At 45.0% G+C, this 68,242-nt stretch overlaps 1 protein-coding gene across 2 annotated transcripts; it reads right to left on the bottom strand.

Annotated features, from left to right (window-relative positions):
* Positions 1–11,855: 11,855 nt before the first annotated feature.
* On the bottom strand, positions 11,856–44,594 carry LOC134353412 (uncharacterized). Of its 2 annotated transcripts, none has more exons than XM_063061440.1 (7): positions 44,341–44,594; positions 35,840–38,684; positions 34,043–34,175; positions 21,592–21,738; positions 19,413–19,531; positions 18,002–18,050; positions 11,856–12,635 (listed from the first exon to the last, which is right to left on the bottom strand). In XM_063061440.1, exons 2-7 carry the CDS (start codon positions 38,663–38,665, stop codon positions 12,514–12,516), a joined length of 3,396 nt encoding a protein of 1,131 aa, XP_062917510.1. In that variant the 5' UTR covers positions 38,666–38,684; positions 44,341–44,594; the 3' UTR covers positions 11,856–12,513. The 2 variants fall into 2 exon arrangements, with proteins under 2 accessions (XP_062917510.1, XP_062917511.1); XM_063061441.1 differs by having other exon boundaries at positions 19,413–19,528.
* Between the last annotated feature and the right edge of the window lie 23,648 nt (positions 44,595–68,242).

The following is a 68,242-nucleotide window of genomic DNA, read 5'->3' as shown; positions in this document are numbered from 1 at the left end:
TCTGTGCTGAAACCGATTCTTTTTACGTTATATGTTAATGATTTGGATGGTGGAACTGATGGCTTTGTTGCAAAGTTTGCAAGTGATATGAAGATAGGTGGAGGAATAGGTAGTTTTGAGGAAGTAGAGATGCTACAGAAGAACTTAGACAGATTAGGATAATGGGCAAAGAAGTGACAGATGGAACATAGTATCAGGAAGTGTATGATCATGCACTTTGATAGAAGAAATTAAAGGGTTGACTATTTTCTTAATGGAGAGAAAATACAAAAACTACAAAGAGAAACTGCAGCTCTCAGAGTCGCCTGTTGCCGGTGGCTGGAGTTGGAGACATCGTAAGCAATGTGCGAGGAAGCGGAAGCGAGGCAAGCGGGCAGGAGTCCGCGCCAGGAAAAAAGCAAGCCCTAGCCAGCCAGCTGTCCTGTCCATTCTGCTCTCCAATGGACATTAAACTGGACTACATCCGACTCCAATGAAATACTCGGTGGGAGTACAGAAATGGACGGAATCCTGGACGCTACCATTCAGCTGTTTATTTATGGAACAGTTTTCCCCCAAGCCATCGAACTACCAACCTACTGCCCTCTACTGTGCCTATTGTCTTGTTTATTATTTATTGTAATGCCTGCACTGTTCTGTGTACTTTATGCAGTCCTGGGTAGGTCTGTAGTCTAGTGTAGTTTTTGTGTTGTTTTACATAGTTCAGTGTAGTTTTTCTATTGTTCATGTAGCACCATGGTCCTGAAAAACATTGTCTCGTTTTTACTGTGTGCTGTACCAGCAGTTATCGTCGAAATGACAATAGAAAGTGACTTGACTTGACTTGGAAAAAAAAACTGATGCTCAAAGGGACTTGGGAGTGCTTGTGCAGGGTTGCCAGAAGGTTAATTTGCAGGTAGAGCCTGTGGTGAGGAAGGCAAATGCAATGGTAACATTCATTTCAAGAGGACTGGAATATAAAAGCAAGGATGTAACATTGAAACTTTATAAAGCATTGATGAGACCTCATTTGGAATATATTGAGCAGATTTGGGCACCTTATCTTAGAAAGGATGTGCTGAAACTGGAGAGAGTTCAAAGCAGGTTCATGAAAATGATTCCAGGTTTGAACAGCTTGTCATATGAAGACGGTTTGATGTCTCTGGGCCTGTATTCACAGAAGAATGAGGGGTGACATTAAAACTTATCATATGGTGAAAGGCCTTGAGAGGATGTTTCCTATGGTGGAAGAGTCGAAGACCAGAGGACACAGCCTCAGAATAGAGTGGCATCTGTTTAGAATGGAGATGAGGAGGAATTTCTTTAGTCAGGGAGTGGTGAATCTGTGGAATTCATTGCCACAGGCAGCTGTGGAGGCCAAGAGGCCAAGTCCTTATGTATATTTAAGGCAGAGTTTGATGGATTCTTGATTGGTCAGGGCATGAAGGGGGAAGGCAGGAGACTGGGGCTGAGAGGAAAAACAGATCAGCCATGTTGAAATGGTGGAACAGACCCAATGAGTCAAATGGACTAATTCTGCTCCTATGTCTTATGGTCTTATGGGTTGTAGAGCCTTTGAAAGTGAGTCCATAGGTTGTGGAATCAATTCAGTATTGAGGAGAGTGAAGTTACCCTTGCTGGTTCAGGAGCTTGATGGTTGTGGGGTAATACTGTAATTGTTCTTGAACCTGAATCAATTCAATGAATAGATCCTTCCTGTGATCTGGACTAGATTTTTATATCTTCCCATTACCTCATCTTCAATGTAAACTGAAACCTTGTCTATCTAACACTTTCTCAAATCTCAGTCTGGAAGATGAATTCACAACCAACACCATATTTATCCTTCTCTGACATCCATGTAACAAATTCAGTTAGGTTTACGTATTTTCTCAAGTGAGTCCTACTTCAGTGGTGGGCAAATTGTTGGAGGAGATTGTTAGAGACAGGATTTATGAGTATTTGGAGAAGCATAGTTTGGTTAGAGATAGTTAGCATAGCCTTGCCTCGAGTCTGACTGACCTTGCAGACCATGCCTCGAGTCTGACTGAATTCTTAGAGGAAGTGACAAAACAAATTGATGAAGTTAGTGCAATGGACGTGGTGTACATGGAAGGCATCTAATTGTGTTTCCTGCAGTCAGGAGGCAGTGGATGCAGAGAAATGTGGCTGTATGGATTCAGAATTCCCTTGCTGATAGAAGGCAGAGGGTGGTATTAGAATGAGCGTATTCAGCCCAGAGTCAGTGTCCAGTGGCGTTCCACAGGGATCTGCTCTCTGACCCCTACTCTTGGTGATTTTTATCAATGACTTGGGTGAAGAGGTGGAAGGGTGAGTTAGTTAAGATTTCAGATGACATGAAAGTTGGTGGAGTTGTGGATAACGTGGAGGGTTGTTGTAGGTTGCACAGGGACATTGATTAGATCCTGATGGCAGCAGTGAAAAGAGAGTATGGTCTGGATGGTGGCAGTTCTTGATGACAGATGCTGCTTTACTGTGGCAGTGTTCCTTTTATTTAGTTAAGTGTCACTGTGACCCTAGAGTACAGACAGCATAAAGTAGTTAAGCCAAATTAAACACTCAACACCTGCTTTATGTTACCTTTGCATCACCAGCATGAATATTTTTTAAGAATTGCTCATGTGGAAAGTTTAATTATTGTGCTAATTTATCTCACATATGGTCTCCTAACTGGAGCTGTGTAACACTGAAGTTCAGCAAGGTATTTGTTCTGCCATGCATGTCTACATTTACTTTAAGCCAAAAAAACATTTCTATAACAACAAATATAAGGTATTTTGTAGATGCTGGAAATCCAGATTAACATATACAAAATGCTAGAGGATCTCAGCAGGTCAGGCAGTGTCTATGGAGAGGAATAGAGTTGATGGTTTGGGTCCTGATGAAGTCTCATCTTTAATTGTCTCCATAAAGACAACCTGACCTGCGGAGTTCCTCCAGCATTTTGTGTGTGTTGCTCTCATTTTTATAAGGAATCGTATGAAATGCAATTTATTTGATTAAAATACTATCATAGAATCATACAGAACAGAAAATGGCCCTTCAGCCCACATGCCCTGTGCCAATTAAGATCCCCATCCAAATCCAATCCCATTTCACCATTTTTGACCCATAACCTTCTCCACCCCCACTGTCTTTAGGAGTTTGTACACTCTCCCTGTGACTGTGTGGGTTTCCCCCCACACTCCGAAGACATGGGTCATGGTTAGTGATGGTGTGATGGTGGAAGCATGGAGACACCTGCGGGCTGCCCCAGCACATTCTCACACTGTAACACAATGACACAATTCATTGTATGTTTCAATGTACATGTGACAAATACAGCTAATCTAATCTTTTATAGACAAACAACTCTTTAAAACCTTTCTTATCCACGTACCAGTCCCACTTTAGCATTAAATTAGTGGTTTATATAATGAATGGTGATACCATCACAGCAACCGGTCTTCTGTATTCAAGATTTAAAAGTAGAGCTTTGAGCCAGTTTTCTCCAAGTTGGCCAATCCACATCAGGACCGCATAGAAAGAGCTACTTTTAATCAGGTTTGGGTGAGGTACATTGTCTTGTAGGGGGTCCCCTCCCCCTCCCCCCTCTCTCCCTCCCCCTTCCTCCCTCTCATTTGTTCATTCCTCATCTGTTAGGGCATAGAGTGGCTCTAGAGTCAGTGTTTTGTACTATTGTGGGATGTGGGAAGTCTGGGAGATTTCAGTCTCCAGATAAACACATCTGCACCAGGTGCACCGAGTTGCAACTGCTGAGAGAACATATTAAGGAACTGGAACTGTGGCTCGATGACCTTCAACTCATATGGGAGAATGAGGAAGTGATAGACAAGAGTTACAAGAAGGTAGTCACTCTTAGGTTGCAGGAGACGGGTAACTGGGTGACTGTCAGGAGAAGGAGGGGAAAAGCACAGCCAGAGCAGAGTTAACCTGTGGCCATTCCTCTCAATAAGTATACAACTTTAGCTACTATTGATGAGGATGACCACCAGGGGGAGCCACAGCAACTTGGTCTCCGGTGCCGTGACTCAGAAGAGCAGAGAAGTGAAGGGGATTGCAGTGTTGATAGGAGATTCTTTAGTCAGAGGAATAGGGACGAGGTACTACGGGTGCGATAGGGACACCCGCATGGTATGTTGGAAATTAGTGGGAAGTTAGAAGATCGGGAAGCTTTCAAATACCAACAGAAGGCAACTAAAAAGTCATTCTGAAGGTAAAAATGGAATATGAAAATAAGATAACCAATAACGTTAAAGAGGATGCCAAGAGTTTCTTGTGTAAAAGAGAGGTGAGAGTGGATATTGGACCACAGGAAAACAATGCTGCAGAGGTAGTAATAGGAGACAACAATATTGTAGACAAATTGAATAAGTATTTTATATCAGTCTTCACTGTGGAAGACACTAGAAGTATGGTGGAAGTTCCAGGAGTCAGGGGTCATGAGGTGTGTAGCATAAACAGAGAGAAGTTTCTTGGGAAACTGGAAGTCTGACGGTAGATAAGTCACCTGCACCAGATGAAATACACCCCAGGGTTCTGAAAGAGGTGGGTGAAAAGATTGTGGAGGCATTAGTAATGATCTTTCAAGCCTCACTAGATTCTGGAAAGGTTCCAGAGGATTGGAAAATTGCAAATATCACTCCACTTTTCAAGAAGAGAGAGGGGCAGAAGGAAGGAAATTATACGTCATTAGTCCGACTTCAGTGTTTGGGAAGGTGTTGGAGTCGATTGTTAAGGACGAGGTTTCAGGGTATTTGGAGGCATGTAATCAAATAGGCCATAGTCAGCATGGTTTCCTCAAGAGAAAATCTTGCCTGACAAATCTGTTGCAATTCTTTGAAGAAATAACAAGCAAGATAGAGAAAGGAGAATCAGTTGATGTTATTTTATTGGATTTTCAGTAGGCTTTTGACAAGGTGCCACATTAGGCTGCTTAACAAGCTACGAGCCTATGGTATTACAGGGAAGATTCTAGTGTGGATAAAGCAATGGCTGATTGGCAGGAGCCAAAGAATGGGAATAAAGGGAGCCTTTTCTGGTTGACTGCCAATGACTAGTGATATTTCACAGGGGGTCTATGTTGAGACCGATTTTTTTAATGTTATATGTGAATGATTTGGATGATGGAATTGATGGCTTTGTTGCAAAGTTTGCAGATGATATGAAGATAAATGGATAATGTTGAGACTTTATAAAGCATGGGTGAGGCCTCACTTGGGGAATTGTGAGCAGTTCCTCAGAATAGAGGGGCATCATTTTAGAAGAGATGAGGAGAGGAATTTCTTTAGTCAGAGTGGTGAATCTGTGGAATTCATTGGAGGCCATGTCTTTATGTACATTTAAGGCTGAGGTTGATAGAATCCTGATTGGTCAGGGCATGAAGGGATACGGGGAGAAGGCAGGAGATTGGGGCTAAGAGGAAAAGTGGATCAGCCATAATGAAATAGCTGAATAGACTATGTGCCAAATGGCCTAATTCTATTCCTATGTCTTATGTTTATGATCCTTCACTTTATTTACTTGCACTGCATTTTTTTCCCTTTACATTTAGTTTGCATTGTTATTGCTTTACCTTATTCTAGTTCAATGAATTGTGTCATGATTTATTCTGTATACGCAATATGTAAGACAAACTGGTGGAGAAAGTATTTAAGGATCTTGACAAGCACCTGAAATTTCACAGCATATGCATAAGCCTACGGCCCCAGTACTGTTATGTGGGGTTAGAAGTGGCACACATTTGGTCAATATATTTGCAAAACAATACAAATAAAACAGTAACACTGCAGAGGAAAATGTAAAGGCTACTGAAAAAGTGCTGTGCAGTTAAATGATAAAGTGCAAGATCATAATGTAGATTGTGATTGTAAACTGTAAAACATTGCCGATTGATTGAAATAAATGCAAGGTATAAGGTAACCAGTGTGTTCACACCAGGCTGTTTCAACACTGATCATCTAGCTATTAATCTATTTCTGGTTTTAGGAAATTGCTGTGTTAAAATTCTTCATCTAGTCCAGGGGTTCCCAACCATTTTCACACCCTGATTTAGTTGTTAGCACATTCCTAGGCTTGAGAAATTGGTAAATGAAAATTCCTCGTGTTTCAATGTAGTTTTGGCTGTAAAATGCTTTGAAACATCTTGATTTCCTGAAAAGGTGCTTGAAATGTTGCCTATTTCACAAACTGGGACTGGCTGCTGGAGAGGCAGACTGTCTGTAAATAGTTAAAGATGTAAGCAGTGAACAAAGCAGGATCAATTCGTCTTCGTTTACTGACATCAATTACATGTCACAATATTGACCACTGGTTACACACTTGATTCAGACAACGAACCCACCATCACTGTCATTTAGCCCTGATAACCAATGATGAATTTTTCTCCCCGTCCACCTTAATGAGGCAAAGATAAGGGAGAATGCAAGTAGCTTTGAGAAGAGGAAAGGGTTGGAAATGACTAATACAGGGAGCATCATTTTAAGGCAATTGGAAGAAAGTATAGGGGAGGATGTTAGAGGCAAGTTTTTTTTTAATAAAGTGGGAGTTGGGAGGGCACAGACTGCACTGCCAGAGGCGATAGTAGATGCAGATACATTAGGGACATTTAAGAAACTTGGATGGGCACGTGGATGATAGAAAAATGAAGGGCCATGCAGGAGGGGAGGGTTAGATTGATCTTAGAGTAGGGTCTGCACTGATGAGGCTTGGCCCAAAACATTAACCACTTATTCATTTCCATAGAAGCTGTCTGACCTGCTGAGTTCCTCCAGTATTTTGTGTGTTGACCTCTGGATTTTTTTTTGGTACCAGTGGATAGTGGGCTGGTGAAACCTATTGTGCATCAGGCAGCTGAAGCCAATTGAAGAATGCAGTACTTGTCAAACACCATGCCATTAAAGCGAGCACAGCTTTATACTCAGGTCCAGTAGCAATTTGGCTGAGCATGACAGTATGGAACAATAACTTGGATTTGTTTCATTAGCTTAGACTTATTACAAACCCAGGTCACAGATGTAAAAACTCACTGTTCTAAACCACACCCTTAAATCACATAGAATGGCTCACATAAATTTCTTTACTGTTCGCCGTTCTGGTACAGCAATAGTCCGAAGATGAGAGTTAGTCAAGTACATCAGCCACAGAATCTAAGGTCAGGCTTGTATCCGGCAACAGAATCAACTTCATATTTAACATCTGTTACTAATTAACTAAATGATGACAATAATTCTTTCATCCCGCTGGATGTTGGTGGCCAAGCATTCTACATCTCATCTGTACGATTCCTGGTCAGTGTACAACAACCAATTCTGTTCAGAAGATATTACTATTGAATACAACCCATGGTGTCAATCAGGCATCCCTGGATAATTCTAATGCAAGGTCATGACCAGATTAACCCCTTCACTGCCTTTGGATGAATCCCAACCTGAGTATTTCCATCACTTGCTCACTTAAGAGAACATGAACACTACAGGCCCTTCAGCCCACGATATTGTGCTGACTTTTAACCTTCTCCAAGATCAATTTAATCCTTCCCTTTTCCCATCATCCATCTACCTTTTAAGAGTTTTTAAAATCTATCTCTACCACAATCCTGGCAGAGCATGCAACACACCCTCCTCTCGGGGGTGGTGGGGGAGGGGGAGAAATTACTTCTGACATCCCCCTATACTTTCCTCAAAGCACCTTAAGATTATGACCCTCTTATTAGCCTATTAGCCATTTCCACCCCGGGAAAAAGTCAATGGCTAGTCACATGACCGATACCTCTTATCATGTACACCCCTGTTGGATTAGCAGTATTTGCTAATCCAACAGGGGGAGAAGATGGCGACGCGAGGGCAGCATGCGCGGCCACTTCAGTGATGTTATCTGTCAAGTAGGAGACTATGCACAATTCTGATTTGATAGAGACAGATGTGAGAGCACAGACGAACATCTGGAAAACTTCTGAAATGCCCACTTCGCTGCTGCTGCTACTGTGTGGTAACCGGAATCGCCGGAGCTGAAGGCCCCGAAATCCTCAGCTTTGCGTGTTTCAGCGGTCGGGGAGAGGTTGAAGGCGCTCGGGAGGCTGGTCAGAAGCTTGAAGTTTTTGGACAGATGGACTCAGTATCGGCTGCGGTCGGCTGCTTCCAAGGCATTGGCAAGTTGACGGTGCCCGGAGGTTTATGGCAAGGAGTTTCTCCCTTTTGCCGCCTGCTGTCGGAGACTCGGGAGTCAATTGGGACTTAAGACTTTTTTTTTTACTATGTCCATGGTCTGTTCTTCATCAAATTATGGTATTGCTTTGCACTGCTGTGACTATATGTTATAATTATGTGGTTCTGTCAGTGTTAGTCCTGTTTTAAATGCATGTATGCATTTCTAAATGACAATAAAAGAGGACTGAGTGTTCTCATAATCTAAAATTTTCATCGGGTAACCACATAGTCCAATGTCCTACAGAAGTGAGAAAGCCACCCAACGCTCTAACCCTGTGGCAGCTGATTTGCACAAAGGTCTTCATAATATTCATTTAATTCCACATCCCAGTCAGGAAAGTTGATAAAGAACCGACTTACAGTATTTTTACTGTGCTCTTCTGTTCATCAGCAGATGTGGAATCTGATACTGGATATAGAATGGTCAAGAGGGTTAAGCAGGTCTTTGCCAAGAGATGATGGTGCATAATCACGTGCATTCACAGTAGACTCAAACAGTAGAATCAATGGAAGACCACACACACAAGACAGACAATGTGTAATCACAAACTGCAAATACGAAAACAGGAGAATAAATAAGCAATAACTAGAGAACACGAGATGTGTCCTTGAAAGCGAGTCCATAGGTTGTGGGAACAGTTCAGTGATAGGGTGAGTGAAGTTATCCTCTTGGAAATAATCAGTTCCCACAAAACAAACATGGTGTGTGGATGTTGCTGATCCCCATCTGGCCTCAAGGTAGCCTCCATATCTTTTGCAGGAATTTGATATGCAGAACTTTTGTGACACATTCCATCCTTTTTAACTATTGTCACCCCAGTTCCTCTAGACTAGAGTAGGGTCCTTTAAAAGTATACCACAAATGGCAGGAAATTCTGCATGGTGATGGACCGATGAAGATGACCAACATGTAGAACAAAGGCCCTCTTATTTCTTCGAATTTGTTTTCATATTCCTAGAGTCTCACAGGAGCTGTATTCTGCCCCACAGGAATTGATTGCCACCAGCAGTTAAATATCAGCAGTAAATGTGCTATATTAACATAGAGCAGTATAGCACAGGCCTTTTGGCCCACAATGTTGTGCCGACCCTCAAACCCTGCCTCCCATATAAGCCCCCACCTTAAATTCCTCCATTAAGTAGTATTTGCAACCACAAGTCAATAACTTAAAACAATAACTTTCTCTATGGACCTAATCTGAATGGGCATTGCAGGCTGGAATTCTCAGTGAAAAGCTAACCCAAATAGATTGGTCAGCATCACCTAAAAAAAAGGGTACCCAGGGATGGGTAGCACCTCCAGTGAAGGGGCTCATGTTCATTCACCTTTGGTCACTATCGGACACTCAGCTCTCACCTGTGGCTCTAAGCAGCTGTCTGCACGTGACGTGGCCACACCTTTTCAAATCTCTCCCTCTCCCAATGTAGAGTGCCCTCCTGCTTCAAAACATCCACCATTGTTCCTGTACCTAGAAGACCAAGGTAACATGTCTGAGCGACTGGCGTCCTGTCGCACTCAGCTCAACAATAAGCAGACGCTTTGAGGGGCTGGTCAAGGACTACATCTGCAACATGCTAACACCCACACTGGATCCCCCGCAATTCACCTACCGACACAACCGAACAACAGATGGTGCAATAGCCATAGCTCTACACACCGTTCCAACACATCTGGAGAAGGATGCTTATGTGAGAATGCTGTTTTTTGACTACAGTTCACCACTCAACACTAATTTCATCCAGGCGCAACAAGAAGCTGAGAGACCTCAGCCTTTACCTTGTCTTGTGTAGCTGGATCCTGGACTTCCTGTCAGATCACCAACAGGTGGTGAGAGTGGACTCCCTCACCTCTGCCCCTCAACACAAGTCCCTTTAGGGCTGTGTCCTAAGCCCCCTCCTTTACCCTCTGTATACCCATCACTGTCACCACCCACAGCTCCAATCTGCTAATTAAATTTGCTGAAGCCAACATCGATTGGCTGAATCTCCAATAATAATGAGGAAGTAGTAGTCCTCAATTGGCCTCAAGGTGGCCTCCATATCTTTTGCAGGTACCCAGTAACAGACGAAGTCATCACCCTGACACAGTGGTGTCAAGAAAACAACCTCTCCCTCAATGTTGCAAAAACAAAGGAGCTGGTTGTGGACAACAGGAGGAATGGAGACAGGCTAACCCCTATTGACATCAATGGATCTGGGGTTGAAGGGGTAAACAGCTCCAAGTTCCTTGGTATACACATCACCGAGAATCTCACATGGTCTGCACATACCAGCTGTGGGGTGAAAAATGCACAACAGCACCACCTTCACCTCAGACAGTTAAAGTAGTTTGGTATGGGGCCCCAAATCCTAAGAACTTTCTACAGGAGCACAAATGAGAGCATCTTGACTGGCTGCACCACTGCCTGGTATGGGAACTGTATCTCCCTCAATCGCAGGACTCTGCAGAGAGTGGTGCGGACAGCCCAGCGCATCTGTAGTTGTGAATTTCCCACTATTCAGGACATTTACAAAGACAGGTGTGTAAAAAGGGCCCGAAGGATCATTGGGGACCCGAGTCACCCCAACCACAAACTGTTCCGGCTGCTGTCATCCAGGAAACAGTACCACAGCATAAAAGACAGGACCAACAGGCTCCAGGACAGCTTCTTCCACCAGGCCATCAGACTGATTAATTCATGCTGACAACTATTTCTATATTATATTGACTGTCCTGTTGTACATATTATTTATTATAAATTACTATAAACTGCACATTTAGACAAACAAAAGATTTTTACTCATGTATGTAAAGGATGTAAGAAATAAAGTCAATTTAGTTCAATTCACCGCTTTGACAGTTGGGCCTCAAACCACAGTAAGATAGGAATACCCTGCCCTAGCATGTTAAGGCAGCTCTGGTGGAGAACCAAAGATCAGAACGGCTGTTCTGCAACACTTCAAGAGCAGCAAAGGGCAGGACAAGGCACAGTAGTAGTCATGGTCATCTTTTACAACCAAGGAGGACTCCAGTTTGTGATGACTACTCGTGCCACTGGACCAAGACTCAGGTTGAGAGAGTGGAACTATCTCAGTGCAATGGCTATTCCATTTTAAAAACTCTCCCACACAGGTCTCCTGTTACTGCTGGATGTAGCAGACAGCCAACACAAAAATCAAGAGGTTCACAGGATAATTACTAGAAATCTAGACCAACGTCCAGGACTCTTCACCCAGAAACTAATACCAGAACCAACATTGAATTCAATTACACATTCATACACATGATTTTAAAAATCTACTTGCTTATTTCCATCTCCCACCACACGCCAGAAAGAGGTCAAATCTTAAAACAATGCCTTTGAATCTAGATTTGGTAGAAATTTGGTCCAAGCTGACCCAAATTCCTCAAGTGGGTTGAAATACCGAAAGAGAACATGGGATTACGCTGGGAACTGAATTACCAAGTTCCTTGCAGATTAGTCAGTTGTCATAGAAGATTAAACAAAATAATTGTTATGATAGTTGTAAATCTGTTGTAGCAGATTAGTAATCAGTAGTGTAACCATTTCAAAATGACATGAGAAAAGAATGCTGAAGTTTAACTCATTTCACCAGCTACTCTAGGGTAACGGGCTAACAAAACGTACCAAATGAGGCAAGTCTCCTTCATATACTTTTATTTGTTTAGCGCTTTTATAAAACTATCAGGCATGTACATGTACACTTAAAAGTCAGACTTAAACTTCGAGGTTAAATAAAAGCACTTGCAAATTGTAATAATCTGACTTCAACAGCACACAGATGAACAATCACATACATAATTACCACAGACAAAGACAGACATCATATTAAGGCAATCCATTTGCTTTTAATACTAGCCAACAGTGCAAGATTGGAGAACCAGTCACTTGGGGTGAAAGTTCACTGACAAGCTGCAGCTGGTCAATAATTCTGACAACCACAGGGCACATTACAGTTAAAGCTAAATTAAGACATTGATTAATGTCTTGTTTTCTTTATATCAGGTTTTAAAAGCCCTCATCTATATCACTTAATCAAGTATTATATTAAAATTTAGTGTCTTGCTTCATGATTCTTTGGGAAAAGGGTTTCAACTGTAATCAAAATTTCAGTCTTTAAGTGAGATTCAGAATTTGTGACTGAACAGATTTGCACTCTCAAAAATACCTGCAGTCATTAAGCAACACTACAAACTGGCTCACACTGGCAACAGTTCAAACATCAAGCAAATACTCCTACATGTCATGTAATTGGTACATAAATATGGGAAAGGAGTTGTGGGTATAGAAGCAGCATTGTGAAACTAAACATGACAATGTTCTTCAAGGTCTTTGCTGAGACCCTTCTTCTGACGAAGTGCAGCATTTTCCAATTCCAGTGCAATAATCTTCTCCTCTAGCTCCTTGATTTTCCTCTGCAGTTTTGCTGGAATGAGAACTGAATATTTAGAACAAGTTGCATAGTTTTGTTTCCACATCCCTATTGACTACGGTCACAAAGCAGAGCAGATTTCCCTCCCAAACTCTGGCAGCTTTGACAGGCAGGACGATTTGCTTCCCATCTTCCATTCATCAGCTCGACAGACAAGTTTGTCACCCATCCATGGGGCACTGCGGGTGTCAGAAGTGACCCCTCACAAAAAGATACAATTTTGAGTGGAGCACAAAATGCATAGTATACCATGCAATTCAACAGAGCCGACACAGAAGTGTGGAAGCTGCAGCAAGGCAAGGGTTAAAGAGAACACCCAGGCAAGGTATGGTCAAGTCAGACAAGTGAGGCCTTTGGGGGGAAACAAAGGTTGAAGAGTATAGCTTCCCATTGCACAGCATGTGACTGAGCCCGTTAGTATACAGAGACAAGGATATAGCGGAAGGGTGCAAAGCACACAAAAGGGACAATTACTTTACTAATTTGACAGTATCATTAGTTTGCAGTTTCCATTTATTCTAGCACCTGTATTGTGACTGGTGATTGATCACGCAAATAAGGGATTGACCCAGCAAGATTTTACCCCCCCCCCCCACCAGTTTATTTATTGTTTTCCTTCTTTATATTTGCAGTTAGAACAGTAGAGATGCCAGACAGGAGTGGAATGCTCTTGCAGGATGTGGGAAGAAGGGAGACCTCCAGTGTCCCCGACAATTACAACTGCAAGTGCTTCCAGCTACAGTGTAACAATCCACGTTAAGGAGTTGGAGCTGGAAGTGGATGAACTCCTGATCATTCGGGAAGCCGAGGAGTTGACAGAAAAGACAGAGGTGGTTACAATCAAGATGCAGGACATGGGAAACTGGGTGACAGTCAGGAAGGGGAAAGGGTTAAGGAGCCAGTGCAAAGTACACCTGTGTTATTTCCCATCCCGACAGAATTTAAAGTGATACACCTGTTGTTGAGGGGGATGAGCAGAGGAAAGTCGGTGGTCGAGTCTCTGGCACTGAGTCTGCCTCTGACGCAGAAGGGGAGGGGGGAAGAGGAGGCATACTGTGGCAATAGGGGAGTTATTAGTTAGGGGAATGGATAGGAGTTTTGGCAGGTGAGAATGAGATTTCCAGATGGTATGTTGCTGCCACTGCGCACCCCCCCCAGTGCCAGGATCCAGGACATCTTTGATAGAGTCCTCAGCATTCTTAAGTGGGAGAGTAAACAGCCAGAGGCTGTGGTCGATATATGTACCAACGACATGGGTAGGACGACTGATGAGGTTCTGCAAAGTGAGCTCAGGGTGTTAGGTTATGGTAAAGAACAGGACCTCCAGGTTGCTACCCACGCCACTTGCTAGCGAGCTCAGAACTAGGAAGGTTATAAACATCACAGTCTGGTCCATGGGATGAGATTCTAAACTGGAGAAAGGCCTATTTTGCTGGCATCAGAAAGGACCTGGCAAGTCTGGATTGGGGATAGGATGTTTTCTGGCAAAACTGTACTTGAGTGGGTGGCCTTCAAAAGTGAAATTGAGTACAAATTTAACTGTGATTTCCATCTTTAATATCTCTATTATCTCTATACATCGCCAGGGTTCTTTTGAAGACCCTGACCCAGAGTTACATGTTGACTATGGTTCTTTGTGGGAATGGGACCCGACTTGGGGGTTCCAACATTTAACTGTTGTTCATTCTTTGGGGGCACTCCTGTTTTTGTGGATGGTTGTGAAGAAAAAGCATTTCAGGATGCGGGAAAGTCTGCAAAAACATCAGAGGGCTCAAGATACACCAGAGCAGGTCTAGATGTGGATCAATGGTGACCCAAGTGCAGCGCACGAACTTAGTGTCCAGTGAGACAAAGGAGAATTCCAGCTGTATTTTCGTTCTCTTGAGATCCGTGTATGACACCCTTCCTTCGCCATTACATCTGTCCGCATGGGGGATGAGAGAGGACCCGAACTGTAAGCTCTGGTCAAAAGGGGACACTGGCTCATATACTGTCTGGGTGTAAAACAGCTCTAACCCAAGGACTGTATAGGTGATGCCATGATAAGGTGCTTCTGGCTCTTGCTGACACACTAGAGCGAGAGAGATGCAAGATGACAACGGCTGGCACAGATTTGGGGAAGGCCATCACCTTCATCAAAGAGGGAGCCAGGCCTTTCGTGACCAAACAACCAAAGCCCAACCTGCTGCTAACGGCCAGGTCCTGGGAGATGAGGATCGATGTGGGAAGGAGGCTGCAGTTCCCGGATGTGGTGCACACAACCCTACGCCCGGACATTGTACTGTGGTCAACTGAAGACCGGAAAATAATTTTGGTTGAGCTGACTGTGCCGTGGAAGGAGGGATGGGCAGAGGCCCACAAGAGAAAGGCCTTGAAGTACCAGCCCTTAGTGCAGTAGTGTAAAGACAAGGGATGGCAGGCATGGTTGTTCCCTATGGAGATCGGCTGCAGAGGTTGCCCAGCCAAATCAGCATGGCAGTCGTCGTCAGCTCTGGGCCTGGACGAAAGGAGCAAAGAAAAAAAACAAAAAAAAAAAAGCAGCTAGTAGGATGGAGGAAAGAGGCAGAACGAGTCTCTTGTTGGATTTGGAGTAGGCAAGAGGAGGGAAGCTGGAAGCCAGGAGCAGATGGGCAGTGATTTGGCCACCACTGCCGGTCCACCAACTGGAGAGTGTCATGGTTAAGGGTCGAAACACTGTGAAGGTTGGGATCCACCTGATGACATCTGCTCCTGGCTGAAGGTTATGGTTACCTTATAAGGTAACTGGAGAATGCACCCTAACAGGTGAATGTAACAAGTATAGATTTACATTAAATATACCTCTGAACCTTGTACCTGCCCAAATAAAAAGGTACAGGTTTAAGGAACCTTGGTTTTCAAGATATTGAGACCCTGGTTAAGAAAAAGGATGTACTTTTGGAGTACAACAAATGCAAGAGAACACTTAAGAAATCAGGAGGTCTAAAGGAAGGCTGAGGTTGCCCTCGCAGACAAGGTGAAGGAGAATCCCAAGGGATTCTACAGATATGTGGAGAGTAAGAGTAATATGATTGCAAGGGACAAAATTGGTCCTTTGGAAGACCAGAATGGTAATCCATGTGTGGAACCAAGAGATGGGGGAGACCTTAATGTATTTTTTGCATCTGTACTTACTCAGGACATGGACAGAGTCTACAGATGCGAATCAAATTGGCAACAAGGTCCTGGATCCAAAATAGATTATGGAGGTGGTTGTGTTTTTTGTCTTGAGGCAAATTAGGGTGGATAAATCCCTAGGGCCTGCCAAGATGCTCCCTCAGATGTTGTGGGAGGCAAATGCAGAAATTGCTAGGGCACAAGCAGAGATATTTAAATCATCCTTAGTGACTGGTGAGATACTGGAGGACAGCTATTGTTTCCCACTGTTTAAGGCTCTAAAGCTAATCCAGGAAATTTTAGGCCAGTGAACCTGACATCAGTAAAGGACAAGGTATTGGAAAATATTCTAAGGGACTGGATATATGAGCATTTCGACAGATAGACACTAATTTGGGACCCAGCAACATCCTTGTAAATCTTCTGTACTCTTTCAATTTTTTTTTTTTTTTTTTTTTTTGCACACAATACTCCAAATTAGGCCTCATCAATATCTTATCAAGTTCAACATAACATCCCAGCTCTTGTACTCAATCTATGAAGGCCAATGTACCAAAAGCTTTCTTTATGACCCTATCTACCTGTGAAGCCACTTTCAACAAATTATGGACTTTTGTTCTACTACGCTCCTCAATGCCCTAAACATTCAGTATGCAAGACCTACCCAGGTTGGTCCTACTGAAGTGCAAAAACTTGCATTAGTCTGCATTAAGTTCCATCTGCCATTTTTCAGCTCATTTTTCCAGCTGATGCAGATCCCTCTGCAAGCCACAATAGTCTTCCTCACGGTCCACTACACCCACAATCTTGGTGTCATCTGCAAGTTTGCTGACTCAGTTGAGCACATTATCATCCAGATCATTGATATGGATGACAAACAATGAAGGGCCCAGCATCGATCCCTACAGCACTCCACTAGTCACAGGCCTCCTGTCAAAGAACCAACCCTCTACCACCACAATTTAGCTTCTTCCAAATTGTCAATGTCTAAACCAATTTACTACCATATCCTGAATGCCAAGCAACTGACCCTTTTTGACCAACCTCCCATGTGGGATCTTGTCAAATGCCATGCTAAAGTCCATGTAGACAACATCTACTGCCTTGCCTTCATCTACTTTCCTGGCAACTTCCTCAAAAAGCTAAGATTTGTTAGACATGACCTACTACACACAAAGCCATATGACTATCCTTGGTCAGTCCAAGTCTATCTATATGTATATCTATCTCTCTGGTCCCTTAGAATATCTTCCTATAGACTTTTCCACAACTGATATCAGACTCACTGGTCTGATTTTCTGGTTTATGTTTAGACCTTGTTTATTCCTTGGAATGTAGAAGATTGAGGGAGATTTGATAGAGCTCTACAAAATTATAAGGGCTATAGATAGGGTAAAGACACTTCCACTGAGGCTGGGTGGGACTACAACTGGAGGTCATGGGTTAAAGTTGAAAACTTTAAGGGGAACCTACTTCAGAGGGTCGTGAGTGTGGGATAAGCTACCAGTGCAAGTGGTGCATATGAGCTCGATTTCAATGTTTAAGTGAAGTTTGGATAGGTACATAGATGGCAGGGGTACGGAGGGCTACTGGCCAGATACAGGTCAGTGGGACTAGGCAAATTAATGGTTTGGCACAGATGGACCAAAAGGCCTGTTTGTGTGTTGTACTTTTCTATGACTATAACAATGTGGTGACAGAGCCTACGCTGTTCTCCTTGTGCACAAAATAAAGTTCGATTGAGGAATTAGTGAGAGTGACTCCAGTTATTCAGCGAGAACAGATGCACATGGTCAAAACTGGGTACTGTTTTTCAACAGCCATATGATATACTTTTTGACAAAGCACTTATTTGTCTATAGGCCCTTTGAGGCTTCTGTAATAAAACTTTAACAGTTTAATTCACATAAGAGATGAATAATGTAGCCCTGTAATTTTTAAAGGGGTAGCTAATAAGAACCATTTCCGTAGTACATTTTTAATTCGAGGTCAAATAGCAAAAAAAGATTTACCTAAAATAGTTGTTAAACTGATTGAAAACTTTTTCAGCCAGTCACAAATTGATATCAATCATGACAAAGTGAAAACCTGTACTGAAACCTCTACTCACATTGACCAATATGGCTTCGTCAGAGTTTTAATGTACCACTTCAAGAAATATTGCAGCTTGGTTGTTTTTTGCTTGATGAAAACATTTGGGAAAAGTAATTTAAAAAACCTCTTACCCATGTCTTGTGGCTGGCTGGATTCAGATTCCATGATGGAACTTTTATTCTACAAAAATAGAATATTCTGATCAACAGCATTTCAGATTTTAAATACATCAAAAGGGCATCACTGGGGCATCACAGTAGTGTAGTGGTTAGCACAACACTTATAGTATCAGCGACCCAGGTTCAATTCCTGCCACTGCCTGTAGGGAGTTTGTGTGTTCTCCCCGTGACTGTGTGGGTTTCATCCGGGTGCTGGTCTTGAAGGGCCTACCTTCTGCTGTATCTCAATAAATAAAATATACAATGTCACAAATGTTACAAGATACAAGAACAGAAAATATTGGCAGATGCCTCTTGGAAATGGGATGTGGAAAAGATGCCCCAATTAGGTTTAGTATTTGAAGTGCCATGCTGAGCCCAGATCTGGCTGACATTAGATTCATCTGCCCAGGGAAAACAAAAGTTGAGAGAGTGATAAATTAAATGAATTTAAATACAACTTTAAGGGCTTTTATCTAAAAAGTAAAATTAGATTTGTCTCTCCATTTAATAACTTTACAACATGCCACATACAAATTCACTGCAACACTCAATGAAATTGAAATAGTTTAGAAAGTATTATAAACTAAACCGGTGAACAGAAATATACAAATGTGATTGTTTTTGTTAACCTACACCAAAGTGTATCATTAAGTGGCATGTTAACTGGGTGCTGTGCAAGAGATTGGAGTCAATACATTGACTAGTTTCAGCAACTGGTTTTGAGCATAATTGACTAGACTCAGCAGGATCAAATGTGATGAGGGCATTTTTTTGGGTAGATCAGTGTTAGAACCAGAAGCAGCAGTGCCAATCTCAAGACACTGACTACCAGCATCACCTGTGACCCAGCCAGCATTATGTGCCAACTACGCTTTATCCTGTGGCCACATTTTTCCAAACCCAAGGGAACCACTGTTTGCAAAGCTGAGTTGCACCTGGTGCCTGGTGTCTTGCCAATGGCCTTTTGAAGGCTTGCTGCTGTGCAAGGTCTTGAACAGTGCCTTGGATAATTTGGAAAATTCCAAAATTACTTAAAGATTTCTAAATTAAAATTAGGTAAAACAAAAGCAAATTATTTAGCCTTTTAATGTGGGTATGGCTATCTTTACCTGCTTATTTCACTCAGAGGAAGTCAGGTCATGTATGCCAATTGCAGACATTGTAAGATCGAGGAGCCAGATAATAAGTTTCAGGCCCCCCTCAGAAGACATTCAAGTACAGTAGAACCACAGTGATGCATTGCCATCTGATCTCAAACTCATTCCCGTCTTGTGTTACAATGAGTAAAAATACAACTTGGAAAGAAACTGTTCTGAATAGAACTACCAGCTAAAATTTCGTGCATTCGAGGGGTTTTCTGGTGAGGAGTGAAATTTCATACCATATTGACTTTTGATTCAAAGGCTGGTTTCTCCACTCCCTTTACTTCCTTCTGTTTTGATTCTGTCGGCGGTAATAACTTTGTTGCACCTTTCTTAGACACCTTGGCAGTCACCTCTCCTTGAGGAAAATAAAATAGACGATCTTTACAAATTGCACATGGAGTTAAACAACAAGTAGAATACTTCAGATGCTGAAGTCTGAGTGTACTGGGGAAGTCACTGAATTATCTATGAGCTCACCAGAAGCTAAAGACGGCCTGTCCTGGGGTCGGAGGGGTGTGTATGTGCGTGGGTCTGAGGGGGAGGAACGGTCTTGTTTCGCTGCTTGGTGCGTCTTGTTTTATATTTGTCGTTCTGCCAAGTGTTGCTGGCAGGCTACGTTGGCACCAGAATGTGCGGCAACACTTGCCGGCTGCCTGCAGCACGTCCTCAGGTTGTGCCACAAACAACACATTTTACTCGGCGTTTCGATGAACGTGTGGTAAATGAACCAGAATGGGAAATATTAAACTCTGTATTCAGCCTTTGGGATAATACCACGAAAATAAGGAACAAGATGGATTTAAAACAGCTGTGAAAAGTGTACACTTTTGGAGGGAAAGATCTAACCCCATTCTGCGAAGGACCAATATGAAACTAAAATCATCACGTGTATATTTGAGCATCAATTCTGCCACATGCAGTTCAAACCACTGATCCAGCCTCAAACTTCACATCCACACTCAAACTAGTGGGTCAATGACAGAACATCAGGAAAATCCTCAACGACAAAAAGGGATGAACTCAAACCCAGTTGCTACTCCGATTGCTGACACTAAACTTGAGCCCCCAAGAGCACTGCAAATTCACACTGTGTCCAAAACTGCAGCAACACACAAAATGCTCAGGAGGTCAGGCAACATCTACGCAGGGGAATAAACAGTCAATGTTTTGATGGAGAAACTTTCACCAGGACTCAATTTAAACCCGCACAAACTAATCACTGCAATCCTATAACAAACTGAAAGGCTGGCAAACTGAGGTTTTTAAAATGGGACCCTAGCAATTTTGAGGTCATCCTTTTGATGGACTGCTTGTCCGAGTCCTCAGAAAGGAGTACGGCTTAAGATAAACTGGAATAGCTAAATGTATTAACCAAACTCCAAATACCCTTGAAGTGTCAGACTCAAGTCAGATTATTAAAGACGTTTTCTCACAAAAAATTAACTAATTGAGCTTTACAACACTAACAGCTATTTATTGGACCCACAGATACAAAGACTGCATCTACTTGTGTTGTGGATGGGGAAAAAAATCTCAGATCATAAGACATTGGAGCAGAATTAGGCTATTTGTCCCATCAAATCTGATCCACTATCCCATCGTTGATTTAGTATCCCTCCCAACTCCACCTCCCCGTAACTTTTAAAGCCTCGATGAATCAAGAACCTATCAAACTCCAAGCAACACACACAAAATGTTGGAGGAACTCAGCAGGCCAGGCAGCATCTATGGAAAAAGTATAGCCGACGTTTCGGGCCGAGACTCTTCAGCTGGACCCATTCAACCTCCGCTTTGGATATACCTAATGACTTTGCCTCCAGCCATCTGCGGTAATGAGATGCTCTCGGCCCAAAACGCCAACTGTTTGTCATTCTTCATGAACACGGTCTAACCTGCTGAATTCCTCCAGAATTGTGGGCATGTTGCAATGAATTCCACAGATTCAATACCCTGTGGCTCAATAAATTTCTCATCTGTTCGAAAGGGACATCATTCTATTTGGAGACTGTGCCCTCCGGTCCTAGACTACCCCACTACTGGAAACATCCTCTCCATGTCCACTTGACCTCGGCCTTTCAATATTCAATAGGTTTCAATGAAATCCCCCTCATTCTTCTAAACTCTAGCAAGTACAGGCTCAGAGCCATTAAATGTTCCCCACACATGAACCCTTTCAATCCCAGGATCAATTTCATGAACCTCCTCTGGACTGTCTAATGCCAGCACATCTTTTCTTAGACAAGGGGCCCAACTGCTCACAATATTCCACATGGTCTGACCAATGCCTCAGCATTACATCCTTGCCCTTACATTCAAGCCTTCTCATTATGAATGCCCTCATCAGATATTCTTTTTGCTGCAAACCCAGAAAAGATGCTGGTAAACCATAACATTCAAAAGTTACTTATAACATACCAACGGCCTTGGGTCTCTTTGGGGATGGGCACTGCCTTTTCTGCCCCACCACACTGCCCGGACGCTTCATGCCTGTTACAATATTTTTGGATGCCAGAACAGGTGGTTTGTGGGCACTTCTGTTGCTCCTTGGAGGATCATATACACCTGTGTAAAATAAGCAATAAAAACATCGAAGCAGTCTTAAGATGGAAGAGATTATAAGGCCGCTTAAGCCTGTTGTAATTTATTAAGATCACTATTTCTAACTTGAGACTACTCGGCCCTTTGAATCCATGGTAGCTCCAAATAATCCCACTCGACTTCCTATAACCCATTCTCTTACCATTCACACAAGGGGAATATTTACAGGAGCCAGTTAACAGGTCAAGCATGCCTTTCAGTGTGGATAAACACCAAAGCATTCTAGGGGAAACCCACACAATCACAAAAACACGTAGATCAGAAGTTCCCAACTTGTGGTCCAGGTACCACTTGCTTAATAGTATTGGTACATGTCACAACAACATTTGAGAATCCCTGATGTTGACAGTTCCAAGGTCAGGACTGACGATCCCTGGGACTGAGATGCAGTAGCTCTGACCACTGCCCATGACTGATCTACCTGGTCATCTTTCTGAGTAGGAAGTTGGTTCTTAGCCTTCAATGGAATTAAAAATAGTTCCATCTTTCCAGCAAGCTACAAAAATCAGTAACAGATGAAAAAGAAAATTGTGAAAGGTTGGAAAATTGAATACAAATCAACTCGGAAGTATGGAACTAATTTTTTTGAGAAAAGGTGACAGTGAATGGTTGCACACCAATGACCTTTTTGAGAAGGCTGAATATTTTCAGTCACAACCCAAGCAGCACAGACACAGGCTTGTTGACCCAACTCAACTATGCTGACCGAGATATCAATGCAATCTTCAGATATGATCATCATCTCTTGATCGAATTTGCCTTGTAAAGTTGACCGCTACCCATGCCAAGTTAAATAAATCCTTAAAATTGTTCAAAGAACACCAGTATTCCCAGACGTTCTGCTCCAGAACCATCAAGCATGTGAAATGTAGGCTGAACATCTGGATCTGATTCATGTTTGCCCCATTGAATACTAATTGTGTACATTTTGCATTATTACATGGCACATTTTCACATAAGGGCTGTTCGAGTGGACTTTCTAATACTTCTGCAACCATTAAATGGAATAAGTGAAGCACCGAAGCAAATCTCCAGGTCATTTGGACTTTAATCTAGATGTAATCTCAAAACCCAACACCAGATGGTGCATGTCACCTGCTCAAGAGTAAGCATACAGTGAAACATGCAAACCTCACTGAGAACAAATAGGTTCCAAGAATAGTACAACAGTACTGTCCTTTACTCAGAAATACTTCACAAGTATTTGATTTGATCTGTTCTGCTCTCGCTCTGCTTATTGTACAAGGCCATTACATAGGAGCAGAATTAAATAATTTCAGCCCGTCTAGTCTGCTCCACCATTCGATGTTGACTGATTTATTATCCCTCTCCTTGTATTGCGAGGCTGTCCTCCCTGGTTCTTAGCCGAGATAGAATGGATGTGGAGAGGATGTTTCTAATAGTGGGCAAATCTTGGACCAGAGGACACAGTCAATACCCTCAGAGAACAGAGGAGGAGGAATTTCTTTAACCAGAGAATGGTAAATCTGTGGAATTCAAAGCCATAGATGGCTGTGGAGGCCAAGACATTAGGCATACTTACACAGATTGATAGATTCTTGATTAGCAAAGGTGTCAAAGGTTATCGAGTGGGCACGTGGCCAAGTGGTTAAGGCATTCGACTAGCGATCTGAAGGTCGTGAGTTCGAGCCCCAGCTGAGGCAGCGTGTTGTGTACTTGAGCAAGGCACTTAATCACACATTGCTCTGCGACAACACTGGTGTCAAGCTGTATGGGTCCTGATGCCCTTCCCTTGGACAACATCAGCGTCGTGGAGAGGGGAGACTTGCAGCATGGGCAACTGCTGGTCTTCCATACAACCTTGCCCAGGCCTGCGCCCTGGAGAGTGAAGACTTTCCAGGCGCAGATCCATGGTTGCGCAAGACTAATGGATGCCTCCCGCCCCTCCCAAAGGTTATGGGGAGAAGGCAGGAAAATGGGGTTAAGAGGAATAATAAATCAGCCATGATGGAATGGTGGAGCAGATTCAATGGGCTGAATTCTGCTTTTTGATGTCTTATAATCTGGTGTATTATAGTTAAATCAGCAGAGCAAGAACAGAGGAAAAAAAAATCAAATTCATCACTTGTGAAGAATTTCTGTGAGGAAAAGAATTGTCCTAATGTTCCTGGAGCCAGATTAACAAAATGGATTTGAAGCACAGGATGAACATCAAGACATTTAAGTAAGGCAGCACAGTCGATCAAGGGAACATTTAAAATGAGACAGGAAGGTATTGACTAATAATAACCGGGAGAAATTCTGCAGATGCTGCAAATCCAGAGCAACACATGCACACACATAAAATGCCCGAGGAACTCAGCAGGTCAGGCAGGAAGCATATGTGGAAATATATAAACAGTTGAAGTTTCAGACCAATACACTACTTTAGGACTGGAAAGGAAGGGGCATGATGCCAGAATAAAAAGGTGGATCGCCAGGGGTGGGTGGTGGGAGAAGGAGAGAAGGGGGAAAGATTGCTAGAAGGCGTTAGGTGAAGAGGTGAAGCCAGGAGAGTAGGAAAGGTAAATGGCAAGAGGGGAAGAAATCTGATAGGAGAGGAGAGCAGTCCATAGAAAGGGAAAGAGAGATACCCAGGGGAGGTGATAGGCAGGTGAGAAGTGATGACAGACCAGAGTAGGGAACAGAAGAGGGAAGGGGGGTGGGGGGGTATCTTTTTTTAAACCAGAAGGAGAAATTGATATTCATGCCACTAGGTTGGAGGCTCCCAGACAGAACAAGAGTGTTGCTCCTCCATCCCGAAGGTGGCTTCATTGTGGCAAAAGAGGCCATGGACCAACATGTCAGAATAGGAAATGGAAGTGAAATGTTTGGCTACCCAGAAGTTCCATTTTTGGCGGACGGAGTGGAGGTGCTTGATGAAGCGGTCATCCAATTTATGATGGGTCTCACCAACGTAGAGGTGGTGGCATCAGGAGCGCCAGACATTATCGTCAAGCCCAGCAGGTTCGCAGGTGGTGTGGCCTCACCTGGCAGGACCGTTTGGAGCCCTGAATGGAGGCAAGAGTGGAGGTGAATGTGCAGGTGCAGCATTTTGGCCTCTTGCAGGGGTAAGTGCTGGGATAGAGATCAGTGAGGAAGGACGAATGGAAAAGGGAAGAGGGAGCAATCCCTGCAGAAAGCAGCGAGGAGGTGGTGACTAATAACTTGGATGACAGTCCTTCATCCAGTTCCTCCTTTAAAGCAGAAATTATCACTGCATTTACAAGCATTTAGAGTAGGGGGTCGCCAACCCGTTGATCGCGATCGACCAGTCGATCTTTGAGACTTTCCCGAAGAAAAATCAAAAATAAATACACAAGTACTGTTATGTGAGCATTATAAAAGTAATACTAATTAGGATAATGGTAATATAGCAATATTTTCACTAAAAAGCTGTTTGTAAAGAGAGATTGTTTCCAGGTTGCGGGGGTTTAGTTCCGTCCTTTCTGCCGAATGCACATGTAGTTCCCCCACCATGCACCGTGTTTTCAGCATAGCCTGTGCTCCAAAGTGACCAGATTAGATCAGAGTAGAGACTGTCGCAAACATTAATATACGGCAGTGTCCCCAACCTCCGGGCCGCGAAACATGCAGTGATGCAGCGGTAGTCGGGATGCACACAGCATACCTTTAAGAAAAAAAGCCGAAATAAACAAGCTAATTAATTAGGTGCTGCCCGGCACGTAAATGTCGGCCCAGATCAGAGGCGACACAATCGGCACTCGCTCGTGATATCCTGATAACATGGCGGAGGCTCCACGAAAGAAAGCGGAAACGTACAAATTCCACCCAGAATGGGAAGAGGAATTTCTATTTACCTTGGTGAAAGACAAGTGTGTACGTATGTCGTGCCACCAAACATAAGCACCGACTAAAAGAGGGAATCTGGAGTGGCACCACAACACCAACCACCAGGAATTTAAAGACACCTACCCCTCAAAGAGCACAATTCGTGCCTGGAAAGTTGAGCTGAAATCGGGGTTGAAGACCCAGCAATCATTTTCCACAAAACATGCTGCTCAAAATAAGTCTGCTATTGAAGCATCATTTCGTGTAAGTCACCTTTCAGCTAAACACAAGAAGCCTTTTACATATGGCGATTTATTCAAGGAAGCAATGATCATTACCACAGAGGCTGTTTTTAATGACTTTAAAAACAAAAACTGCATCACAACCGCAATACATAATATACCACTTGGCCCTACAACAGTGACAAGGAGGGTAGAATCACTGTCAGAGGACGTGGATCAACTTGTCACTCCGAATATTTTTTCACTACAGTTCAATGAATCCCTGGATGTAATGCATACACTCAGCATGTTGTACTTTTCCAGGATTTTACAACACAGGAGAACTTCCTCACTCTTGCAATTAAAGGAAAGAACAAGAGGTGAGGATATTTACAATGAGTTTAAAAAAGTATGTCCGTGAAAATGACATCCCCATTCATAAACTAGTGGCAATTACTACCAATGGGGCGGAGCAATGCAAAGTGTGCATGCTGATTTTATACCACTAAAAGTCAGTGCCTACATCGGGTCAACTTATCTATGTGAAATTGCATTTTCATAGATGAAAATTATTAAATCCAAGTACAGGAGCTGACTTACTGACAGACACCCCACTAGGGCTGCCAACTTTCTCACTCCCAAATAAGGGAGAAAAGCAGCAGTCAAATCCCGGGACATTTGTGTTTATCCCGAGAAAGACTACCATGACCATGAAGCCTTGCGCGGGCACCTGTGTGCGCATGCGTGTGCATGCCAATTTCTTTTCTTTACCCCACCAATTGGTTTTGGCTTAATTTTCAGTATTTCTACTTTATATAGGCTGTGTATTTATTATATCATTCCTGCTTTTACTATATGTTAGTGTTATTTTAGGTTTTGTGTTATTTGGTATGATTTCGTAGGTTATTTTTTTGGGTCTGGGAATGCTCAAAATTTTTTCCCCCATATAAATTAATGGTAATTGCTTCTTTGGCGTAAAGCATTTCAGCACGAAAGGTTTCATAGGAATGCTCTACCTTAGCGGGGGAAATACGGGACAGTTGGCAACCCTACACCTCAGACTGGCTGTCTGTAGTTATGAGCCAAATTTCTGGGAACTAGCAGAAAGTATTCAGCCCCAGTCATTACACCGAGTGCAACAGTCAATTTTTATTCATTTATTTTTCATGTTGAAATAAAATTAAATAATGAAACTTAGAATTAAAGGTGTGAAGTATTGTAATATTCTTAAAGAAAGACAGCTATGGCATGTTTGATATGCTAGTTAGTGTTTTCTTGTTTGAATTAACTTGAAAGTTTGACAAAAGTATTTTGTGTAATTCAAATACAATTCACCCAAATAAAAGGCCTCAAATTGGAAGTACAATCTGAGCTGTTTTTTTCTCTAAACGATTTAGTAGGTAGATCTTGCCTTTCACTGAGGTCGAGGTAGGGGATCTTGGGCTTAAAAAGGTTGGTGACCACTAATTTAGAGCAATGAAACAATGCAAATTACTTGCAACTTAAAGCCACATTTTTAAAAGTGAAAAATTCAGCCAGCATAAAATATGACAATTGCAGTCTTAACACCCAGCTGCATCCAGCACATGTCTGAATGCTCTGCCCCCTCCCCCATTCCCCAACTCGGACACACTCTCATCCTGCACTGGACTGGTCACTATTCATCTTTTATTGCTGCTGTTTCTTTAAGATACTGGAGCCAGCAGCATTACACTGTCTTATGCAGCTTGAACTTTGTGGGCTTGTCCATCTTTAGGCCATGCCACTCTATTTTATGACTGTATATGCTGGATCACAAGTATTTTTTGTAACAGACCATGTATTGTGTTTTTCACCTTGGCCCCACTGGAACAAGATTCCATTTGGCTGCATACATGTGTATGGTGGAATGAAAATAACCCTGAACTCAAACTCATTAGGGAAGTCAATGAGCTCGCAAAATTGGAAACAAGCAGCTGAGATGTGACAATCAGTAGGGCCCAAACAGGTCAATTTCAATAGTGTTGCTTCCATTATCGATGAAGGTTTCTCTCAAGCAAAAATGCTGTCAGGACTACAGTTAATCAGGAAGATACAATTTGACAAATGGGTGATTCAGTCTGTCATTTCCTTGTCCCCTATTACTGCATCTCCGGCATCGTTTTCCTGCAATCTGATATCCACCATCTCCTCTTTTACACTTTACATATTAAAAAGAGGATACCAAAAGTTTTAGAAATTATTTGATAGCTTACTTTCACATTCCATCTTTACCTTCTCAAAGACCTTAGTTGACTTCCGGTGGTATTTAAAAGCCTCCTGTACCTTACGAATTGCTTACAGAAATCCCAGCCAGTGTTCTTTTCCAATCAATTCTGGCCAACTCCTCTCTCATACCTCTGTAATTTCCTTTACTTCACTGTAACACTGATGCATCTGATTTTAGCTTCTTGTCAAATTTTAGGGCAAATTCAATCATAATGATCACTTTCTCTTAAGGGTTCTTTTATCTCAAGCTCTCTAATCAATTCCGGTTCATTGCACAACACCCAATCCAGAATAGCTGATCCCCTACTGGGCTCAACCATGAGCTGCCCTTAAAAAGCCATCTCATAGGCACGAGAAATCCTCCCTCCTGGAATCCTTTTGACACAATGTGTATCCTTGGACATTAGGCTCCCAGATATAATCTTTCAGCCATGATTCAATGATGGCTACATCATACCTGCCAACCTACAACCACCTTATTCCATATCCTGTGCACATTAAACCACCTTTAGTCCTGTATTCACGCTTTTTGATTTTATCTGCCTTTTACATTGCAACTCATCCCGTTGACTGCAATTTTGCCCCATCAGCCTCTCCTTGCTAGGAGTCTCACTACATATTACCTGTTTGTAAACCAACTACCTCATCTTCAGCACCATCAATCAGCCAAATTAATTTAAACTACACCCCCCACCCCCACCAGAACAACTCTAACTAACCTGACCACAAGAATATTGGACTCCCTTCGGGTTCAGGTGTAACCTGTCCCCTTTTGTATACGTCATGCCTTCCCCAGAGGAGATTCCTGTGCCCTGCACTGGTTCCTCAGCCACACATTCACCTACCAAATCATCTTATTCTTGCCCTCACTGGCATGTGGCACAGGCAGAAATCCTGAGATTACTACCCTGGAGGTCCTGTTCTCAACTTTCTATCTAGCTCCCTAAAATCTCTCCACAGGTCCTCCTCACCTTGTCTACTACGTCATTGGTGCCAATATGTACCAAGACCAGACATCCCACACTGCAAAAACTCATTTCAGGGAGGTAGCACCATCAATTTGTGGGAGACTCCCGGAACATCTGGAAGAGGTGGGATGTCTGCAATATAGTAGCTCCTTAGCAGCTAGCCAGCTAGTTTAAATAACATTAGCTATGCTAATGAATGAATGATATCTGTTAAACTCACCTCAACATGTCTTTTACAGTCTTAACCCACCATGGGCAATAGAAAAGTCACTGTTGCCAACAGTGCAGCGAGCAACACTGTCATTATTTTGACCCCTATTAGGCAGGGGCACACTTTAGTGTAGTCTGGGCTGACGTACGTTTTATATTTTCTTTTTTTGGAACACTCTGCCATGGCGCTCTCTCGCTTTCTCGCACTCTCTCTCTCTCGTGCTCTCTCTCTCTCATGGTCGCTCTTGTGCTCTCTCGCTAGTGGTTGCTCTCGCTTGCTTTCTCTCTCTCTCGCGCTCTTGTTTTCTCTCTCGCACGTGCTCTCTCGTGGTCACTCTCACACTCTGTCTCTTTCGCTCACGCGCTCTAATTTGTGGGCATCCGGGAGCCACTATTAATATGCGGGAGACTCCCAGAACTTCTGGGAGAGCTAGGATGTCTGCAAGAGTTCAGGCTGCTCACCCTTGCCCTCGAATGCCATGGACACAATCCAGGACATCCCTGACCCTGGCAACATACCATTCCGGTGTCCCTGACACACCCACCAAACCTCCCCTGTTCCTCTGATTTACCAAGACTGCAGTGCTTTTCCCTCTGCTCTGCTGGGCAAAGCACCTGACTCAATGCTAGAGACTGGTCACTGGTTCTTCCACCAACACAAGCCCCCCACCCCCCTAGTAGTATCTAAAGTTGTATACTTGGAGGGAAACAACCACAGGTGTACCCTGCACTGGCTGTGCATTCCCCCTCCTCCACCCGACAGTCACCCGGTTATCTGTCTCTGCAACCTCGAGGTGACTGCTGTCCTATAGCTCTCATCAATCTCCTCCTCATTCTCCCATACGAGTCGAAGCTCCAGCTCCTTAATACACTCTCCCAGGAGCTGCACCTGGTCCAGATGTGTTTACCTGGGAGACTGGGGATCTCGCAGACTTCCCACGCACATTACAAAACACTGTCCCTGGAGCTGGGCACTAATAGACTAGGAATAAACAAATAAGGACAGGAGAGTGCAACTCCAAGACAATCGAAACCAATAGCCACTCCACCTGCACCTAGGCTATTTTTATTGCCCTTTCTATTGAATCCCTCTTACTAATCGGTCACTCACTCAACTCGGAATCTGCCAGAAAACTGCCTTTGAAATTGCAACACACATAAAAGTTGCTGGTGAACGCAGCAGACCAGGCAGCATCTCTAGGGACAGGTAGAGTCAGCTGTACCTCTCCCTAGAGATGCTGCCTGGCCTGCCGCGTTCACCAGCAACTTTTATGTGTGTTGCTTGAAATTCCAGCATCTGCAGATTTCCTCGTGTTTGCACTTTGAAATCGCAACAGCCGCCCTGATTAAAGAGTACCTCTTTTCACACACCCCTGGTGTGGATTGTCCAACTTTCTCTAATCAAGTCATCAAACTCCACATTAAATATACCCAATGACTTGGCCTTCAATACCATCTGTGACGATGAATTTCACAGATTCACCACCCTCTGGCTAAAGAAATTCCTTATCTCCTTTCTGAAGTGATGTCTTCCTACTCTGAGGCTGTGCTCTCTGATCCTAGACTCCCCCACTATAGGAAACATCCTCTCCACATCCACTCTAATTGAGTAAGTTTCAATGAGATACCTCGCCCCATTCGTTTAAACTCCAACTAATCATCCATAAAGAAAGTGAATTCTAAATGTAGGGAGTGATTACTCTGGACATCAAACCTACATTTAACCAAGTGAAGCATCCAGCTAAAAATGGACAATGGGAGTTGGGGGGCGGGAGGACCCCAACAATGGATTCATGACTTAAGAAAATCCATTGCCAGTCACCTCAATTCTAGGCCACTGGTGCAGAAATCCCTTCGGGCAAAATGAGACCAACCTCTTCAAGTGCCCTCTTTCCAAGGTGAGAAGTACAGATGCTTGATGACCACACAACATTCAATTCCATTTACAACTCCTCAGCAAATGAAACAATCCATGCTTGGACACACCAAGATGGACAGCACAAAAGAGAGATTGGGAAGTATCAAGCAGCTTTCCTACCTCACTAAGCCAGGCAATGCCTCTCTAACAACAAAGTTGTAACTGGGTCTTGGTTACGCTGGCTGCTGAGGTGTCCAAAATGGCTTCTTTGCATGTTATATAAAATGGCTTTTCTGTAATAATAACTGCGATGTAAGGAGTTCTCTCTCCCCCTGCTTGTTTGGGTTATATTATTGATAAGGGAGGGAATGAACCAATGAGCATCCATATTATTCTCTTTGTGGGTGATACTCTGTCTCATATGGCTGGTAACCGTGTGGTTTGGCGGGCTTTTCGGGAGGAGAACCGAAGAGGAAGGACGTGCTGGACGCACTCTGATCGACCACCGTGGTTGGGCCCGAGCGGCGAGTCGAGGGGGTCGGAGGAGATCGCATGGTGGAAAGAGGACCCAGTTAATCGAGCTCCAACAGTTGTGCACGAAGTGGTTGAACTCTGATAAGTTTGGCACCTTTTACTTTCCCTTTTATATTGTATCTCTATTAATTACATAGTTCCAGTAAGATTTATAAAGTGTAATCTGTAAATCGTATATTGTGTGCTGTCTGATATTTGATGTGTGAGTTTGTACCAGGTGGCATTACGCAGCAACGACGCAACCATGAGATACTGTTCGGCCGGCAGGCGGGGTTTTCCTGAGATAAACACGAGCCGATAGCCCTGAGCGTTACAAAGTAAACTGATAATGCCTTTAAAAAGGGTGTGAGACACAGTCAACATCTTGATAGTGCTCACTATTGCCCACAGCCAAACTGGACCACTGGCACAAGTACTGTGGCTACAGGAGTAGGAAAAGCTGGGAATCTTGCAGACAGTAACTCACATCTCAGCTTCCCACAGGCTTGTCCACCATCTCAATGTCAAAGTAAATTGTGAATGTGGCACCACTGAAATTCGATCTGTCTGTACAACTCATCTGTACAATAACCATGTCAGACTAGGAAGAGCTGTGCGCAACTACCAACGTACTCAGTAAAGTTGACAGATGGTGTCTTCAGCAGCAAAACCTTGCCCAGTTTCTGTCATCAAACGACCACAAGACGGAATACAAAATGGAGTTCAATCTAGAAAAGTGGGAAGTGATACACTTCGAAAGGTCAAGCTAGAAATTACAGTGCATGGTCTTAGCAGTGTGGAGGAACAGAGGGATCGTGGGATTCAAGTTCATCAATCCCTCGATGTTGCTGCACGGGATGATAGGGTGTATTGGCCTTCATTAATCAGAGGACTGAGTTCATGAACTGTGATGTAATGTTGCAGCTCTGTAAAACTCTGGTTAGACACTTGGGATATTAGAACAGAGGGAGTGCAGAGGAGATTTACCAGGATGCTGGAGGGATTAGAAAGCATATGTTTTATGTGGAAAGGATAAGTGAACTAGGGCATTTCTCTTTGGAACACAGGAGGATGAGAGGCAACTTTATAGAGGTGTACAAGACAGACTTCTTCCCCAGAGCAGAAATAGTTTATTCAATAGGACATCAACGTTTAATTCCAGATGATATCCTTGAAGTGAGTGGAGGCAAGTTTAGGAGAGATTGTTTTATTTGATACACAGAATGGCAAGGGCTTGGAGTGCACTGCCAGGGCTGGTGGTAGAGGCATTAGGAACTTGTAAGATATTCAGAGGATGGATAAAAGGAAAAAGGAATGTTATGGGCTATGTAGGAGGAAGGGAGTTAGACTGATCAGAGTAGATTTAGACAGATTGGTACAACATCATGGGTTGAAGGGCTCATGTTGTTCTATAATTTGCCATTAAAATGCTTGTAAATCATTCTCCACAGAAGAGCTCAAGGATACATATACAAAATTATTCTAACAATTGTTTTATTTATTACATTTCAAATTCTAAACTGGCCAGATTAGCAAGACAATGCTAGTTTCCTGCTAAACTTAATCTTAGAAGGTAGTTATCATTGCATGGCAACCAGCTTCAAAAATTACAATAGAATACAAGCCAGAAGAGAAATCTGCCAAACCACATTTTTCATTCTTGTTAAAGAAACAAAGAGCACATTCAAACACTGAAAGCACTTCAGAAACAGACTGAGGCAAGTTTTACCTCACCCCCCCCCCAGCAACACTAAATTAGGCTTGATGGAAAGCGAAGCCAAGTCCCAAAGGGACATTTAATGTCCACTACATAAAAAGATGCAAGATTAAGTTAAAGTTAAACTGGATTTAAGCTACAAGTTCACAACCCTATTCAAATGCTTCGGCTGTGAACTTGGAGATGATCAATTAAATAGGAGAGAATTTTCATTGAAACATTTGGCATGAACACAATCTTTTTGTATGTGCCTAACTAGTCAATTATTTTCATAATGATTAATACCAATAATGAACCATTGGCACCTTGCCAATTACAAGCCTGAGATCCCACACCAATGTATATAGTGTATATAATATATACACACATTTCTACACAATTTGCAAGAAAATGAATCTCAGTGATGAATATGATATATAAATTTTGACAATAAATTTACTTGACTTTGAAAATTACCTTGCTTGATCAAGGCATATTACTTTGCCCATTTGGTTGAACAAGATTTCAATCTAATTTAAACAAAAAAAAAGTTGAAATTCAATTCTAAATTAAAGCACATTGTTCTTGCCCAGAACTACATTCTACTCCATGCTATCTAAATTAATATCACTGGGAAACATCCCAAAACAAAGAACATTCTCAGATCAGTACTTAACTCTACAATAATGTTTATTAAAATTTCCAAGGCTCATTTTTATAGATTGTTAATTCTTTCTGCCTATTTAAAGCATCCAGTACTTACCCATAGTGAAGAGCTGAACTGGTTTGGAGTCTGATTTTTTAAGCTCCTGGGCAGGATCCTTTGAGGCTGCCCGTGGAGATCTTTTTATCCCAGGTATCCTTGAGGTAACTTGAGATTCTGCTTTAGCGAGCATCTGAAAGAGAATGGCATTTACAACCACAAAGATTTCTCCGTTATAAACGTTGCTGTGAAACTGTGTACTACTCAAATGCCACTCTAGTATATTATTCTTGGATATGTGGCCTTAAGTTTGATTCTGCCATTTTAAACATGCTTGAATTAGAGCAGAAGAGCTGACACTTAATTACTGAGATACAGCACAGAACTGGACCTTCTGGCCCTCTGAGCCGCATTGCCCAGCAAAACCCCAATTTAATCATAGCCTAATCACAAGGCGGGGTGGGGAGGAGAAAACAGCTGAGTCCTGGGCTGGACATCCTGCTCACTTAAGGAAGGTGAAGCGTCTCCCATAGCCTCTCCTTTCCAGGTGTAGTGATCACTGCAGGACAGCTGTTTGGCTTGCCTTGCAGGTGCTCACTCGCGTATGGCCTCTCCTGCACCACTGTGCCCATAGCAACACCTCCACTGTCTATCGAGCTTGCCCTGCCACGGCATGACTGAGTGCCCAGCAGTATAATTGGGTGGGCGGGCTAGGCTTATCAGCCTTGGCTTGCGGCCAGCCTAGAAGGAAAACTCCGATTCCAAACCCAGGTAGATGCGACTCGCTAGCCTTGCCAAACAGTCTGTGTCGGAGAAGGAAAACTCCAGTATTCAACCTACAGCCCTGATGTCACTGCAGCTCGCTGTGCCATTGTGGAACATCCCCTAGCCTAAAGAGCGGAGTCGGTCCGCTATAAACCTGTGCAGCGCAGGCTGGAAGAAAAGTCTTATAGTAATGGAGAAGGGGTGAAATGATGTGTTAAGTGACACTGAAAGTCGCAGTCTCAACTTCGCACGTTGGTGGCTCATAAGTCACCAACGATCGCACCATCGCTTGAGGACTTCCTCCTTGATCTTCACAATTGAAGAACCAGCCATCACCAATCACAGGGCAATTCACAATGACCAATCAACCTACCAACTGGTAGGTCTTTGGACTGCGGAGGGAAGAAACCCACTCGGTAACGGGAAGAGCATACAGACTCCTTACAGGCAGCAGGGGGAATTGAACTGGGGTCGCTGGTACTGTTAAGCATTGTGCTAACCACCTCCACCATGTAGATACCCTGCACAAGGTAATACTGCAAAGAAAAATTGGAAAACATCAGGCAGCATGTGTGGAGTTGTTCATCTGGTAAGCTAAATATAAAACTTTTCTTCAGATGCTACTTAGTCTGTTCAATATTAATAAACATATTTCTCATTTAATGGCCAATTTTAAACATTATGTTTTAAACAAATGCATCCAACTCTAGTCAAGTTTAGTTGAAGAACTTCTTTCCCCATCTATTCAGCCTTCCAAACCTCTTTTCCAATTAAAGTTTTTAAAACAAAACCCTTGCTCAGATTAATAAACAAATTTTAATTGGGCATTATAGCTACTGCCTCCATACTGTGCTGCTGCACGAGGTGACCAACTTAGAAATTGTCAGAGATACAGGAGACTGTAGACGCTGGAACCTGTAGCACAAAAGAAAAACTGTTGGAGGAACTCAGGAGAGGGGAAATGGACAGCTGTTTCAGGTTGAGACTCATCTGGACTTCTGTCTGCCCAATCTCCAAAGTTGCCCCAGCAGTTTGTTTTTTTTATGCTCTAGAAATACAGGATAGTGTGCAAACAGTGAAAAATCCACTTACTTTGGTATCAACACCAGTCCGGACAGATGGAAGTTGATTACTGGCTTCACTTTGCCCAGTTCCTACACTGCTTGGTCTCCCTAGGATTTGGCGAGGCTTTGGAAGGCACATCTTGGAAAGAGTAGATGGTTGTATTGGAGGCTTTCCTCCTCTTCCCATCGAGGAAGAACTCAGCCTAGTGGTTCTTCTAGGCAAAGGTATAGACTTCTTTTCAGCACTGCATTTATCTTCCTGAGACACAGCTGCCAGATTGACAGCTTTCCTTCTGGCTGCAGGAAGAGAGGAAGCAGGTTTCGAGGAGCTTGTCATTAACACTTTGGCTTTCTGCTCAATTCTTGGTGCATTTGCAACCCTTCCACTGGTGCACTTGGTGTCACTTTTGATAGATCCAGAGCTCAAGTCAGCTTTGGGAACTTGTTTTTCGGGATAATCAGCTAGTGCACTGTGAGCATCATCCTGAAGAGTGGAGGAAGAGCTCTGGAAGGAATGATCAAATGGCAGATACTCCAGAAAACTCACTCTCATAGCAACATTTGGAGTAGACATGAAGTGCGGAGCCCATTCTGAACTCACTGCGTCGTGAACTAAATCAGCATTTTCACCAACATTAAGTTCTTCGTTTTGCATAGAATCTCTTAAATGTATACTTTTTATCAAGTCAGGAGGACCTTTCTCAAGTTCTGCAGAACTGATGTTGCCATCATTGTCTTGATGTAGTTCACTTCTGGCAGAACATTTGGAATTATCTTTTCCAAAATTTCGAGTGGCATTTGAATCCTTTGAGTGACTACTCTCACCATTTTGCTTTATTCCCTGCTGTCCTGAGACAGACATTAATGAACTGCCTTCATGTTTTCTCACAAGTTTAAGGCTTTTGGAATTGCGTTGTTCAAGATCATTTAAGCCTCCTGAAGGCAGATGTGGCTCACAACCGGGCAGCTCTTTAGTTCTGCCGTCTTCTACCATTTTCAAGCTGTTACCAACTTCTGTTGGCTCAAACCTTGCATCTTTGAGGTCAGACACAGTTCCATTTTGCTGCACTGCCTCACTTGTGAACTTGCAGAATGACGAGGTAGTCACTTTGCTAACATCACCCCCAAAGCAGTCTCCATACTTCAGTTCTTCAAAGGTTGCATTTCTTTGGTCTACATTCATGCTATTAATTAATTGCATTTGATCGTCTATAGTTGGAGGTAAGATGCCAGCAGCCTCATTGGAGTTACTTCCCAAATTGCATTCATACTTCAATGCTTCAAAGGTTGTATTTTTGTGGTCCATTGTCATGGTATCATTTAATTGCACTTTATCACCTATAATTGGAAGTGACATGTCAGTGACCTTGGGGTCACTTCCCAAATTGCATTCATACTTCAATGCTTCAAAGGTTGTATTTTTACGGTCCATTGTCATAGTATCATTTAATTGCACTTTATTTCCTGTCGATGGAAGCCTGTTGGAGTCATTCCCAAAACTGCGTTCAGGCTTTGACGCATCAAATGTTCTATTACCTTTCAATGTCATGGTTTCGTTCAATTGGATCAAGTTTCCTGGAGCGAGACTTTGCGCAAAATTAGTCAGTTTAGCTGGCTCATTCCCAAGGCACACATCCTGTTGAGGAACGACCAGAATTTCATCACTTAACATGGACCCTTCACACAACAGCAAGTCTGCCATAGACAGAGGCAACTTTGAGGTTGATGAGGGCTTTGTTTGTTTGGCACTTTTATCAGGGAATTCATTCTTTGATGGCGTACCTGGAGTATCATTTTGCACCATGGTGACATCTAATATCATTAAATCTTTTACACCCACAGAAGGACAGCAGTTGTTTATGGCGGGTGACTGGTTCACATTTTTGGAATGACCTTCCGCCTCTGGCGCACAAGGAACAAAGCCCACAAGATCCTTGGGGTCACTCTGCACCTCAGTATCAAGCTGAATCAAGTTTCCTGAAAATGACACAGTCTCAGAGTCACAGTCAGAGTGTTCATTTTCTAACGTGTCACTTGAGGGCAGCTCAAAGCATTTTACTTCTGTGTAGATTTGTTGACAACTGGTGTCCATTAAACTGTCTCCGGGCAACTCCAGAGTACAGCCAACATGTGGGGATTTTGCTAGGGAGATGTCTGAGTAGAAGGAAGATGAGCAGTCCAGTGGCAAGGGCTCTTCAGTTATTACAGAAACATTGCTCATGGGACATTGACTTAGTGCATTAACAGGGCAAGTTTTGCCTTCATCACTTAACTGAGCAGCTATCTCCAAACACTCCTGCATGATAGGGGTGGTTAATAAACCTGTAAAGTCACCAGGTTCTACTGGAGTAAGCGGTAAGTTGGCCAAGGGCACCAACTTGGCTTCAGGTACACTGCAAGTGGCATCAGTACCGGGCAAGCAGTTCTGCACCACAACCACATCTGAACTCTTGGTCCTTGCCAGTTTGCCATCAGAACACGGGAGGCAAAATGTTGAATTGAGTGGGCTTCCTTCTGTTTGCGCGGCCTTTTTGAACTTGGGTTCCATCTTCCTATCTAACTTCCGGATTGAATTCGGATTGAAGGAGCCAGTGGTGAACCTTCTGTTTTTAACTGTTGAAACACTTGACCTTGGCAATTGATTCTCTAAAGGCTTCAAGTTATTGGTATCAATTGTGCTTTTACGCGGTCTATTCAGAGGTCTCTCTGGCCAGTTGTGAAGTACATTTTTTCTGCTCTGCAGTGGGGGCCTAGCTTGTGCACCCTTCTTGAAGTTCTCTTTAGCAGCAGTCAGAGTCCTGGAAACATCACCAGCTGAAGCACTGCGTCTTGGTGCAGGTAGTGAGGACTTCATTGAGGTCAATCTGGTAAGGCTGATCATTTGTGGAGTTTGGGATTAAAAAGGAAAACAGAACATTAACTGATAGGAACAGCATTACCTTGAAAAACTTCAGCCAATTTTTTACATGTTACTGTCTCATTTTCCAAAATTTATATATTGAAATAGGATTTTTGAGCGAATCTACAAAACATTGTGCAACATATTAAAATCAAAAGAAAAATTCCAAGGCCTGTCAGTTTACCAGAAAATTATAAACCAAAATTGTGAAGCTGAAAAAGTATTCATCCCCTTTGTAATTACTATGCCAACTTTCCTCAGGTGCAATACTGTATATTACCTCACTAACTCATCCTTTTCATTGATGTAGAAAATTGGAGGATCACCTGAATAAATACTCTCTCTTTGGGAAGTCAAACAGTGTGGCAGATTTTCAACAGACCAGACCAAAATAAAGACAAAAGAGCATTCAAGACAAGTCAGGAAAATGATAACAGGGAAGAACAAATCCAGGGAACAGTACAAAACCATCTCAAAGTCACTGAACATGCCTTGGAGCTCAGTGCAGTTCATCGTGATAAAGTAGAAAAACACAAGACCACAGCCACACTGCCTAGGTCAGCCCTCCCCTCTAAACTTAGTCACTGGAGAAGAATAGCACTTGTCAGAGGGGCTATTGTGACGCTAACAGAAAATGAGTGAGCTGCAGAAGTCAATGGCAGCAACTGGCAATGAAGTTCATGACTCCACAATCTCAAGGTACTGCAGAAAAAGGCTATTTATGGAAGAGTGGCACGGAAGAAGCCCTGGCCAAACAAAAACATTTGCTTGCTCTGTGTCTTCGCTGTTGCTTTGCTTTTACTTGAGTGCTCGTTGTGGGTGCTGATGCTTTTTCTTTTTGCCGGTGGGGGGATTGTTGCTTGCTGCCACTTACATGCAGGAGGGAGGGGACTTTGGGGTTCTAACATTTAACTGTCATCCATTAACTTTGGGGGCACTCCTGTTTTCGTGGATGTTTGCAAAGAAAAAGCATTTCGCGATGTATATTGTATATGTTTCTATGAACACATTGCAAAGCATCACTTGGAAGAGCTGGTAAAGATGTAGAAGGCAACACACAAAATGCTGGAGGAACTCAGCAGGTCAGGCAGCATCTATGAAAAAAAAAAGTAGAGTCGATGTTTCGGGCCGAAACCCTTCAGCAAGACTGGAGGAAAAAAGCTGGGGAGTAGATTTAAAAGGTGGTGGCAGAGGAGAGAGAAACAAGGTAATAGGTGAAACTTGAAGGGGGAGGGATGAAATAAAGAGCTGGAAAGTTGATTGGTGAAAGACATACAAGGCTGGAGAAAGGAGAGGTCCGATTGAAGAGGACAGAAGGCCATGGAAGAAAGAAAAAGAGGGAGAAGCACAAAAGGGAGGCGATGGGCAGGCAAGGAGGAGACAAGGTGAGAGGAAAGAGGGGATGGGAAATGGTGAAGGGGGGTGGTCATTACCAGGAGTTCGAGAAATCAATGTTCATGCCATCAGGTTGGAGGCTATCCAGACAGAATATGGTGTAGTTCCTCCAACCTAAGTGTGGCCTCATCACGACAGTGGAGGAGGCCACGGATAGACATATTGGAATGGGAAGTGGAATTAAAACTGGGGGAGGGAAAGATGTGCTTTGTGCTCGGTAGTGGGATCCCATTGGAGATGGCGGAAGTTGCGGAGAATTATGTGCTGGACGTAGAGGCTGGTGGGGTGATTGGTGAGGACAAGAGGAACCCTATTCCTGGTAGGGTGGCAGGAAGATGGGCTGAGAGCAGACATGCATGAAATGGAGGAGAAACGATTGTAGAAGACAACCTTTTGGTCAGATGAAACTAAAGTGGAACGTTTTGTCCCCAACTCTAAAAGATACGAGGCGTAAATCTAATACTACACATCAGCCAGGTAACACCAGCCCCACTGTAAAGTATGGTGGAGGTAGCATCATGCTATGGGAATGCTTTCAGCAGCAGGGACTGGAAATCTGGTCAGGATTCATGAGAAAATGAACACTGCTAAGTACAGACAGATCCTAATTTATTTATTTTTTTAAAAAATTGGGAGCTTCTGCCAGAAAGCATAAACTGGGGAGAAAGTTCAACTTTCAGCAGGACAATAATCCACAGCACACTGCCAGAGCAAATGTGGAGTGGCTTCAGATGAAGATAATTGATGTCCTTGAGTGGCCCAGTCAGAGTCCTGACCTTAACCGGATTGAACTCGCTCCGGCAAGACCACAAGATTGCTGTCTACTGCCATTCCCTAACTAATCTGGCACAGCTTGAGGAAGAGGAATAGGCAAAGGCAAATCTTGCTCCATCACATTGTGTAAAGCTAATAGAGACTTGTCCAAAAAGACTACTGGTTGTAATAGCTGCAAGAAGTGGTTCAGCTAGGTACTGAGCAAAGGTGGATGAATATTTTTGAACTGCTAACATTTGTTCAAATTTTTCATTTTTCCACACTTTACAGTTTTTTGGGCTCTACTGTTGGGGAAGTGGGGGGGTGGGGAGAAGGAGTACAGTATGTGATTCACAAATAAAAATTCTCAGTTAAATTGATCAAAATCCCTGATTAGAAGTACTCATTTATGTGAGCAAAGGTTTGGGGTCTGAATACTTTTTACAAGGCATGGCAAACCATCATCATTTAAAACCGGAAGATATTGTTGGGGTTTGGGGGACCTGAATTACTCAGAGGTTGTGTAGACAGGGACTTTATTCCCTAGAATGTTGGAGACTGAGGGAATAACCTTCAGAGGTATACAAGGTCATGAGGGGCAAAGTCAGTGGGGGGGGGGAAGAACTCAGAGTGGGTGCTTTAAAAAAAAAACAAAAGCCTAGTTGTGAATCAGAGGGGAAAAAAGATTTAAAGGGACATCAGGTCAACTTCTTCATAAAATATATTAGGGACATTTAAGAAACTTTTAGATAGACACATGGATCATAGAAAAATGGAAGACTATAGATGCTACAAACTTCTATAGATGCACTGTCCAGAGTATTCTGAAAGGTACACTGTCTGGTATGGGGGTGGGCAGGGGCTACTGCAAAGGACTGAAAGAAGCTGCAGAGAGCTGTAAATTTAGTCTGCTCCATCTTGGGTACTAGCCTACAAAGTACCCAGGGCATCTTCAGGGAGCGGTGTCTCAGGAAGGCAGCATCCATTATTAAGGACCCCCAGCACCCAGGGGATGCCCTTTTCTCACTGTTACCATCAGGTAGGAGGTACAGAAGCCTGAAGGCACACACTCAGCGATTCAGGAACAGCGTCTTCCCCTCTGCCATCCGATTCCTAAATGGATATTGAACCCTACCTCACTTTTTTTAAATATTATTTCTGATTTTTGCATGCTTTTTAATCTATTCAATATGTATACTGCAATTGATTTGCTTATATATTTATTATCTTCTATATTATGTATTGCATTGAACTACTGCTGCTAAGTTATCAAATTTCACGACACATACTGGTAATAGTAAACCCGATTTGGATTCTGATTCTATGTAAGAGGGAAGGGCTAGACTGGGTTAAAGGGTAGGCATAACATTTTCGGCCAAAGGCCTATACCATGCTGAAGGGTTAAATATTCTATATTATATGGAAATAGTGCACATCTGGAATGAACTGTTGGAAACGGTGGCTGAGCTTGACATGTTAATTGCTCATCTCCCTCTGTGCAGAAGGTCATAGGTTCAAGCCCTACCACAGTGAGTGTAACACCGCCAGAGGTGAAGCAGAATGAGAAATAGATTTGAGGGGGTATCATGGTCACATAACGGCGTAATGCCACGACAGTGTTGGTGGCAGGGCTTCAATTCCCACCACTGTCTGTAAGGAGTTTGTATATTCTTTGTGACCATGTGGGCTTCCAACTTCTGAAAGCATACGGATCAGTAGATTCACTGGTCACACAGCCGTAATGGGATGATGCAAGCTTGGTGGGCCGGATGTGCTGGTTACCGCATTGGATTTCTAAATAAAAAATAAAAGCCATATAGATGAACAAATGGATAAGATGGGCCAAGAGAGCAATGGGCAGCTTACCAGGCAAAACAGTACAAAGAAGTTACACTCAAGGGCTTCTTACCATCCTGTAGGATGATGACTATGAAAAACCAATTGACCTCTGACAATGCAGTTGTTGTATCAAACATTTAACAGACTTAAACCAGTGACAACACAAAATTCAAACAAGCCTAAGTAGTTACCGGATTTGGGCAAGGGAGGAGAGGGAGAGGAATTCATTTATTAAAGGCAAAAGCTTAGGAGATGTCTTCAGTTTAAAATGGAAAAGATCTAATTAGGAATAGAGTTAGTAAAAATAATGTGGAAACAAAACAAGAACATGTATAACCTTTCTGCCTCCCCCCCCCCACCCCATTACAGTTAATGGGAAATGGCCAGAATTTGAAGGTGCTAAGGGGGGAGAAAGGACAACGAGGAACTCCGTGACTTTCAGTGGATTGAGACAGCTGGCAGTGAAGGGGTGCCAAAGCTGAAAAAAGCAACAAAGCTTCTTACTGTGTGCAAGGCCATTACACGTAACAAACATCTATTTAAGCAAGAAGTCTGCCCTGCCTATCGTATTTGAAAGCCTTGCTCAATGATGCTTCAGACTGGAGATTCAAATTCGAAGTGATGCACACACTAGCTAAAATATAAACTGTTGATGTTTCAGACCAAGACCCTTCATCAGGATGCCTCAGCCCCAAACGTTGACTGTTTATTCCTCTCCATAGATGCTGCCTGACCTGCTGAATTCTTCCAGCATTCTGTCTGGATTTCCTGTATCTCATGTTTCTAATTATCACTATATAATCAAATTAACAATTTACTGCAATCTTTCTAAAAGCCATGAACTGATCAAGACTCATTTAAAATATTAACATAGAATAGTACAGCATAGTACAGGCCCTTCAGCCCACAATGTTGTGCCGACCCTTAAACCCTGCCTTCCATTAAATATTAAGCAGATCAACTAAGAGGCCTCTCTGCATCATCCAGGCTTCTAACGAAGTTTCTTTGCGCTAACTTTACTACTATTTCCTCCATTTATCAGTCCTCATCACCCACAAAAGCCTGCAGTGTACAAGTGGCAAAACTGTGGTGCTGCATCACTAGGATTTTGGGGCTTTTCAAAGAAACTACCCCTTTAAAACCCACATTAAGCTATCAACTTCAGACTGTCATTTTAAATTATTCTTGAAGAATGCAATCGTGGTGGTTAAATTATTATAACAATCCTGCTACACAAACCCCCCAGCCCCTCCCCGTCTAGCCAGATGTTTAGTTCATTTTTGTAGTAATGTAACTTGCCAGAAAGAAACCCAAGCTTTAAAAGGAACTGATTAAACAAACACAATCCTCCAGGCAATTGGAAAAAAATATTTTTTATATAAACCGCATCAGCTGTAGACTCCATTCCTTAACATCCATAGAGCTCTTGCCTATATACAAAAACAGTTGTTCTTTAACCGTTACGGACAGGGACCCATTAGTTATCAACCATCACACAAACTCTACCACCAAGATTTATCACCACCCTTTCTCAAACAGAATTAGAACGGAAGATTACCGGTAACAATAGTGTAACTTTGCCGACAAAGACAAAGAGTCATAAACACAACTTCGATTTCCAATAAGTATATGCTTTAACTCACTTAAGAAGCAAATGAGCCGAATAACTTCTTCTGCGTTTTAATACACGTGCTTGTTCCTGCACTCCGTGCTGCTACTCCACAAGTCAAAGCTGGAAACTTTTAAAGTGCAAATTTACAATAAAGTGCATTTCGACGCACGTCAACTGATCTTCGTCGTGGTGGTGGGGGAAGAACATCGGCTCGAGGCAAAATGATAAAACTGACTTGCACGGTAAAATGAATTAAAAACAAAGGATTACCTCTTACGTGAGGAATTTAAGAACCGAACATTCAAATAATACACAAGCACTCCCCATTGGTCAATTTACACCACGCTTGTATCATCCATCAAATCAACGCTCCGAGCGCGAATTGTGCTCCGTGATTGGTTATGCTTAAATCCAATGGGAAGACAAATTGCGTGTACTTCCTAATGTCTGGTCTGCTCTAGATTTGCTTTAGAACCAACTGATTGAATGACTCCGACTCCCACTGAATTACCCCAGTCACAGTAATTCACCCTGCTCCCTTATCGTGACAAAGAAATTATTCCCAGCGAGAGCCACCTAGCAATTTCAAACTGCATTTACTGACAAATTAAAACAGAAACTGCTGGGAAAATTCAGCGTAAATGATGCACGCTAAATAATCAAACTGCAAACTGACATTGACAACCTCCTTCCCGTGTATAAACTAACTCACCATTTATTAAAGCTGTTTCTGCATACAAGTGGCAGTATTTCAGTTTATAAACTCCGCATACTCTTGTCATTGGTTGGTAGACATTACTCATTGTCCAATCAAGTAATTGATGTGAGGCCCTCAACAAGCATAATCGAACGACGGTCGTCTATTACAAGCGGGTGCACATGATGTATTCGCAGTATAGGGCGAGCCTCCCGACAAGCATCGTCGCCAGGTATCTAATTGCAGTGGCTTTTTAAATTGTTCAAATTCTGTAATAAATCAGAATCGGAATCAGGTTTATTATCACTGGCATGTGTCGTGAAATTTGTTAACTTAGCAGCAGCAGTTCAATGCAACACATAATATGAAAGAAAAAAATAAAAATCATAAATAAGTAAAACAATTACAGAATATATACATTGAATAGATCAAAATTGTGTAAATACAGAAATACTGTATATTAAAAAAGTGAGGTTCAATGTCTATTTAAGAATCAGATGGCAGAGGGGAAGAAGCTGTTCCTGAATCACTGAGTGTGTGTCTTCAGGCTTTTGTACCTCCTACCTGATGGTCACAGTGAGAAAAGGGCATGCCCTGGGCGCTGGAGGTCCTCAATTATGGATGCTGCCTTTCTGAGAACCGCTCCCCAAAGGTGTCCTGGGTACTTTGTAGGCCAGTACCCAAGATGGAGCTGACTAGATTTATAACCTTCTGCAACTTCTTTCGGTCCTGTGCAGTAGCCCCTCCATATCAGACAGTGATGCAGCCTGTCAGAATGCTCTCCACGGTACAACTATAGAAGTTTTTGAGTGTATTTGTTGATGTGCCAAATCTCTTCAAACTTCTTATAAAGCATAGTCACTGTCCTACCTTCTTTATAACTACATCGATATGTTGGGACCAGGTTGGATCCTCAGAGATCTTGACACACAGGAACTTGAAGCTGCTTACTCTCTCCACTTCTGATCCCTCTATGAGGATTGGTATGTGTTGCTTCGTCTTACCCTTCCTGAAGTCCACAATCAGCTCTTTCGTCTTAATGGCATTGAGTGCTGACAGAGTGGTGAATCTGTGGAATTCTTTGCCACAGGCAGCTGTGGAGGCCAAGTCTGTATCTATATTTAAGGCAGAGGTTGATTGATTCTTGATTGGTCAGGGCACGAAGGGATATGGGGAGAAGGCAAGAGATTAGGGCTGAGAGGAAAAATGGATCAGCCATGATGAAATGGCAGAGTAGATTCGATGGGTCAAATGGCCTAATTCTGGTCCTGTGTCTTATCGTCTTATGAAATGACTGAATTCAGTATTAAGTCCAGAATGCTGCAACAAGCCAAAGAAGATGGGCTGCTTTTCTTCAGAGTTTATGTTGAGCCTTGCTATTACCGCAGTCAGAGTGGGAGTGAGATGGGAAATTAAAGTTTGGGGCAGCTTTTTCGGTCCTGTGCAGTAGGTCCCCCCCCCCCTTCATATCAGTGATGAAGCCTGTCAGAGTGCCCACTGTCTCAAATATGATGTCCATATTTGACCATAGCATATTCTGTGGCAAACTTAAAGCATTTAATGTGTTTTATCTATCTATCTATTTACTACAATTTTGAAACATTTTTAAGAAATAAAAGTTAGTTTACTAGAGATACAGCATCGAATAGGCCTTTCCGGTCGAACGAGCCAGATCGCCCTGCAATCCGCAATTTACCCCTAACCTAACGGGACAATTTATAATGACCAATTGCCCTCCAAACCAGTGTGTCTTTGGACTGGGAGGATACCGGAATACTCAGAGAAAATCCACGCATTACATGGGAAGGATATACAGATTCCTTACAGATGGCGACGGAATTGAACTGAACCCAAGCGCTACTGTGGCACCCAAAAATAGATAATCAATGGGGAGGAAAAACTATTTTTTCCAAGTACTCAGAAATTTCATTAATTTTGTTGCAAAATTTAACCTATCCTCATTTTTACTTGACCATCTTTCTTTTGCTTTTTTTTTGGATTTCTGTGCCTCTGTGACGGGGGAAAGGTTGGTGATATACATCTCTATAAGTTCACAGACTCCAAATGTGAGGAGTCCCATCTATTCTCTCAGTTCCCCATTCTCTGACATGTCTGTGATATTTTCCTTCTTCCTTCTTCCTTTTCTACCTCCCCTCTATTATATTTGACCAACCCTTTTCATCCTCATTCTTATCTATCTCCTTTACTTCTGCTCTCACCCACACTCCTCCTGGATGGAGAATGTTGAAGTCACCCCACCATCCTACACATTCAATAGATCATCCTTCAATACTGTTATTGCCAATCCCATCTTTCCTTCCCTCCTCTTTCCTCCCCTCCTCTTTCCTCTGTTCCCTTCACAATTTCCATCTCTACTCTTCCATCTTGATCAGCTCCTCTTCTCACAGAACATTTCTGAGCAACCAGAGGATTTACGCCACCGGTCCTTTCATTTCTTCCTGTTCCACTATCCATGTCCCAAACAGCCCTTCCGGGAGAAGAAGACATTAATTTCCAATTCTGCCAATCTACTGTATTGAATCACTTGCATACTGTCCACAGGAGTGACCTGAGCATCTAGAGCATCTTGCTGCCTCAAACTTTAATTTCCCATCCCACTCCCACTCTGACTGTGGTAATAGCAAGGCTCAACATAAACTCTGAAGAAAAGCGGCTCATCTTCTTTGGCTTGTCGCAGCATTCTGGACTTAATACCGGATTCAATCATTTCATAAGACATAGGAGCAGAATTAGGCCATTTGACCCATCGAATCCACTCCACCATTTCATCATGGCTGATCCATTTTTCCTCTCAGCCCCTATCTCCTGCTTCTCCCTGTATCCCTTTGTGCCCTGACCAATCAAGAATCAATCAACCTCTGCTGTAGGACTTGGCCTTCACAGCTGCATGTGGCAAAGAATTCCACATATTCACCACTCCCTGGCTCAAGAAATTCCCCCTCTCCTCCGTTCTAAAAGAATGCCCCTCAATTCTGAGGCTGTGACTCTCCCACCATTGGAAATACCTCTCCGCATCCACTCAGTCAAGGCCTTTCACCATTCAATAGGTTTCAATGAGGTTACCCTTCATTCTTCTGAATTCCAGTGAATACAGGCCCTGAGCCACCAAACACTCTTCATATGACAAGTCATTCAAACCTGGAATCATTTTCATGAATCTCCTTTGAACCAGTTTCAACACATCCTGTTCCGGTAATTCACATTTTCTGTCTGTATAAGATAAGACCATAAGATATAGGAGCAAAATTAGGCCAATTAGCCTATCGAGTCTGCTCTGCAATTTTGTCATAGCTGACCCATTTTCCCTCTCAAACTCAGTCTGCTGCCTTCTCCCCATATCCCTTCATGCCCTTCCTAATCAGGCTACTAATCTATATCTACTAACCAGAAGAAGATCTGGCTACTTCTGCAGTAAGGTATCCGTTTATAACAGTGACTCACTTTTCTTCTTCTACTGGCATGTCCTGACCTCCGGAACTTTTCCCGCAGCTCTGTACTTTCCCTGGTTTTATTTTTTCCTTTATATGTGGTCTTAAAGAGATTAAGGATTAGCTTTGTTTGTCAAATGTACATGGAAACATTCAGTGAAATGTGTCTTTTATGTCTATGACAACACAGTCTGAGGATTGTGCTGGGGACTGCCCTGGAGTGTTGCCATGCATTCAGTGCCAGCACAGCATGTCCACAATGTACTAACTCTGACCCGTAAATCTTTAGGAAAATGCAGCATCCAGAGAAAACCCTTTGTGGACATGGTGAGGATGTAGAATCTCTTTACAGAGATTGGTGGGAATTGAACCCTGACCCCTGGTGCTGTAAAACGTTATGTTAGCTACTACTCTACCATTCTTTCTTTTCTCTCGTTCTCTCTCTCTATATCTCTCTATCCATCTCTATCTTTATCTCTATCTCCATCCCTATCTCTTTCTATTTCTAACTCTTTCTCTAACTATCTCTATCTCAATCTTTCTCTTTCCCTTTCTATCTCTCTCTATCTCTACCTCTCTCTCACTCTAGTTCCACTGTAGTCTCCCCATCACATCAGTGGATCCTCACTCCTGTAGTATAAGGCTTCTGGTGACATCCAGCTCATGTTTTTTTAAAAAATTTGTTCACAGGATATGAACATTTGTTGATAGAACAATTAGTTATTGTCTGTCCCCAACTGGCCCTAACTGAAGAAACACTTAAGAATCAGACACATTAATGGATCTGGAGTCACAAGTAGGCCCAGTGGGGTAAGGATGGTAGATTTTCATTCCACGAAGGACATGAACAAATCAGATGAGTTTTTACAACACTCCATCATTTCTGAGGTGAGAAGACAGGATTTACCCTGTATCTTTGGACTGATGCACTGGCAGCTAACCTAACCACTGTTTGCTACTGTCTCCAGTTAAAGAGCAGTATAACTGTAAACATTGTTTCCCTGGTTTTACTTCCATCTTCCCATTAATTCCAAAGCTGTCTATAGCCAGGGTGTGAGACTGAAGCAATCCTACACAATCTTAGCATCCAACCAATAAGAATCAGATTTATTATCATATGGTGTTGGCACGTGGCCAAGTGGTTAAGGCATTGGTCTAGTGATCTGAAGATCGCTAGTTCGAGCCTCAGCTGAGGCAGCGTGTTGTGTCCTTGAGCAAGGCACTTAACCACACATTGCTCTGCGACAACACTGGTGCCAAGCTGTATGGGTCCTAATGCCCTTCCCTTGGACAACATCGGTGTTGTGGAGAGGGGAGACCTGCAGCATGGGCAACTGCCGGTCTTCCACACAACCCTGCCCAGGCCTGCGCCCTGGAAACCTTCCAAGGCGCAAATCCATGATCTCACGAGACTAACGGATGCCTATATATATTATCATATGCCATGAAATTGCTGTTTTGTGGCAGCAGTACAGTGCAATACTCAAAAAGTTACTATAAGTTACATTAAGAAATATAAAAAATAAAAAGGTAGTGGAAAATTCAGTAAAATGGTGAGGCAGTGTCATGGGTTCATGGGAAATTTAGCAATCCGATGGCAGAGGGGAAGAAGCTGTTCCTAAAACATTGAATGTGTGTTGTCAGGCTCCTGTGCCTCTTCCCCGATGGTAGTAATAAGAAGAGGCCGTGCCCTGAATGGTGACGGTCTTTAATAATGGATATCATCTTACTGAGGCATTGTCGTTTGAATATGTGCTTGATGGAGGGGAGGCTCGTGTCCATGATGGAGCTGTCTGAGTTTACAACCCTCTGCAGCTTTTTCCAATCCTGTGCATTGATGCCTCTATACCGGATGTTGATACAATCAGGCAGGATGCTCTCCATGGTACATCTGTAGAAATTTGCTGGAGTCTTTGGTGATATACCAGATCTCCTTAAACACCTAATAAAATCTAACTGCTGGTGTGCTTTCTTCGTAATTGCAGCACTATGTTGGGCCCAGGACAGATCATCAGGGATGTTGGCACCCAGGAACTTGAAGCAGCTCATCCTTTCCTCTGCTGGTCCCTCGATGAAGGTGGGTGTGAGATCTCCCTAATTCCCTTTTCTGATGTCACAATCAATTCCTTAGTCTTACTGATGTTGAGTGCAAGGCTGTTGTTGTCACACCAGTCAGCCAGCCGATCTAGCTCGCTCCTGCAGGCTTCCTCATCATCAGCTGAGATTCTGCCAACAACAGTTGGCCCATCAGTGAATTTACAGATGGCATTCAGGCTGTGCCTAGCCATGCCGTCACTGGGTGTAGAAAGAGTAGATCAATGGGCTAAGCGCACATTCTTGAAGTGCGCCTGGCCTTGATCAGAGATTCTGTACCTCCTTCCTGACGGTAACAATGAGAAGAGGGCATGTCCTGGGTGATGGAAGTCCTTCAAGCTAGCAAATAGTATCAAAGTGGATAGTAAAAGTTTTTTCAAGTATGTTAAAAATAAAAGAGAAATGAGAGTGTATATAGGACCACTAGAAAATGAGGCAGGAGAAATAATAATGGGGGATAAGGAGATGGCTGATGAACTAAATGAATATTTTCTGTCAGCCTTCACTGTGGAAGACACTAGCAGTATGCCTTATGTTGTAGTGTGTGTGAAGGAAAGAGAAGTGAGTGTAGTTACTGTTACAAGAGAGAAGGTGCTCAAAAAGTTGAAAGACCTAAAGGTACGTAAATCACCCGGACCAGAGGAACTGCACCTTAGGGTTCTGAAAGAGGTAGCGTTAGGGATTGTGGTGGCATTAGAAATGATATTTCAAAAATCATGGTGCCAGAGGACTGGAAAATTGCAAATGTTACTCCACTCTTTAAGAAAGGAGGAAAGCAGCAGAAAGGAAATTATAGACCAGTTAGCCTGACCTCAGTGGTTGGGAAGATGTTACAGTCAATTGTTAAGGATGAAGTGATGGAGTACTTGGTGACACAGAACAAGATAGTACAAAGTCAGCATGGTTTCCTTCAGGGAAAATCTTGTCTGACAAACCTGTTGGAATTCTTTGAGGTGAGTACAAGTAGGATAGATAAAGGGGATGCAGCAGATGTTGTATATTTGGACTTTCAGAAGGCCTTTGCTTACCAAGTTAAGAGCCCATGGTATTACAGGAAATTTACTAACATGGTTAGAGCATTGGCTGATTGGTAGGAGGCAGCAAGTAGGAATAAAAGGATCCTTTTCTGGTTGGCTGCCAGTGACTGTCATGGTCCGGTCCGTGAAGTTCGCATTCCGGTTCACGGTCCAGTCCGTGGACTCAGGACTCCAAGTCTTCCAGCGTCCCTTGTTTCAGTTGGGTTAATCATAGGCACCTGATTCCCATCTTGGGGCTTGGAATATAAGTAGCCTTGGGGTTGAGTATGGGCTGCTGGTTTGTCTTGTCAAGATCCCTTGGGAGCAACCTGTTGGTGGAAGGCTAGAGTGGCCACTTGCCATCTTTAGGCTGTGTTGGAGATCCATTGCTTCATGGAGCCTTGCTGTTGGTAGTTGGTGCTGTCTTTGCGGTACGGATATGGCTGTTTCCTGGACCAGCAGAGTGGCTGTCAGCCACTCTGAGCTAGGTAGGGATCTGGCTGTTTCCATAGCCAGCTGAGGTGTAACTGTGACTCGGAGCAACCCCTATGTAGAGATGGAACTGTCTGTCGTTCTTTGGTGTTTGTCTCTTCTTGCCCTTGCCTCTGTGGGGTAAGTCAGGCTGTTCTGCTGTTACCCTACGGTTGGATCTGTCCCCTCTTGTCCTCGCCTCTGTGGGGTAAGTCAGGCTGTTCTGCTGTTGCCCTGTGGGGGATCCGTCTTGTCTTTGCCTCTGTTGGGTAAGTCAGGCTGTTCTGCCATTACCCGACAGATGGACCTGTCCCACCTTGGTGTGGAGATAAAGTTGAGTCCCGGCTTGTCTAAGGATAAGTCCCGGCTCTATGTTGATGTATAGTTCTGTCTCTGAGCCCTAGCCTCCAGGAACTCAAGCCTTGGGCCTCGAGACCCTGAGACCCTGAGACCCTGGCCACGTCCTGTCCTGTAGCCATGTCATGTCCTTGCCTGGTTCTGGGATCTGAGCCTGAGGCAAGACCCAGGTTCTGGGTCCTTGTCCAGTGTCTGGCTTGGACTCCAAGCACAGGTTCCTAGTTCATGGTTCCTAGTCCTGGTCCTGCTTTCCCAAGCCCAGGCTCCTAGTCCCTGGTTTCTTGTCCTGGTTCCCTGTCTAGTCCATGTCCTAGCCCAAGTCTACATTTTTGTTCCTGCTCCTTGTCTGTATCCTGTCACATCCCTACTCTAGTCAAGTCCTATTCCTAGTGCTTCAGTGTCTGTGTCTTGCATTTGGGTCCTTGTTCCCAGCACCCACCTTGTGACAGACTAGTGGTGTTCTGCAGGGGTCGGTGTTGGGACCACTTCTTTCTGTGCTGTATATCAATGATTTAGATGATGGAATAGGTGGCTTTGTTGCCAAGTCTGCAGATGATACAAAGATTGGTGGAGGAGCAGGTAGTGTTGAGGAGACAGGTAGGATGCAGAAGGACTTAGACAGGTAAGGAGAATGGGCAAGAAAGTGGCAAATGAAATGCAATGTTAGAAAATGCATGGTTTTGCATTTTGGTAGCAGAAATAAATGTGCAGGCTGTTCTCTAAACGGGGAGAAAATCCAGGAGTCTGAGATGCCAAGATACTTGGGAGCCTTTGTGCAGAACACCCTGAAGGTTCACTTGCAGGTTGAGTCTTTGGTGAGGAAGGCAATGTTAGCATTCATTTCAAGAAGTCTAGAATACAAGAGCAAGATTTGATGCTGAGGTTTTATAAGGCACTAGTGAGGTCTCACCTTGAGCATTGTGATCAGTTTTAGGCCCTCATGTGCTGGCATTGGAGAAGGTCCAGAGGAGGTTCACAAGAATGATTCCAGGTTCATATAAGGAACGTTTGATAGCTCTGGGTGTGTACTCACTGGAATTCAGAAGGATGAGGGGGAATCTCATTGAAACCTTTCAAATGTTGAAAGGCCTAGACTGAGTAGATGTGGAAAGGATGTTTCCCATGGTGGGAGAGTCTAGGACACAAGGGTACAGCTTCAAGATGGAGGGGCGCCCTTTCAAAACAGATGCAGAGAAATTTCTTTAGCCAAAGCCTGGTGGATTTGTGGAATTTGTTGCCACATGCAGCTGTGGAGGCCAGGTTATTGAGTGTATTTAAGGCAGAGATTGAGAGGTTCTTGATTGGACATGGCATCAAAGGTTACGGGGAGAAGGCCGGAACTGGAGTTGAGGAGGGGATAGAAAAAAAAGGATCAGCCATGATTGAATGGTGGAGTAGACTTTCTTAGATTAGATTAGATCATGAGGACACTCAGTCCTCGTTTATTGTCATTTAGTAATGCATGCATTAAGAAATGATACATTGTTCCTCCAGTATGATATCACAGAAACACAAGACAGACCAAGACTAAAACTGACAAAATCCACATAATTATAAAATATAGTTACAACAGTGCAAAGCAATACCGTAATTTGATAAAGAGCAGACCATGGGCATGGTAAAAAAAATAGTCTCAAAGTCCGGATAGCCCCATCATCTCACGCAGACGATAGAAGGAAGAAAACTCTCCCTGCCATGAACCTCCAGCACCGCAAACTTGCTGATGCAGCACCCTGGAAGCACCCGATCACAGTCCGACTCTGAGTCCGTCCGAAAACTTCGAACCTCCGACACCGAACACCATCTCTGCTGAGCGCTTCGACCCCGGCCCCGGCCGCCAAGCAACAGGCAAAGCCAAGGACCCAGGGCCTTCCCCTCCGGAGATTCTGGATTGCACAGTAGCAGCGGCAGCGAGACAGGCATTTCAGAAGTTTCACCGGATGTTCCTCCATGCTTCTCACGTCTGTCTCCATCAAATCAGGATTGTGCACGGCCTCCTACTTGACAAATAACAGATATCATTCACCAGAGTGGCCACTGCGTGCTGTTTCACGCCGCCAAATTCTCTTAATTGATGGGCCAGGTGGCCTAATTCTGCTCTTATGTTTTATGGTCTTAATGATGGACGCCACCTTACTGAGGCACTGCTCCTTGAAGATATTTTAGCTGGTACCCAAAATGGAGCTAAGTAATTTTACAACTTTCTGTAGCTTCTTTTGGTCCTATGCAGTAGGCCCATTCACTTCCACCAGCACCCCCCCCCATACCAGACAGCGATGCAGCCTGTTAGAATGCCCTCCACGGTACATCTGTAGAATTATTCGAGTGTCTTAGGTGACAAACCAAATTTGCTCAAACTTCTGAAGAGAGATAGCCCCTGTCTTGCCTCCTTTATAACTGCATCGATATGTTGGGACCAGATTAGATCCTTAGAGATCTTGACACCCAGGAACTTGAAATTGATCTGATGTAAATTACACATTTCACTGTATGTTTCAATGTATGTGTGACAAATAATGCCAACCTGTCTACCTGTATCTGAATGTCTCATTTGTGCTTTCATTATTTCTGGGTTCATCTAGTTCTCCAAGATGGTTTCGTCACCTTAAATGAAGGTTTATTGAGAAATTTGCTTCCAAGAATCATTTCTACTGAACATTATCTCCCCCATTGATTTTTGACTCACAATTCATTATCATAATAAATAATCTCCATCAGGAATTCATCTCTTCTCTTTTATGTGACTTCTCATAGAATGATCCAATTCTGGCCTCATTAAAGCATCTTGTTATAGGTAATTTCAAATTATATTTGTAATAGATTATGAGGGCTACCTTCAACAGGAAATCGTTTTGAACAGGTTTCCTGCTAATTGCTGAACTTCAACTACTTAAGTTAGAAGGGAACTATTTGTGCTGATAACACTTCACACATTAAGATTAAATCAATATTTGAATACCAGCAGCAAGCAGGAGAGTAAATAGCGATGTTATTTTTAGGCAGTAAGTGTTATGTGGAGCTTGCATTCTGAAAAGGTGTTGGAAGCAGTTTTACTTGTTAACTTCAGATGGCAAGCAGATCTTTATCCAAAAAGGAAAAAATTGCTGGTAAAGTGTGGCTGTAATAGGATTAACTGACTTGTTCCTTTGATTCATGGACATTTATAGTTTTTAAACTGAGAGTGTGGCAGGATTACTTGTGCTTGGATTTACTTGTAACCTAGAACACGAGTTCAGTGACTAATTAATCAGTCAAGTAATCTGAAGGCCTGTCCAAACTACCCAGAGACCTGCATCATGGCCTGGTATGGAAACACCAACGCCCAGGAACTGAAAAGTCTACAGAAAGTGGTGGATACAGCCCTGTCCATCACAGGCAAAGGCCTTCTCACCATTGAGCACATCTACAAGAAGTGCTGCCAAGAGAAAGCCGCATTCACCATCACGGACACCCCCAGCACTGAGGCCAAGCCCTCTTCTTGCTACTGTCATCAAGCAGGAGGTGCAGAAACCTTAGGCCCCACACCACCAGGTTCAGGAACAGTTATTACTCCGAAGATCAAGCTCAGAACTAGTGTGGATAACTTCACTCACCCCATTTTTGTGCTGATTCCACAACCTACAGACTCACTGTCAAGGAGTCTACAAGTCATGTTCTCAGTATTATTAATTTACTTTTTACTTGCACAATTTGTCTTCTTTTGCACATCAGTTGTTTGTCAGTGTTTATGTATAGTTTTTCATAAATTCTACTGTACTTTTTAAATTTTCCTGTAAATGCCCGCAAGAAAATGAATCTCAAGGTAGTATATGTTGACCTATGTGTACTTTCATAATGAATTTACTTTGACTTGGAACTTAAATGCAACCGAGTCATTGGATTATTCAGTTAATAATCCAGAGTATAAGGTTATAGAGAAAGGAGAATGGGGTTGAGAGGGATAATAAATCAGCCATGATGGAATGGCAGAACAGACTTGATGGGCCAGACAGCCTAATTCTTCTCCTATTGCTGATGGCCTTATGGTCTTATGCAGATTCAACAATTTCTGAGCATGTAACCGCTGGATATTTTGGTACTCCCTTTACAAGGTACGGACACCATTGGACTGCTGACCTATCACTGCCAAGGTCTAATGGCTCTTGAGAACCGAATGGGTTATTATTTCATTGCTGAAAGCAATTAAATGTCAAATATGTTGCTGTGGACCTGAATCCAGGGTGATTACAATGCATTTTCTCATTAGACCAAAGACATGGAAGCAGACTTAGGCCATTCAGTGTGTGATCAGGGCTGTCAGTCCCTGTCAGCTAATATGTGATACTGACTTGATTACAAATTATTGAATAAGTTACAGACCCAATTATCAATGTGAACAAGAGAGAAAAAAAACTTCTCAAATTTCCAGGAAATTAAATTAAATGTAGACAATTGGTGGCCACCCTACCTTGGATATCAGATAGCAAACATTCCGCAGTTGTTGCTTTCTTAGTCAGCACTCATTTCAAGTTCTTCCTCCTTCAGTCACCATTGACAACTTCTACAGAGGGCCACTGCCTCGAGAAGGTAGCATCCCTCATCTTTACTCTGCAACCTCCGACCCATGCTCTCTTTTCACTGAAAGCATTAGGCAGAAGGTAGTGCATGCTGAAGTCCAACAGCACCAGGTTCAGTAACATCAACTTTCCTCAACCATCAGGTTCCTGAACCAACCCGTACAACCACAATCCTACCTCAGCAACGGAATACCCACAACAAGTTAGGGTTCGCAAGTCGTACGCCAGCGATGTTGGCGATGGAAACGTGGTGACACTTGAAGGCTGCCCTCAGCACGTCCTCAGACTGCGTTGATGCAAACAATGCATTTTACTGCATGTTTCGATGTTACAATGCACAGTACTGTTGTAATTTTTTGTACTGCACTGTACTGCTGCCGCAAAAAAAACCCCACAAATCTCATGACATATGTGAGTGACGATAGTTCTGGTTCTGTTAGGGGTCTGTATTGTGGACTGAGAGTGGGAAGGGGGCAGGGAGAGGGGAATCATCATTGGGAAAAGGAGAAGGGAGAGGGGAGAGAGGCGGCAGCTGGAAGCACCAGAGAGACATTCTGTAATGTTCAATAAACTAATTGTTTGGAATCAAATGCCTGGTGTCTCATGGCTGGGTGTGTCTGCACCCACACCACCCACCCACCCCCCCAATGCCTCCAATGGTGCTCCACCCTTGCCATTCCCAAAATCCTTTGCTGCGACCAGATTTATAAACTTACTCTTTGCTCCATGTCGACAACCTTTGCACAACACTGTACATGTGACAAATAAAGCTAATATTTAAAGAAGATTTTTTTATGCAACAATCAAGTTCAAGTTTAATTGTTATTCAGACATACATGAATACCCATGAATACAGCCAAATGAAACAGCTTTTCTCCTGGGCCAAGGTACAAAACACCATACCAGCAGTCATACACAGCACAAGGCACATATAATTACAGTAGCAGTAAGCATTCAGTCACACATACATAAATAAATAGCCCAAGTCCTTGTGTGTCATGTGCTGTAGATTGATGATGTATCGGACGTTGTCAGCAGGAACAAGTCCACAGCAGTCTGATCATCGCACACTTGTGCAGGCGCAGATGAATATAATCCAACTTGCTTTACACCAAGCAAACCCTGGAGAGCAGCACCCTATTTAACATGGATGCCCACTGCGTGACTACGCCTCCAGCATCTTCTCCCTTGGGCAGCTACAGTAGGCAAGCCCATGGAATGAGAGCCTAGTCTATGTCACACCCCCATGCAGTTCTCCGCTGTCTGTCTTGCCAATGGAACAGTGATTGGACTTGCGGTATCCTACATTCCCAATGCTCTGTCTTGCACAGTCTTTTTCTCTTCACTGTATTGTATAATTTATGCTCTGTGTGTCGTCTGAACCTACACGTCTGTGATACTTCTGCGTGCAAATTTCTCAGTGTACCTCACTGTAGCTGTGCACATGATGATAAACTCAGCTTGGGTTGACTTGGAAGCAGCATCTCCCTGACTGAACTGTGATTGCCCAGGATGAGGACAGTTGCTGACTCAGCTCTGACTCTGTCATGGGTCTCTGAGCAACAAGAAGCTTTTGGGAATTGAAGTTCCTTTTTCACAGCTCGAAGATGTGGAATGTTTGAGACTGTTTCTTAAACAGTGCCAGCTGGTTTCGTAACTCAGTTGAATAACTTCAATATTTATTCTAAAAATAGAAAGTAATTTGGTGTAGTGATGCATCTGCCCCAGATCCCTTGAATTTAGGAAAGGTTTGGGGGATATCAGAACCAGGATCAGGTTTAATATCATTGGCATACATTGTGAAATTAGTTGTTTTGTGGCTGCAGTACATTGCAAAACATAATAAAAAATTCTACTGTGAATTACAATAAGTAAAGGCATCCGTTAGTCTTGCGAGACCATGGATCTGCACCTGAAAAGTCTTCACTCTCCAGGGTACAGGCCTGGGCAAGGTTGTATGGAAGACCAGCAGTTGCCCATGCTGCAAGTCTCCACTCTCCACAACACTGATGTTGTCCAAGGGAAGGGCACAAGGGCCGATACAGATTGGCACCAGTGTCATCGCAGAGCACTGTGTGATTAAGTGCCTTGCTCAAGGACACAGCACGTTGCCTTGACTGGGGCTCGAACTCACGACCTTCAGATCGCTAGTCGAATGCATAAACCACTTGGCCACATGCCTACGAATTACAACAAATATATATAAAAATTAAATTAAATAAGTAGTAACAAAAAAGGGAAAAAACAGTGAGGTCATGTTCATAGGTTCATTGTCCATTCAGATATCCGATGGTGGAGAGGAAGAGACAGTTTTCCCCAATCTCTTTCGGCTCCTTTCATAGACAACCACTCTGATTTTCTGAGGGGAAATTTTGTACCTTGCTGTCCTTTGTTCTTAATATATTGGTAGAAACCCTTGGGATACCCCTTCACATTCCCTACTTCAATTCTAAGAAATATATTAAAATTAAATGAAAGAAGTAGTGCAAAAGAGAGCAAAAGAGAAAAAAAATATATAGAGGTAGTGCTCATGGGCTGATTGTTCATTCAGAAATCTGATGGTAGAGGAGTGTCATGGTCCGGTCCGTGAAGTCCATATTCTGGTTCACGGTCCGGTCCATCGAACCTTGCTCCAGGTTTTCCTGTCTACCCTGTTTCTGTTCTTGTTGAGCTCTAATTGAGGCAGCTGATGCTCGTTGGGGTTGGCTGCATAAATACCTCCAGAGACCAGGGTGTGGCTGCTGGATTGTTCTTGTCCTTACTCCTTGTATCCCTTCCTCTGCTTTCTGTTCCCTTGCCTGAAGCCCTGCCTTGTCTTGCCGGTAACTCTCCCCTCGCCTGAAGTTCTCGTCTCGCCTTGCTTTGCCAGAAGCCTTGCCTTGTCTTGCTGGTAACTCTCGCCTCACCTGAAGTTCTCATCTTGCCTTGCATTGTCTGAAGCCTTGCCTTGTCTTGCTGGTAACTCTTGCCTCGTGTCACCTGCAGTCTTGGCCTGGAGCCACACTGTACCTAGCTCCCTTCCTGTCCCTCGCCTCCGCCCAGGTAAGCCAGGCCATCTTGCCGTTACCTGCGGTTGGTTCTGTCCCTTCCCGTACCATGCCTCCGTCGGGTGGTGATCCGCGCCCTGCCCAGGAGTTCCGCGCCCTGCCCAGGTGAACCGTGTCCTGCCCAGGAGAAGCCTGCCTGGCCCAAGCCCGAGGACTCCGGCCTCCTGCCTGGCCCCAAGCCCTGCCTCTAGCCTCTAGCCTCTAGCCTCTAGCCTCCTGCCAAGCCCTGCCTCTAGCCTCTATCCTCCTGCCTCCTGCCAAGCCCTGCCTCTAGCCTCTAGCCTCCTGCCTCCTGCCAAGCCCTGCCTCTAGCCTCTAGCCTCCTGCCTCCTGCCAAGCCCTGCCTCTAGTCTCTAGCCTCCTGCCTCCTGCCAAGCCCTGCCTCTAGCCTCTATCCTCCCGCCTCCTGCCAAGCCCTGCCTCTAGCCTCTACCCTCTAGCCTCCTGCCTCCTGCCAAGCCCTGCCTCTAGACTCTAGCCTCTAGCGTCTAGCCTCCTGCCTCCAGCCAAGCCCTGCCTCTAGCCTCTAGCCTCTAGCCTCCTGCCTCCTGCCAAGCCCTGCCTCTAGCCTCTATCCTCCTGCCTCCTGCCAAGCCCTGCCTCTAGCTTCTAGCCTCCTGCCTCCTGCCAAGCCCTGCCTCTAGCCTCCTGCCTCCTGCCAAGCCCTGCCTCTAGCCTCCTGCCTCCTGCCTCCTGCCAAGCCCTGCCTCTAGCCTCTAGCCTCTAGCCTCTAGCCGCTGCCTCCTGCCAAGCCCTGCCTCTAGCCTCTAGCCTCCTGCCTCCTGCCAAGCCCTGCCTCTAGCCTCTAGCCTCTAGCCTCTAGCCTCCTGCTTCCTGCCAAGCCCTGCCTCTAGCCTCTAGCCTCCTGTCTCCTGCCAAGCCCTGCCTCTAGCCTCCTGCCTCCTGCCAAGCCCTGCCTCTAGCCTCTAGCCTCTAGCCTCCTGTCTCCTGCCAAGCCCTGCCTCTAGCCTCTAGTCTCTAGCCTCTAGCCCCTAGTCTCCTGCCTCCTGCCAAGCCCTGCCTCTGGCCTCTAGCCTCCTGCCTCCTGCCAAGCCCTGCTTCTAGCCTCTATCCTCTAGCCTCCTGCCTCCTGCCAAGCCCTGCCTCTAGCCTCTAGCCTCTAGCCTCCTGCCTCCTGCCAAGCCCTGCCTCCAGCCTCTACCTTCTAGCCTCCTCCCTCCTGCCAAGCCCTGCCTCTAGCCTCTATCCTCCTGCCTACTGCCAAGCCCTGCCTCTAGCCTCCTGCCTCTAGCCTCTAGCCTCTAGCCTCCTGCCTCCTGCCAAGCCCTGCCTCTAGCCTCTAGCCTCCTGCCTCCTGCTAAGCCCTGCCTCTAGCCTCCTGCCTCCTGCCTCCTGCCAAGCCCTGCCACTAGCCTCTAGCCTCTAGCCTCCTGCCTCCTGCCAAGCCCTGCCTCTAGCCTTAGCCTCTAGCCTCCTGCCTCCTGCCAAGCCCTGCCTCTAGCCTCTAGCCTCTAGCCTCCTGCCTCCTGCCAAGCCCTGCCTCTAGCCTCTAGCCTCCTGGTTCCTGCCAAGCCCTGCCTCTAGCCTCTAGCCTCTAGCCTCCTGCCTCCTGCCAACCCCTGCCTCTAGCCTCTAGCCTCTAGCCTCCTGCCTCCTGCCAAGCCCTGCCTCTAGCCTCTAGCCTCCTGCCTCCTGTGAAACCCTGCCTCTAGCCTCTAGCCTCTAGCCTCCTGCCTCCTGCCAAGCCCTGCCTCTAGCCTCTAGCCTCCTGGTTCCTGCCAAGCCCTGCCTCTAGACTCTAGCCTCTAGCCTCCTGCCAAGCCCTGCCTCTAGCCTCCTGCTTCCTGCCAAGCCCTGCCTCTAGCCTCTAGCCTCCTGCCTCTAGCCTCTAGCCTCTAGCCTCCTGCCTCCTGCCAAGCCCTGCCTCTAGCCTCTAGCCTCTAGCCTCCTGCCAAGCCCTGCCTCTAGCCTCCTGCCTCCTGCCTCCTGCCAAGCCCTGCCTCTAGCCTCCTGCCTCCTGCCAAGCCCTGCCTCTAGCCTCCTGCCTCCTGCCAAGCCCTGCCTCTAGCCTCTAGCCTCTAGCCTCTAGCCTCCTGCTTCCTGCCAAGCCCTGCCTCTAGCCTCTAGCCTCCTGTCTCCTGCCAAGCCCTGCCTCTAGCCTCCTGCCTCCTGCCAAGCCCTGCCTCTAGCCTCTAGCCTCTAGCCTCCTGTCTCCTGCCAAGCCCTGCCTCTAGCCTCTAGTCTCTAGCCTCTAGCCCCTAGTCTCCTGCCTCCTGCCAAGCCCTGCCTCTGGCCTCTAGCCTCCTGCCTCCTGCCAAGCCCTGCTTCTAGCCTCTATCCTCTAGCCTCCTGCCTCCTGCCAAGCCCTGCCTCTAGCCTCTAGCCTCCTGCCTCCTGCCAAGCCCTGCCTCCAGCCTCTACCTTCTAGCCTCCTCCCTCCTGCCAAGCCCTGCTTCTAGCCTCTATCCTCCTGCCTACTGCCAAGCCCTGCCTCTAGCCTCTAGCCTCCTGGTTCCTGCCAAGTCCTGCCTCTAGACTCTAGCCTCTAGCCTCCTGCCAAGCCCTGCCTCTAGCCTCCTGCTTCCTGCCAAGCCCTGCCTCTAGCCTCTAGCCTCTAGCCTCCTGCCTCTAGCCTCTAGCCTCTAGCCTCCTGCCTCCTGCCAAGCCCTGCCTCTAGCCTCTAGCCTCCTGCCTCCTGTGAAACCCTGCCTCTAGCCTCTAGCCTCTAGCCTCCTGCCTCCTGCCAAGCCCTGCCTCTAGCCTCTAGCCTCTAGCCTCCTGCCTCCTGCCAAGCCCTGCCTCTAGCCTCTAGCCTCCTGGTTCCTGCCAAGCCCTGCCTCTAGACTCTAGCCTCTAGCCTCCTGCCAAGCCCTGCCTCTAGCCTCCTGCCTCCTGCCAAGCCCTGCCTCTAGCCTCTAGCCTCCTGCCTCCTGTGAAACCCTGCCTCTAGCCTCTAGCCTCTAGCCTCTAGCCTCCTGCCTCCTGCCAAGCCCTGCCTCTAGCCTCTAGCCTCTAGCCTCCTGCCTCCTGCCAAGCCCTGCCACTAGCCTCTAGCCTCTAGCCTCCTGCCTCCTGCCAAGCCCTGCCTCTAGCCTCTAGCCTCTAGCCTCCTGCCTCCTGCCAAGCCCTGCCTCTAGCCTCTAGCCTCTAGCCTCCTGCCTCCTGCCAAGCCCTGCCTCTAGCCTCTAGCCTCCTGCCTCCTGCCAAGCCCTGCCTCTAGCCTCTAGCCTCTAGCCTCCTGCCTCCTGCCAAGCCCTGCCTCTAGCCTCTAGCCTCTAGCCTCCTGCCTCCTGCCAAGCCCTGCCTCTAGCCTTAGCCTCTAGCCTCCTGCCTCCTGCCAAGCCCTGCCTCTAGCCTCTAGCCTCTAGCCTCCTGCCTCCTGCCAAGCCCTGCCTCTAGCCTCTAGCCTCCTGCCTCCTGCCAAGCCCTGCCTCTAGCCTCTAGCCTCTAGCCTCCTGCCTCCTGCCAAGCCCTGCCTCTAGCCTCTAGCCTCTAGCCTCCTGCCTCCTGCCAAGCCCTGCCTCTAGCCTCTAGCCTCTAGCCTCTAGCCTCTAGCCTCCTGCCTCCTGCCAAGCCCTGCCTCTAGCCTCTAGCCTCCTGCCTCCTGCCAAGCCCTGCCTCTAGCCTCTAGCCTCTAGCCTCCTGCCTCCTGCCAAGCCCTGCCTCTCTCCTTAGCCTCTAGCCTCCTGCCTCCTGCCAAGCCCTGCCTCTAGCCTCTAGCCTCTAGCCTCCTGCCTCTAGCCTCTATCCTCTAGCCTCCTGCCTCCTGCCAAGCCCTGCCTCTAGCCTCTAGCCTCCTGCCTCCTGCCAAGCCCTGCCTCTAGCCTCTAGCCTCCTGGTTTCTGCCAAGCCCTGCCTCTAGTCTCTAGCCTCTAGCCTCCTGCCAAGCCCTGCCTCTAGCCTCTAGCCTCTAGCCTCCTGCCTCCTGCCAAGCCCTGCCTCTAGCCTCTAGCCTCCTGCCTCCTGCCAAGCCCTGCCTCTAGCCTCTAGCCTCTAGCCTCCTGCCTCCTGCCAAGCCCTGCCTCTAGCCTCTAGCCTCTAGCCTCCTGCCTCCTGCCAAGCCCTGCCACTAGCCTCTAGCCTCTAGCCTCCTGCCTCCTGCCAAGCCCTGCCTCTAGCCTCTAGCCTCTAGCCTCCTGCCTCCTGCCAAGCCCTGCCTCTAGCCTCTAGCATCTAGCCTCCTGCCTCCTGCCAAGCCCTGCCTCTCTCCTTAGCCTCTAGCCTCCTGCTTCCTGCCAAGCCCTGCCTCTAGCCTCTAGCCTCTAGCCTCCTGCCTCCTGCCAAGCCCTGCCTCTAGCCTCCTGCCTCCTGCCAAGCCCTGCCTCTAGCCTCTAGCCTCCTGCCTCCTGCCAAGCCCTGCCTCTAGCCTCTAGCCGCTAGCCTCCTGCCTCCTGCCAAGCCCTGCCTCTAGCCTCTAGCCTCCTGCCTCCCGCCAAGCCCTGCCTCTAGCCTCCTGCCTCCTGCCAAGCCCTGCCTCTAGCCTCTAGCCTCCTGCCTCCTGCCTCCTGCCAAGCCCTGCCACTAGCCTCTAGCCTCTAGCCTCCTGCCTCCTGCCAAGCCCTGCCTCTAGCCTCTAGCCTCCTGCCTCCTGCCTCCTGCCAAGCCTTGCCTCTAGCCTCTAGCCTCCTGCCTCCTGCCAAGCCTTGCCTCTAGCCTCTAGCCTCCTGCCTCCTGCTAAGCCTAGCCTCTAGCCTCCTGCCTCCTGCCAAGCCCTGCCTCTAGCCTCTAGCCTCCTGCCAAGCCTTGCCTCTAGCCTCTAGGCTCCTGCCTCCTGCCAAGCCCTGCCTCTAGCCTCAAGCCTCCTGCCTCCTGCCAAGCCTTGCCTCTAGCCTCTAGCCTCTAGCCTCCTGCCAAGCCTTGCCTCTAGCCTCTAGGCTCCTGCCTCCTGCCAAGCCCTGCCTCTAGCCTCAAGCCTCCTGCCTCCTGCCAAGCCTTGCCTCTAGCCTCTAGCCTCTAGCCTCCTGCCAAGCCTTGCCTCTAGCCTCTATCCTCTAGCCTCCTGCCTCCTGCCAAGCCTTGCCTCCAGCATCTAGCCTCGAGCCTCCTGCCTCCTGCTAAGCCTAGCCTCTAGCCTCCTGCCTCCTGCCAAGCCCTGCCTCTAGCCTCTAGCCTCTAGCCTTTAGGCTCCTGCCTCCTGCCAAGCCTTGCCTCTAGCCTCTAGCCTCTAGCCTCTAGGCTCCTGCCTCCTGCCAAGTCCTGCCTCTAGCCTCTAGCCTCAAGCCTCCTGCCTCCTGCCAAGCCTTGCCTCTAGCCTCTAGCCTCCTGCTAAGCCTTGCCTCTAGCCTCTATCCTCTAGCCTCCTGCCTCCTGCCAAGCCTTGCCTCTAGCCTCTAGCCTCGAGCCTCCTGCCTCCTGCCAGGCCTTGCCTCTAGCCTCCTGCCAAGCCTTGCCTCTAGCCTCTAGCCTCTAGCCTCCTGCCTCCTGCCAAGCCTTGCCTCTAGCCTCTAGCCTCGAGCCTCCTGCCTCCTGCCAATCCCTGCCTCTAGCCTCTAGCCTCCTGCCTCCTGCCAAGCTTCACCTGTAGCCTCTAGCCTGAAGACTCCAGCCTTGCCCTGCCTGCCTGTCAAGCCTCGTACTTGCCTAGTTCTGGGGTCTGAGCCAGAGGCAGGACCCAGGTACTGGGTCCTTGTCCAGTCTCTGGCTTAGAGTCCAAGCCCGGGCTCCTAGCTCTCTTGTCCAGTCCTGTTCCGGGTTCCTGGTTTTTGTGTCCATGTCCTTGCCCTCACCCTGTACCCTAGTCCTGTCCCTAGTACTTCAGTGTCTGTGTCTTGCACTTGGGTCCATTCCCAGCCACGGCCTTATGACAAGGAGAAGAAGCTGTTCCTGAACTATTGAGTGTGTGTCTTCAGGCTCCTGTACCTCCTACTTGATGGTAGCAATATGAAGAGAGCATGTCCTGGGTGATGGGGTCCTTAATGATGGATGTTGGTTTTTTGAGGCATCACCTTTTGGTGATGTCCTTGATCCTGGGGAGGCTAATCCCCATGATGGAGCTGGCTGAGTTTGCAACTTTTCCAGATCCTGTGGCCAAATGGAAGCAAATGGGACTGGCTCAGTTAGGCAACTTTCTCAGCATAGGTGAGATGGGCTGAAGGGCCTGACACTGGAAAAATCGGCTGAAAAATGGCAGATGGAACTTAATACAGATAAGTGTGAGGTGTTGAACTTTGGGAGGACAAGCTAGGGTCGGATTTACACAGCAAACAGTGAAGTAGAACAGAGGGATCTGGGAATACAGGTCCATAATTCTTTGAACATGGTGCACAGATCGATGGGGTCATAAAGATAGCTTTTGGCACATTGGTTTTCATAAATCAATGTATTGAGTACAGGAGTTGCAATGTTATGTTGAAATTGTATAACATGTTGGTGAGGTCTAATATGGCACATTGTGTGCAATTCTGGTCACCTGCCTACAGGAAAGATATCAATAAGACTGAAAGAGTACAGAGGAAATTTACAGGGATATTGCCAGTACTTTAGTATGTGAGTATTAGGAAAAGGTTGAATAGGTTGGGACTTCGTAGGAGAATGAAGGGAGATTTGATAGATGTCAACAAACTTATGAAGGGTAGAGAGAGGGTTAATGCAGGCTCTTTCAACTGAGGTTGGGTGAAACTGGAACCTAGAGGTCATACGTTAAGGGTGAAAAGTGAAATATTTAAGGGAAACCTGAGGGTGGAATGAGCTGCCAGACGAAGTTGTAGATGCAAGGTCAATTTCAACATGTAAGAGAGGTTTGGAGAGGTAGACGGATGGGATGCTTATGGAGGGTCTAGATAGGACTAGTTTTTGGCATGGACTAGATGGGCTGAAGGGCAGGTTTCTGAGATGTATTGTTCTATGACTCTGTGACTCTTACTTCAGTATTTATTATACAAGGAGAAAGTAATTTCTATTTTCAGCGTAGTCAAGAAACGTGCCCCAGATTCCTTGAACTTAGAAAAACCTTGGAGGTTCAAAGCTCAGACACAAGCAACCGGGATTATCACAGTTAGCTCAGTCAGGCATCTTTCTCAGCATGGATGAGTTGGGTTTCTGTGCTGTATGACTTTATAATCCTAACTGTAATATTTGTTTACACAGATCCGCTGCTGAGGTGGCAAAAGTTTTACATGAATATTTTTAAAGCCAATGAGTGCGCATGAGACGTCAGTATGACTTCCAGCAACAAATCTCACTCTTATTTCCACGTAGTTTCATGTTTTCTCCCCCTCTGGCAACACAGCGCAAGTGATAAATACCGTCCCTAGTGGATGTTACAGCCAGCCAGTCATTGGAAGCCGCAACTGCACTGTTTCCTATAAACAAGGACACTGTTACCACGGAGACGCAGGTTGCATATTAGTCATGTGAAACGAGAAATCTGCATCCCTCCACTCGGTCGGTGCATGTTAATTTAATTAAGCGTCACGAAATGTTTTTAATTTGAGCCACAAGATGGCAATATAATCCCTTAAGGTTTTGTTTCGCTGATGTTTACAGGTATAAGAATCGGCACCTCAGCCATCAGGCACTGTGTATTGACTGAAAGTCCTTGCACCACAAACGGGACAGAGGGCGGTTGTGGCTCACAGAATAATGTAGACACCAGGGAGACTGCCGGAATCTGGATCAACGCACGTGAAATCTGGAGAAACTCAGCAGGTCGGGCGGTATTTATGGAAGGAAATAAACAGTCGAGGTTTTGGGCTGAGACCCTGAGGGAGGTGACTAAGTCCAGATGAGGGTTCTCTGCGCCAAAACCTCTGCTGTTCGTTCCCTTCATAAACGCAGCCTGACCTGCTCAGTCCCAGCAGCGTTTTGTGTGTGTTGATGTCAGAATAATGGCACAGCAATCTCAGAATAGTGATATGGAACTGGATTCAATTATATGGTTAGTGTGGAACAATGTCATGGAGGAAATTGATGGGGTTGCAGAGAGTGATGAAGGTCATCAAAGAATGCAGCAGGATAATGGATCCCATATTAAAGTTATGGGCAGAGAAATGATGAAGTTCAGTCTGAGAAAGTGTGAGGCGTTGTACTTTAGCAGGTCAAGAGTAATGGGAAAGCATACAGCTAATGTCAGGATTCATAATGGCATTGATGTACAGAGGCCATTCCTCCTTGAAAGTGGCAATGAAACACAGAGTGGTAAAGAAGGTACTTGGCTTGCTTGAAGAAGGGTCTTGGCCCAAAACGTAGACTGTTCACTTCCATAGATGCTGCCTGGTTTGCTGAGCTCCTCCAGCATTTTCTGTGTGTTGCTCTGGATTTCCAGCATCTGCAGAACTTTTCATGTT

This window comes from Mobula hypostoma, chromosome 10 (assembly GCF_963921235.1).
Source record: "Mobula hypostoma chromosome 10, sMobHyp1.1, whole genome shotgun sequence".
NCBI lineage: Eukaryota > Metazoa > Chordata > Chondrichthyes > Myliobatiformes > Myliobatidae > Mobula > Mobula hypostoma.
The sequence above is the reverse complement of the archived record's forward strand: the minus strand, read 5'-3'. Positions and strand labels throughout refer to the sequence as shown.

What these genes read in the sequence shown, in the direction of transcription:
- LOC134353412 (XM_063061440.1), bottom strand. Translation starts at nt 38,665, where the DNA reads ATGAAGTCCTCACTACCTGCACCAAGACGCAGTGCTTCAGCTGGTGAT. An exon ending in TTGAATCAAAAGTCAATATG is followed by an intron (nt 18,051 to 19,412) that starts GTATGAAATTTC and finishes CTATTTTTGTAG; the next exon opens with AATAAAAGTTCCATCATGGA. An exon ending in CAGCCAGCCACAAGACATGG is followed by an intron (nt 12,636 to 18,001) that starts GTAAGAGGTTTT and finishes TTCTCATTCCAG; the next exon opens with CAAAACTGCAGAGGAAAATC.